This window comes from Gossypium arboreum, chromosome 12 (assembly GCF_025698485.1).
Source record: "Gossypium arboreum isolate Shixiya-1 chromosome 12, ASM2569848v2, whole genome shotgun sequence".
NCBI classification, from domain to species: domain Eukaryota; kingdom Viridiplantae; phylum Streptophyta; class Magnoliopsida; order Malvales; family Malvaceae; genus Gossypium; species Gossypium arboreum.
This window is the reverse complement of record NC_069081.1, coordinates 64,572,823-64,644,911: the sequence shown is the minus strand read 5'-3', so window position 1 is coordinate 64,644,911 and position 72,089 is coordinate 64,572,823.

Below are 72,089 nucleotides of genomic sequence, written 5' to 3'. Positions count from 1 at the left end.
TACGGGTAATGTGAGTGGCAGTAAGAGGGGAACAAAAGACACTAATGTTAGATCCGAGGCTCGTGCACCTGCCAAAGCCTATGCCATCTGAGCTGGTGAAGAAACTTCGTTTCCAAATGTTATAACTGGTACTTTCACACATTATGATACTTTTGTAATTGCTTTGATAGATCCAGGATCAATGTAACACCCCAAACCCGTGACCGTCACCGGATTTGACCACAAGGTGTTACCAGGCTTACTTCCCTTATTTCTCTCTTGGAAATAATTAATTTCTGTTCCAGGCAGGCTGGCTAACTGAGTCACTGTTACCTTAAAAAAATCATATCTCGAGTTCCAGAACTCAAAAATCAGTTCCGTAAATTTTCCCTGAAACTAGACTCATATATCCATCCATGGATTTATTTCTAGAATTTTTGGTTGGGCAAATTGGTACAGTTTATTAGTTAAAGTTACCCATGTTACAGGGGTCGACTACACTGACCTTTGCGCGTTACAACTTGAATATCTCTCTGTACAGGGCTTTAATACTGGTTCCGTTTATTTATAAAGAAACTAAACTCAAAATGGAATCTGCACATATAAGGCATGACTTCTAATTCTTTCTGGATAATTTATAGTAAATTTTCAAAGTCGCGACAGGGGACCCAGAAACCGTTCTGGCCCTGTCTCACGAGAACTCTAATATCTCTCAGTATACTGCTCATATGGTCGTTTCGTTTCATCCATATAAAAATAGATTCATCAAGGTTCAATTTCATAATTTATTCACTATTTAATTCTACTTCTACTATTTTTAGTGATTTTTCAATCTCATCTCACTGCTGCTGTCCGCAACAGTTACTGCAGAGACTATGCCAATTTCATGAATCTTTCCTTGGCCTTACTAATCATCCATCATACATGACACAATTTATGGCCACCTTATCAAAATTAAAGTTTCTAAGACTCGTGGCTATAGGTTCTAGCATCCCACTCGACGACCACATAGGCCATTTTCACATGGCTTAAAGTTTACAACCCACGATTCAACAAAACATAATAGCCTATACATGCCAATTGTTCTCCTAGTTCAACTACGAAGACAATACCAAAAGGTTTCCAGCCGGTGTGATGACTTCAACGATGGTTCCGAGCACGCAAACAATACGAGTCCAAGAGACCTAAAAGGGTGACAAGAAAACACCGAGTGAGTTTATAACTCGATGAAGTCATAAGCAATTTACAATTATCCATTAGCTAAATTCATCACAAAGTGAAACAATGAAACAAGGCTAATTGTTCCATCCATATCGAACTATACCATAGTTCCTTAGACCTTCGGTTCAATCTCGTACCAAGTCATACATTCACATTTCATATTCTATTCAATAAGATATTTGAGTCATTTTATACACCAACTCATTTTCACCACAATCATACAATTGTAATCATCACATAGATTTAAAGCTTACCAAGTTCAACCCCGAGTATGACCATAGTGCCTATTCGCCATGAGCTCAAGGTACTTACCCGATCCGCTGTCCGGGATTAACTCGATAATGTCGCACACTCGATGCCAATTGTAACGCAAGAGCATATAGTGAATCCGCACACTTAGTGCTATATATTTTCAGCTCGCACACTTAGTGCTATATAATTTTCAGCTCGCACACTTAGTGCTATATATTTTCAGCTCGCACACTTAGTGCTATATATTTTCAGTTCGCACACTTAGTGCTGTACAATTTTTAAACCCGCACACTTAGTGCCAATCTTGTCACCGTGTCCATTTATACCCGCACACTTAGTGCCGAGACCAATACCTTATGCATGTTGCTGCCTTTATACATTCAACAATGGCATCATTCCATACACATACATTTTCATTTACACATTAACTCATTTAAACACAATTGCGTATATATTATGGTCAATTTACATCAACACCAAATATATGCTTAATGACTTACCTAGTTTTGGGTAGAACGGTTCCAAATCGGCTACTCATTTGCTTTCTCCTTTCCTTTGTCCGATTTAGTTCCCCTTTGCTCTTGAGCTAAATCAAACAATTTACCTCTCCATCAAACACAAACATACGGCATTCATATACATCATTATGATTATTGCGAATACTTAACACAACTAAGCTGAAAATTTACTCAATCTCATCTTAATTTATTGCTACTTATTCATCCAAATTTCCAATACAAGGTATTTAACACCTATGCCCATTTATACCCCATATGGCCGAATGTTTCATTCATTTCCCAACCAGCCATTCAACAAATTTTCAACCTCATTACCACCCTTTTATGTCTAATTGTCTAAATGAGATCATCAACATGCCTAACTATAGCCGAATGTGCAACATTAATCTAGCATTCCCATTGCATTTAACACTTAACATTTACCACATCTAGGCCGACTTTGCTAGCACACAAGCCTTTGGCCGAATGTCCTTGACCTCTAGTCACCCAAAATTTCTTTGTTCTTTACAATTCATCCAAGACCACATTCGGCACCTCCAACTAATAATTTAGATGTTCTCAAGTTCATTCACAAGTAAAATTATACAACACCTTAAGCATTAAACATTTTTCAACATGAAACAATAACATGACCGAATACTCATGCACATACATTCATAAAGGGAGCTCAAATGACACCAAAAATCTCCTTTCCAAAGTGCATATATGCCCATACATACGGCAACTACCATTCTTGTCTCCCAACCATGAATCCATGAGTTTTGTTATGGGTTAGCTAGACTATACACTTATCAACTTAATCTCAATATCAATTAGTAAACAAAAATCACAATGCATACCTTTCCATTGAAATAGCTATGGCGAATGCCTTGGTTTCTTTTAAATCTTTCCTTTCTCAATTTCGGCAATGAAGAAGAAGAAAGATGAGCATTCCTTCCCTTTCTCTCCCTCACTCACGGCAATGGCAAGGTAAAAGGGTGAACAAAAACCTTTTTCTTCTTCTTTCTCTCTAGCTACGGCACAATGGGGGCATCCATGCTCATTTTTTTTTGTTCATTTCTTTAATGCTAGTTTTATTCTATTGTTTCCTACATACCCCACTAACATAACATGTTGGAAACATGTTTCCTTGCCCATAATTTTGTCATGGCGGCCACTATCCTTGTCAAATGGATTATTTGACATGCAACTCCATTTATTTTACTTCATTCCTTTATTAACCTCTTAAAATTAGCCACATATAATTGAATCCTTTCACATGAGCCCTTTTCTTTCAATTCACATTCAAATTAACTAAATCAAAGAATTAAAATTCACACATGCATTTTCACATATTTAGACAGTAACTATCATACTCAAATGATTTAGTGACTCGGTTTAGTGGTCCCGAAACCGCTTTCCGACTAGGGTCACTTTAGGGATGTCACAACTCTCTCCCACTTAAGAAATTTTCGTCCCCGAAAATCTTACCGGTAAATAGGTTTGGGTATCGCTCTTTCATAGAGTTCTTGGGTTCCCAAGTGGCTTCTTCAATTCCGTGTTTATGCCACAACACCTTCACTAATGGAATTTTCTTATTTCGCAACTCTTTTACTTCACGCATCAGAATGCGAACCGGCTCTTCTTCATAACTCAAATTAGGCTGAATCTCAATCTCAGATGGAGTGATTACGTGCGACGGGTCGGATCTATATCGTCGAAGCATCAAGACTTGGAAAACATTGTAAATCTTTTCGAGCTCAGGGGGTAAAATTAATCGGTACGCTACTGGCCCAACTTGTTCGGATACTTATTACGGACCGATGAATCTCGGACTCAATTTGCCCTTACGGCAAAATCTAAGCACCTTCTTCCAGGGTGAGACTTTGAGAAATACCTTGTCTCCAACCTGATATTCCATGTCTTTTCTTTTCAAATCCGCATCGACTTTTGGCGATCCGGCGACTTTCAAACCTTCACGAATTACTCGAACTTTACGCTCGGCATCCTTAATCAAATCAACCCCGAAGACTTTACTTTCACTAAGTTCAGTCCAGAATAATGGGGTACGGCATTTACGACCGTATAAAGCCTCGTAAGGCGCCATCTTAATACTTGATTGAAAACTATTATTGTAAGCGAATTCAATCAAAGGTAATTACCGTTCCCATGAACCACTAAACTCAAGGATGCAACATCTCAACATATCCTCAAGTATTTGAATTATCCGTTCGGATTGACCATCGGTTTGGGGATGAAAAGCGATTGCAAAAATACACTTGGTACCCAAAGCCTCTTGTAATTTCTTCCAAAACCGCGATGTAAATCTTGGGTCTCTATCCGACACGATAGAAATAGGTACCCCATGAAATCGAACAATTTGGGAGATGTATAATTCTGCCAATTTATCGAGCGAAAAATCCGGCGGACGAGGATAAAATGAGCGAGACTTGGTCAATTTATCAACAATGACCCAAACCGAGTCTTTCTTATTACGAGTCAATGGTAACCCAGACACAAAGTCCATTGTTACTCGATCCCATTTCCATTCGGGTATCATGATTGGCTGAAGTAATCCCGATGGCACTTGATGTTCCGCTTTCACTTGTTGACATATCAAACACTTTGAAACAAATTAAAATGTCCGTTTCATACCGGGCCACCAAAATTGACGTTTGGTCATTGTACATTTTAGTACTACCGGGTGGTGACATTCGACTCTTTGTGAGCATCGTTCAAAATCATCGAAACAAGTTCCGAATTCCTTGGAATACATAATCGACCCTTGAATGTCAAGCAATCATTGTCATCAATCTGAAATTCCGATTCCTCATTCGAAACACATTCGGCTCGCTTAGCGACCAATTCGGCGTCGACCTTCTGAGATTCGAGTACTTGATGAATCAATAACGGTTTGGTCTCTAATTCGACTACTAGCACCTCATCGGGTGAAACGGATAGATGAGCATCCATCGCTCTCAAAGCAAACAGTGCCTTGCGACTTAAGGCATCGGCCACCACGTTGGCCTTTCCCGGGTGATAATCAATGATGAGTTCATAGTCTTTCAACAACTCAAGCCAACGTCTTTGTCGCAGGTTTAAATCTCTCTGAGTCATCAAATATTTTAGACTCTTGTGGTCCGAATAAATGTGACACCTTTCCCCAAACAAGTAATGCCGCCATATCTTCAAGGCGAACACTATGGCTGCTAGTTCAAGGTCATGGGTCGAATAGTTTCTCTCATGCGGCTTTAGTTGTCTCGACGCGTAAGCCACAACTCCACCTTCTTGCATCAACACACAACCTAACCCAAGCAAGGATGCGTCATCAGATATGACAAACTCTTTCTGGGACTCACTGTACTAATACCGGGCCTCGGTTAAGCGGTCTTTAGTTGATCGAAACTTTCTTGACAGCGTTTCGACCACTCGAAGTTAACATCTTTTTGAAGTAGTTTTGTCATCGGTGTAGCTATCACCGAAAAACCTTTCACAAATCGTCGATAGTATCCGGCAAGCCCCAAAAAGCTCCTAACTTCGGTAACATTCCTTGGTGGTTTCCAATCGACTATGGCTGAAATTTTGTTCGGGTCCACCACGGCACCCGATCACGGACACCACGTGCCCCAAAAGCTAACCTCTTTCAACCAAAATTCACATTCTTGAACTTTGCGTATAATCGCTTATCTCGTAAAATTTGCAACACTAGCCTCGGTGTTCAGCATGTTCGATTTCATCTCTCGAATAGACCAAAATGTCATCGATAAATACAACTACGAACCGATCCAAGTATGGCCTGAAAATTCTATTCATTAAATCCATAAACACCGAGGGGCATTAGTGAGCCCAAACGGCATCACCAAGAATTCGTAGTGACCGTACCTCGTTCTAAAAGCGGTTTTGGTATGTCCAATTCTCGGACCCTCAACCGATAGTACCCGATATCAAATCTATCTTTGAAAACACCGAGGCTCCTTTAATTGATCAAACAAATCGTCAATTCGTGGCAGCGGATATTTATTCTTTATCGTCACTTTATTGAGTTGGCGATAGTGGATGCACAACCTCATGGTTCCGTCCTTCTTTTCACAAACAATCTTTGTGCGCCCATGGAGAAAAACTTCGGTCGGCGAAACCTCTATCCGTCAATTCTTGCAATTGAACCTTCAATTCCTTTAACTCTGTTAATGCCATATGATACGGGGCTATTGAGATCGGCGTCGTACCCGGTACAACTTTGATGCCGAATTCCACTTCTCGAACCGGTGACAATCCCGGTAACTCCTCAGGAAAAACATCTGAATACTCACAGACCACTGGTACCGATTCAAGTTTCCTTTCTGTCTCTTTGCTATCAAGCACATACGCAAGGTATGTTTCACACCCCTTTTTTTTCACATGTTTCCGAGCGGTCATTGAAGATATTATCGCGGCGCTCCCTTTAAATAGGTAGACTCAACTCGGACTATCTCATTATTTGCACTCCTCAAATCAATGGTTTTCTTTTGCGATTCACCATGCCTCATGTACTGTCAGCCAATCCATACCAAGAATAACATCGAATTCATCAAATGGTAGAAGCATCGGATCGGTAGGAAAACAAGATTCTCGAATTATTAGGGGCATCTCTTGCACACTTTATCAACAGTGCGTATTGACCCAAAGGGTTTGACACTCGAATTACGAACTCGATGAGACTCAACGGTAGAGTCTTCTTGGATGCTAAGGTTTCACATACATATGAATGAGTAGAGCGAGGTCAATCAATGCAATCACACTAGTATCAAAGAGAGTGAAAGTACCAGTGATAACGTCAGGGGAGGATGCCTCCTCTCGTGCGCGGATGGCATATGCTCTAGCAGGAGCACGGGTCTCGGATCGAACAGCCGTATCAGAGGCTCCTCTCTAATTACCACCCCTACCTCCAGAAATTCTCGGGGGCCTACCTCTAGCCGTCGTTCCACTAGGTCTTGCACCTTGCGTCTTATTCCTCTCATCTAGCTCCGTGCAATCTCTAATGAAGTGGCCCTTCGAACCGCATCCATAACAGGCCCTATTAACAGACTTACCCCAACATTCACCTAGGTGTCGTCTTCCACATTGGGGGCATTCAGGTCTCTCTTAACGATTATTGCCCACACTAGCTACCGAAGTAGCTCGGGAGTCCGTCAATGGTCGGGCTCTGATGGAAATTCCCGCAGTCGCCCTCGTCTTATTAGTGTTCTCCCTGAACTTCTTTACCACCGAGAACGGAGCTTTACTCGCCGATCTTTTACGATAATCTCTTGCTTCAAATTCAGCCTTCTTCTTTTCCTTTCCAAGTTCTTCCGCCTTGCAGGCTCGTTCGACTAGTGTTACGAACTCCTTTATCTCCAAAATACCCACTAGCAGCTGTAGCGACGTAAAAAAAAAATTATTTGTTTTGGGGTAGCTAATTGTGGCAATTTATTGAGAATTTTAAAACTGAAGTTTGATTTTTTTGAAACATAAACTGAAAAAAACAGAAATAAAGATGGGAGTCGCCACCGATCCTTTTTATAGGTATGATCGGACACCTAATAAATTTATTTTTTTTTTAAAAAAGAAGGCCGAGTTTAGTTCTACGTTAAAATCAGAGAAAAAAGTAGGGTTAAAGAGTCGATTCTGTGAGGAAGGTATGAGCACCCTCGTGGCGCCCAAAATTGGTATCTTTTAAACATGTGTTGTCTTAATTTTCAAAAATGCTAGTTCAATTTAAATTCCAATCGTGATCCAATTTAAAAGACGAGAACTTTCAATTTTGATTTTTGAGAAGGATATACCGTTTTAACACGAAATGACAAATTCCATCCAACATAGCGATGAAATTTATGACTTAACGTTAAATCGGTGTATTGCCTCGACTAATAATTAAAACATGAAAACTATTCATGAAATAAGAATTTGAAATAAATCAAATATGCAAACAATGACATTTTCAAATGAAAAATATTAACATAATACTAGAGCATTAGCAAAATAATATTTAAAAGAGAAATAAAACCAAACATAAACAAATATAAAGTACATTTAGTAATAATAATATAAGGTAATATATACATAAGATAATATGCAAAAATATAATATATGACATATATACATGATGTATGAAAATATAATGCCTAATAGACATATATATGCAATATTACTAAATATATAAATACTAGATACAAATACACATAGTATAATTCAACATATCCAATAATATTAGGAATACTATGGACAAGGAAAATACATTTATACTAATAATAGTAAAAGATATATATACACCAAATAATAATATAATAAGTAGCAATAGGAAAATAATAAATACAAAATCAATAATGCAACATACACAAATAATACAAATAAAAAAGGTATATACATACGGATTATAAAATAAATGTATTAAAATTAATAATAAATACAATATGGGTAAAAATAAATATATACATGATATATACATAATGTGGTACTAAGAAAAAAAAAATATATATATATATAAATAATAGTATTAGAAATCATATAGTATATATAATCGATAATATTAAAATTTATACATAATATTATATATGAATTATTCATATAATATATATTAAAAAATTGACTATTAATACGTACTAAAAATATATACGGGGTGGCGACATACACTAATAAATATAATAATAATAACCATGTAATACGATACCAAAAGGTAAATATAATAAAATGATATTAAAATAAAAGTATTAAAAACATTAATATACATATGTATACACCTAACAAGGATATATAATAATAATAATAATAATAATAATAATAATAATAATAATAATAATAATAATAATAATAATATTGAAACACAAAAGCCATTATAAAATATTAAAATAAAGTAATAGAAACATTACTACATATATATATATACATACATGAAGATATACACTAATGTATTTCAATAACAATAATAATAATAATAATAATAATAATAATAATAATAATAATAATAATAATAATAATATTGAAATGCAAAAATGTAATATTTAATAAAGAAACAAAATAAATAAAAAGGACTAAAATTGAACAAATAACAAAGTTCGGGGCAAATATGAAAAGAAATAAAGAAAAGGGCTTATTTGAGCGCACAAAACAAAGGGGACCAAAACAGCAATTATTCCTCCCATTAAAACGCAGCACATTAGCGGGGACTAAATCGAAAAGCGAAAAATTATGGGGCCAAATTGAAAATAGAAAAAATGACTTAATTGCAAAACCTTGAAAAAGCGGAAGGACATGCGCATAAATAACCCATTCAAACAAAACACGCGGATCCTCTGGCGGGTTGGTCGGATGGGTCGGGCATGGCCAAAACGACGTCGTTTTTGGGCTTAAGTGTAGCCCCAAAGCGACGTCGTTTTGGAGGGCTATATAAGGCCTAAAATAACCAAAAAAATCATTTGGGGAGAGGAAAGGAAAAAAAGAGAGAGAGGAAGAGAGGAGAGAGAAGGAGGGAATCGGCCAGGGGCCGATCACCGACGACCATCGGAGGCTTGCTTGAAGCATCGTAGCCAACCACACGCCGTGATGGTAGGAAAAATAATTTTTTTTTTGTATATTTTTTTGTATATTTTTTTTGTATATTTTTTTTTATGTTTTAATATATATAGGTTAAAAAAAAACTTAAAACCGAATTTAAAATAGAAAGAAAAAGAAATCACCTTAGGTTTTTTTTTTTTAAGCTTTCAATCCTTTGATCTTGGTATTTTTTATACTTGAATGCTATTTTTGTATTTAAACGCTGATTGAATCACTATATTGAATCTGAGATTGGATGTTTCACTTTCTTGTTTTTGTGCTCATTTCTCACTACAAAAAATGAAAGAGAAAAAAAAGAAGAAGAGTCCCCCCCTTACAATCTTTTTCATTTGGCTTTCATAGCCTTATTTACAAACTATTTTTTTTACTATTTCTACTATTGTTGCATGTTTGCTTCCTTCCTCTGTCTTTGCAGGTGCGGTGGGAGTGTGTGATGGTGTTGGTGGCAGACAGCATGGGAGAATGGGAGTGGTGCTGGTGGCAGACAGCATGGGAGAGTGGGAAGAGGCAAGTGGGAGTCTAGGGTTTTGGGATTGGGCTTGGATGCTGGGCTAGGTTAATTTTAGGTTTTGGGTTTGAGGATGGGTTAAATGGTTTAATGGGCCTGGGTATTTTGTAAACGGGCCAAAATTGGCCTACAACAGCAGCTTTAAGTCTTCATTCAATCCTTCTTCAAATCTTTTACACATAGCAACCTCATCAGCCACACACTCCCGAGCATACCGACTAAGTCTTACGAACTCATGTTCGTATTCAGATACGGTCATCCGGCCTTGCTTGAGTTCCAAGAACTCCTTACGCTTCTGATCGATGAACCGTTGACTAATGTATTTCTTTCGAAATTCAAATTGAAAGAAATCCCAAGTAACTCGTTCATTTGGGACTATGGAAATTAAAGTCCTCCACCAATAGTAAGCTGAGTCTCGCAACAAGGATATATCACACTTAAGACATTCATCGGGTGTGCATGACAGTTCATCTAACACTCGAATGGTGTTATCGAGCCAGAACATCATCAGTAACTATGGCCTTGAACTCTTATTTACGCTTCCTAATCAAGTCCACGGTGGTTTACTCGACCTCACAGGAGTAATGCTGGAGGCATTCGGGCTCTTGGGGTGGGGTATTTGAATTCGGAATGGTTGGACAGCCGGATTGGTTCGGGCATATTATGCGACCCACTCATCCATCATGGTGAAGAAGGCTTGTTTCGCCCTTCATTTTGATTATTCGCGGATGGTGAGGCTCAACAGTGGTGTCCCTTGCGCGGGAGTAGCCGCTACACTTTCAACGTCATCCGCCAAGGGTCTCTCTACCGGGTTCCATTTGCTACCCAAGACAAAAATTTCAACCGTCAAGTCATCACATTATTAAGCACTAACAATTTGGCATGTATAGCTAGACTCACACGCGCTATGGTAGTCCTAGAACCGACTAAACCATAGCTCCGATACCAATAAAATGTAACACCCCAAACCCGTGACCGTCACGGATTTGACCACAAGGTGTTACTGGGCTTACTTCCTTATTTCTCTCTTGAAATAATTAATTTACATTCGAGCGGTGGCTAAGCTGCGTCCTTGTTACCTTAAAAAATCATATCTCGAGTTCCGAACTCGAAAATCAGTTCCATAAATTTTCCTGAAACTAGACTCATATCCATCCTGGATTTATTCCTAGAATTTTGGTTGGGCAAATTGGTACAGTTTATTAGTTAAAGTTACCCATGTTACGAGGGTCGACTACACTGACCTTCGCGTTACAACTTGAATATCTCTCTCTGTACAGGGCTTTAATACTGGTTCCGGTTCTTTCTAAAGAAACTAGACTCAAAATGGAATCTGCACATATAAGGCATTACTTCTAATTATTTCTGGATAATTTATAGTAAATTTTCAAAGTCGCGACAGGGGACCCAGAAACCGTTCTGGCCTTGTCTCACGAGAACTCTAATATCTCTCAGTATACTACTCATATGGTCGTTTCGTTTCGTCCATATAAAATAGATTCATCAAGGTTCAATTTAATAATTTATTCACTATTTAATTCTACTTCTACTATTTTAGTGATTTTTCAATCTCATCTCACTTCTGTCTGTCATAGCGATTCTGCGATGAACTATGCCAATTTCATGAATCTTTCCTTGGCCTTACTAATCATCCATCATACATGACACAATTTATGGCCACCTTATCAAAATTAAAGTTTCTAAGACTCGTGGCTATAGGTTCTAGCTTCCCAATCGACGACCACATAGGCCATTTTCACATGGCTTAAAGTTTACAACCCACGATTCAACAAAACATAATAGCCTATACATGCCAATTGTTCTCCTAGTTCAACTACGAAGACAATACCAAAAGGTTTCCAGCCGGTGTGATGACTTCAATGACGGTTCCGAAACACGCAAAACAATACGAGTCCAAGAGACCTAAAAGGGTGACAAGAAAACACCGACGAGTTTATAACTCGATAAGTCATAAGCACTTTACAATTATCCATTAGCTAAATTCATCACAAAGTGAAACAATGAAACAAGGCTAATTGTTCCATCCATATCGAACTATACCATAGTTCCTTAGACCTTCGGTTCAATCTCGTACCAAGTCATACATTCACATTTCATATTCTATTCAATAAGATATTTGAGTCATTTTATACACCAACTCATTTTCACCACAATCATACAATTGTAATCATCACATAGATTTAAAGCTTACCAAGCTCAACCCGAGCATGACCATAGTGCCTATTCGCCATGAGCTCAAGGTACTTACCCGATCCACCGTCCGGGATTAACTCGATAATGTCGCACACTCAGTGCCAATTGTAACGCAAGAGCATATAGTGAATCCGCACACTTAGTGCTATATATTTTCAGCTCGCACACTTAGTGCTATATAATTTTCAGCTCGCACACTTAGTGCTATATATTTTCAGTTCGTACACTTAGTGCTGTACAAATTTTAAACCCGCACACTTAGTGCCAATCTTGTCACCGTGTCCATTTATACCCGCACACTTAGTGCCGAGACCAATACCTTATGCATGTTGCTGCCTTTATACATTCAACAATGGCATCATTCCATACACATACATTTTCATTTACACATCAACTCATTTAAACATAATTGCGTATATATTATGGTCAATTTACATCAACACCAAATATATGCTTAATGACTTACCTAGTTTTGGGTAGAACGTTTCCAAATCGGCTACTCGTTTGCTTTCTCCTTTCTTTTGTCCGATTTAGTTCCCCTTTGCTCTTGAGCTAAATCAAACAATTTACCTCTCCATCAAACACAAACATACAGCATTCATATACATCATTATGATTATTGCCGAATACTTAACACAACTAAGCTGAAAATTTACTCAATCTCATCTTAATTTATTGCTACTTATTCATCCAAATTTCCAATACAAGGTATTTAACACCTATGCCCATTTATACCCCATATGGCCGAATGTTTCATTCATTTCCCAACCAGCCATTCAAGAAATTTTCAACCTCATTACCACTCTTTTATGTCTAATTGTCTAAATGAGATCATCAACATGCCTAACTATAGCCGAATGTGCAACATTAATCTAGCATTCCATTGCATTTAACACTTAACATTTACCACATCTAGGCCGACTTTGCTAGCACACAAGCCTTTGGTAGAATGTCCTTGACCTCTAGTCACCCAAAATTTCTTTGTTCTTTAAAATTCATCCAAGACCACATTCGGCACCTCCAACTAATAATTTAGATGTTCTCAAGTTCATTCACAAGTAAAATTATACAACACCTTAAGCATTAAACATTTTCAACATGAAACAATAACATGACCGAATACTCATGCACATACATTCATAAAGGGAACTCAAATGACACCAAAATCTCCTTTCCAAAGTGCATATATGCCCATACATACAAGCAACTACCATTCTTGTCTCCCAACCATGAATCCATGAGTTTTGTTATGGGTTAGCTAGACTATACACTTATCAACTTAATCTCAATATCAATTAGTAAACAAAATTACAATGCATACCTTTCCATTGAAATAGCTATGGCGAATGCCTTGGTTTCTTTTAAATCTTTCCTTTCTCAATTTCGCAATGAAGAAGAAGAAAGATGAGCATTCCTTCCTTTCTCTCCCTCACTCACGGCAATGGCAAGGTAAAAGGGTGAACAAAACCTTTTCTTCTTCTTTCTCTCTAGCTACGGCACAATGGGGGGCATCCATGCTCATTTTTTTTTTGTTCATTTCTTTAATGCTAGTTTTTATTCTATTGTTTCCTACATACCCCACTAACATAACATGTTGGAAACATGTTTCCTTGCCCATAATTTTGTCATGGCCGGCCACTATCCTTGTCAAATGGATTATTTGACATGCAACTCCATTTATTTTACTTCATTCCTTTATTAACCTCTTAAAATTAGCCACATATAATTGAATCCTTTCACATGAGCCCTTTTTCTTTCAATTCACATTCAAATTAACTAAATCAAAGAATTAAAAATTCACACATGCATTTTCACATATTTAGACAGTAACTATCATACTCAAATGATTTAGTGACTCGGTTTAGCGGTCCCGAAACCGCTTTCCGACTAGGGTCACTTTAGGGATGTCACAATCAAAGCATTCTTATATATGCATGAATTTAGCAAATAGTAATACTTTGCCTGTAGAGTCTACTGAATTCGTAATTAAAGTATCCAACCCCCTAGGCAGATGTGTTTTGGTTGATAAAGTCTATAAGAAATGTCCGTTAATGTTTCGAGACATTTGTCTTCCGGCCGGTTTGATTTATTACCTTTTGAGGAGTTTGATATAATTCTGGGTATGGATTGGTTAACTTTTCATAATGATGTTGTGAATTGTAAATGGAAAACTATGGATTTGAGATGCAAGAATGATGAAATAGTTCGAATTGAATCCAGTGTTTTAAATGGGTTACCAGTTGTGATTTCGTCAACAAAAGCTCTGAGTATTGTGAGAAAAGGTTGTGAAGCTTACTTTCCCTATGTGATTGATTCGAAAGTGTCAGAAAAGAGAGTTGATTCAGTGCCTGTTGTAACGCCCCGATTTTTGGGCCTGGAAGAATTGGGCCTTGAGTCTGGGTTTGGGTGAAAAACGGCCCGAATAATTTGGATGTTATTATTATTATTTTGTATGTTTAGTTTAGTAATTAAATAAATTACGAAGGGTTTATGGTGTGAAAAAAAAAAGGCTGAAGAGTAAATTTAATTCGAGGCAATTCCTAAATTTTAATTTTGGGAGAGAGGGTTCTGGCGATATGGGCTTTTAAAGTTGAGGTGGTAAAATAGGACACAAATAAGGCCTTGCTAAAGTGGAAAGGTGGCACCACTAAGTTCCTAAAAAAATGGCGTCTGGGAAGGAATTAAAGGTCCAGGGTTCAAGTTACAAGGTAGGCATATTGTTATGTTTTTTAGGCATGTGTCGGGCATGTGATCACTTAAGTGAATTTCGGCAAGGGCCTTAGGGAGGTTGGGTGTAATAGCCTAAATTTTCAGTGGTGTCGGAACAGTGATTCAAGATCACTAAATCCGACAAATGAGTAGAAAATATTAATACTTTAGTGAATATAAGTTAAGTGTGAAGTTAGGAAAATTTTTGAAATAGCGAATAGTGTACTAGAAATAAAAATTTTAAAAATTAGAATCGGAAATGAGATATTGAGAGTTTGAAAATTTAAAATGAGCCATAAATATTTTTATAAATATTTATGGAGTGTTAATAAGTTAGTATTAAAGTTTAGTTAAGAAATTTTAAAGTTTCGATAGTTAATTGAATAAAAAGGATTAAATTGTAATAAATGTAAAATTATAGGAAATGATTAAATAACTTAAATGATAAAAGAAAGAGGGTTTAAAAGGAAAATAGACCCAAGGTCTATTTGGGCTGGATGGCAAGGTGCATGAAATCAGCAGGAAAATTGATGAATTAAGGGCAAAATTGGAATATTGCAAAAATTTACTTAATAAACTAGGACTAAAGTGGAATTATCTAGAGTTCTCATTATTTTTCTGCATTCTCATCAGAAAAAACACCATAAAAGGGTTTTCTTAAGCTGGTTTTTCATATTTTTACTGCAAGTAAGTTCAATTCTTGATTATTTCTTGAAATTTTTGAGTTTTTATGACTTTTACAACTAGGTCCACTTGTTGAATTCATTAGTTTTTGATTCTATGAAAGAAATTGGAAGTTGTTATGAATATGTGTTGGAATTATATGATGATTTAGCATGGAATTAGAGTTTTAAATTGTTTATATGCTGATTTTATTGAAAGAATTGAATAGAGAGTGAATGTTTGGGACCTAATGTTGAAAGAGTTTGAAGTTAGGGTTTTATGTGGAAATTATGAATTTAAATAATTGTGAAATAACTTATAATGTCTAGGTAAAGCATTAATTTGGAAAAATTAGCTTCATTTAGGGATTAATTGAGCATGGACTGAATTGTATGAACTGTGAAATTTGGGGAAAAAATCGAAATCAACATTTGCACTAAAATAGTTTTAGACAGCAGCAGTAGTCTAACTTTGAAAAATCACCATAAATTATATAAATTGAATTAGAAGATTAAAGACATATGAAATTAAATATTATTGAGTCTAGTTTCTCATAGAAGAAACGGTGTAAGCAACGGAATTGTAGATCATGAGATATAATAGATTTTGTGAGACAATGTCAGAATGATTTCGGGTTCCCCTGTTTTGACTTTGGAAAATCATAAAACATCGGAGAGAAATAATTAGGGGCTTAAATTTATATTTTTAAAATACTTAATGAGTATATTTTCAATAGAAACAAACATGGACATCATCCGAATTCTGTACGAAGAGATAATTATTTTTTAGTGAAGAAGGGTCAGAATTTTCAGACAGCAGAACAGGGGTGACTTTAAAGAATAAACTGTACTTATTGGCTAAACCAAAAATTCTAAAAGTTTTATGATAAGAAGATATATGAGTCTATTTTCAGGGAAAATTAGCGGATCCTAATTTGGAGTTCTGTAGCTAACGATAAAAATAATGTAGTGACTATGGCACTGATGGACAGCATTGGAATATACATAAGTAAATAATGAAATTATAGATAATATTACTTATAAGCGGGTTGAAGATGAAGTCAATACTGATAAGTGAATGATTTTACAATGATAGATTGAGAACCCGAAGCAAGTCGAGGAAAAGAAAAAGTAGCTGATTAGTCCTTGAACTTTCACAAATTCTGCAAATTGACCCAGGTAAGTTCATATGGTTGAAGTTTAATGATTATATGTTAATTTTATGAATTATATAATGTAATATGTATGATGAAATATATTTATTGATAAATAGAGGATAAAATAACAACACGAAAATCGAATAAATGATTAAATTGAGCGGAATGTCGGATATGAGTACTTCTGATCAGTGACAAGTGATAAGTGGTAGCCTCAGCTACACTTATCCGATCAGTGATAAGTGGTAGCTTTAGTTACACTTATCTTATCAGTGACAAGTGATAAGTGATAAGTGGTAGTTTTAGCTACACTTATCTAATCAGTGACAAGTGATAAATGTGATCAGTGTAAGACCGTGGCAGGACTATGACTTCAGAAGGTGATAAGTTATCATACGCAAGACCATAGTTATACTATGGCAAAGTGAAAGTGAAGTACTCAATTTTCTGTAACCATTCCCTAATTTGGTTAAAAAATGATATGTGACAAATGGGCCCAAAAGAATTAAAGGAAATGGATAAGTAGTAGTAAGTTTATACAAGGGAACTCATCAATGGCTGTGGTTGACAGGTGAGCTTAATAATTGTGTATATTGTATAAGTGTATAAATATTTGGTAAGATTTATGTTTTATGCCTATGAACTTACTAAGCTTCTATAAGCTTACATGAGTGTAATCAATGTTTCTTGTAATTGACATGGAAGTATACGGAGGATCGGATCAGCACATAGGATCGCACTATCCAGATTATCTTCGGTAGCTTTTGTAAATTTCTTTTTGATTTATATGACATGTATAAGGTTTGATGATTACATAAATACTAAGACTTGTTTAAGAAATATACATTAAAGTAAAGAATGATGAATATGTTAAATAGTATAATTAGAATAGTAGTATAATTTGGTATCAAATTGATTGAAATGAATAGGTTGTTGGATTGGTCTCGGTTTTAAAATTTGCAGGGAAGGTTAGATATTTATAAAGGGGTTATATTGAGCAAAAAAAAAAACTTTGGGATTTTGCGAAAAATTCCCTATGGTTTCCATTTATTTCTGGTTTGGTCTCGAAGTATGTTTTGGCCTTTGGAGGCCCATCTAAAGGACGCCATGACATGTTTTAGTAAATGAATAGTATTTAATTTGTATTAATGGAAAATTAATTCGGTAAACTCCGGTAATGCCTCCTACCCTATTCCGGCGACGAATACAGGTAAGGGGTGTTACATTTAGTGGTATCGATTATAAAGATGTCAGATAGACCTGAACGCACTGAACAGGAGGAAGTTAACAGTAGAGTGCAAACTTCTGAACAAGGAACAAGTAGTGATATTCCAATTTCTAAGATGTGAGAGCGAGAACTTAAAAATATGATTTATGGAGTTATGAATCAGTGGTATAAGAAAATGATACAAGAAAGAAGTCAGGCTCAACCACCTCCTCCCCCTACTGCACCACCTGTGGTACCTCCAGTTGCTCCTCTACCTCCTTCAATAATTGAAACTAGTAAACGTCCTCCGATTGAAAAGCTTAGGAAGTTTAGAGCTGAGGAATTTTGAGGGAGATCAGATGATGACCCTGTAAAAGTTGAGTATTGGCTACAAAGTTTGGTAAGAATTTTTAAACAGATGGCTTGTTCTCCGGAGGATTATCTACGATGTGCTATCTCATTGTTAAAAGAAGAAGCATATAACTGGTGGGAAACTGTAGAAGCTGTAGTACCTGCTGAGAAACTTACTTGGGAATTTTTCCAGAATGAGTTTAAAAAGAAATATGTGGGGAAAAGATATCTAGACAAGAAAAAGAGAGAATTTCTTGATCTACGGCAGGGAAATAAGTCAGTGGCTGAATACGAAAGAGAATTTGTCTACCTCAGCAAATATGCTTGAGACATTGTACCTACTGAAGAAGAAATGTGTATCAAAGTTGAAGAAGGGTTAAATGATGAGATTAGAATGATGATTGGGGGTAATGAAATACGGGAGTTCATTGTTCTGTCAGACCGCACTCAAAAGCTCGAAGAAGTATGTAACAGAAAAATGCAACGAGATCGAAAAAATAAAGAGTCATTTAAAAGAGGTGCTTCTAAGTCATTTTCAGATTTGCAAGTGAAGAAATCTAGAGAAGTAATTAGTCGAAATACATTCGTGCCGGGAAGATTGGGTAGAGGTAGATGAAGACAATCTGATTTCAGGGTGTTTGATAGACCTACAGCAAGTGTGAGCAGTGTTCAGAATACTCCCTGGCCTAAGTGTCAATATTGTGGAAGACATCATTTCGGTGAATGCAGGACCAAGATGGGGGCTTGTTATAAATGTGGGGCTACTGATCATCTTATTCGAGATTGTCCCCAGTTGCAAAAAGATGAAGTGGATAAGAAAAAGATACAGAGAACCACTCCCCAAATAAGTAGACGTTCGGGCCAGAGTAATGCTACAGGGGCTACCCATTCGGGTATGAGAGAACCAGTTAGCCAATCAGAGAATAAAGCACCAGCACGCACCTATGCCATTCGAGCAAGGGAAGAGGCTACGGCTCCTGATGTAATTGCTGGTATTTTCTATCTTTATGATGATACTATTTATGCATTAATAGACCCTGGGTCTACTCATTCATATATTAGCAATATGCTAGCATCTGAAAAGAAATTATCTGTTGAGTCCACTAATTATGATATACAAGTTACTAATCCATTAGGTTGAAGTGTGATGGTTAATTTAATATGTCGTAATTGTCCACTGAAAGTGAAAGGCTGTGAATTCCCTGCTGATTTGATGTTGTTACCCTTTCGGGAATTTGATATTATTCTGGGGATGGATTAGTTAACAAAACATGACGCTGTAGTGAACTGTCGAGAGAAACGGATTGATTTGAAAAATCAGACAGGAGAAACGATTTCGGCTGAGTTTGGAAATATGAAAGAAAATGTCCGAATTATTTCAGCCTTTTCAGCTCAAAAGCTAATACGGAAGGGTAATGAAGCATATTTATCTTATATTCTTGATACTCGGGATTCTGAATCAAAGTTGAAACAGTTGCCAGTTGTTAATGAATTTGCTGATGTGTTTCCTGAGGAATTGCCTTGTTTACCACCAGATCATGAAGTTAAGTTTGTGATTGATGTGATCCCGGGAACAACTCCAATATCCGTAACACCATATAGAATGGCACCTACTGAATTAAAAGAGTTAAAGACTCAGTTGCAAGAATTGTTAGATAAAGGGTTTATTAGACCGAGTACATCTCCTTGGGGTGCACCTGTTTTGTTTGTGAAAAAGAAAGATGGTTCGTTGAGATTGTGTATTGATTACAGACAATTAAATAAGGTTACAATCAAGAACAAATATCCTTTGCCCTGCAGTGATGATTTGTTCGATCAATTGAAAGGTGCTGCTGTGTTTTCAAAAATAGATCTTCGATCTGGGTGTTATCAGTTGAAAGTTAAAGAATGTGACGTGCCAAAAACTACCTTCAGAACTCTGTATGGTCATTATGAGTTTCTGATAAAGCCATTTGGTTTAACTAATGCCCCTGCTACATTTATGGACTTGATGAATCCGATTTTTCAACCTTATTTGGATAGATTCGTGGTTGTATTTATTGATGATATATTGATCTATTCGAAGACCGAGCTTGATCATGCACAACACTTGAGAAGTGTGTTACAGACTTTGAGAGAGAAGCAGTTGTATGCAAAGTTCAGCAAGTGTGAATTTTGGCTACATGAGGTTGGATTTCTAGTGTCATATTGTTTCAGCTGAAGGAATTCGAGTAGATCCAAGTAAAGTGTCAGCAGTGGTAAATTGGAAAACTCCAAAGAACGTAATAGAAGTGCGAAGTTTCCTGGGATTAGCGGGATACTACCGCCGATTTGTTAAAAATTTTTCAATGATTGCCTTGCCGATGACTCGACTACTTCAGAAGAATGTTGAATTTGTATGGTCTGAAGAGTGCCAACAAAGTTTTGACCAGTTGAAGAAGATGTTGATAGAAGCTCCAGTGTTAACTCAGCCAGAATCAGGTATACCATATGTTGTGTATAATGATGCATCTTTAAATGGTTTGGGTTGTGTTTTAATGCAATTAGGGAAAGTAGTGGCATATGCTTCTCGACAATTAAAACCGCACGAGAAAAATTACCCTACCCATGATTTGGAGTTTGCCGCAATTGTGTTTGCTTTAAAAATCTAGAGACATTATTTATATGGGGAAAAATGTTATGTGTATACTGATCACAAAAGTCTAAAATATTTGATGACACAGAAAGAGATGAACTTGAGACAGAGACGGTGGCTCAAACTATTGAAAGATTATGATCTTGTTATTGATTACCACCCGGGGAAAGCTAATGTAGTCGCTGATGCACTTAGTCGAAAATCATCATTGTTTGCACTTCGAGCAATGAATGTTCATTTGCCTGTTAATGAAGATGGCTCAGTATTAGTAGAATTGAAAGCAAAATCTATATTCCTTCAACAAATCCATAAATTACAGAGTGATGATCCGAAACTAGTGCTGAAACGACAAACGGTTCAGGATAATTTGAGTTCAGAATATAGCGTTGATGATGGTGGTATGTTACATCATCGTAATAGAATTTGTGTTCCGAATAACCCAGAATTGAAAAATGATATTCTTGCTGAAGCTCATAATAGTAAGTATTCTATTCATCTGGGTAGTACAAAAATGTATTGCGATTTAAAAAGAATGTACTGGTGGCCTGGTATGAAGCGAGAGATTTGTGAATTTGTTGCAGAATGTTTAATTTGTCAGCAGGTGAAAGCAGAGCATCAAGTACCAACGGGTTTATTACAACCTATTATAATTCCTGAATGGAAGTGGGAACACATTACGATGGATTTTGTATCAGGATTGCCTGTGACTCCGAAAAAGAAAGATTCAATCTGGGTTATCGTTGATAGATTTAAAAAGTCGGCACATTTTATTCCAGTCAGATCAAATTTTTCATTGGATAAGTTAGCGGAATTGTATATTTCTGAGATTGTGTGATTACATGGAGTTCGAATATCTATTATTTCGGATCGAGATCCGAGATTTACTTAGAGATTTTGGAGTAAATTACAGGAGGCTTTGGGAACTAAATTAAATTAAATCACAGCTTTTCATCCTCAGACAGACGGTAGTCAAAGCGAGTGATTTAGATTTTAGAAGATATGTTAAGGTGTTGTGTACTTGAGTTTGGCGGCAGCTGATAAAGGTATTTACCTTTAGTCGAATTTGCTTATAATAATAGTTATCAAACTAGTATTAAAATGGCACCATTTGAAGCTCTGTATGAAAGAAAGTGTAGAAATCCATTTTATTGGTCTGAAATAAGTGAACGAAAACTAATGGGAGTGGACTTGATTCGGGAAACCGAAGAAAAAGTTCGTATTATTTGAGATTGTTTAAAAGCTGCCTCCGATCGGCAAAAATCATATGCAAATTTAAAGAGAAGAGATATAGCATTTAATGTGGGTGATCATGTATTCTTGAAAGTGTCACCGTGGAAGAAATTTTTGCGGTTCGGTAGAAAGGGAAAACTCAGCCCACGATTTATCGGGCCATATAAATCATTGAAAGAATCGGTCCGGTAGCTTATAGATTGGCTTTGCCCCTGGAGCTTGAAAAGATTCATAACGTGTTTCATGTGTCTATGTTGAGCCGGTACAGATCAGATCCATCACATGTAATCCCTCATACAGAAATAGAGCTCCAACCCGATATGACTTATTCAGAAGAACCGGTGAAAATTCTAGCTTGGGAAATTAAAGAGTTAAGGAACAAACAGGTACCGTTAGTAAAAGTGTTGTGGCATCGACATGGTGTGGAGGAGGCAACCTGGGAAACAGAGGAATCAATGAGATCACAATATCCGAACCTATTTTCAGGTAACAAATTTCGAGGACAAAATTTCTTAAGAGGGGGAGAATTGTAATAGCCTAAATTTTTAGTGGTGTTGGAACGGTGATTTGAGATCACTAAATCTGACAAATGAGTAGAAAATATTAATAATTTAGTGAATATAAGTTAAGTGTGAAGTTAGGAAAATTTTTGAAACAGCGAATAGTGTACTAGAAATAAAAATTTTAAAAATTAGAATCAGAAATGAGATATCGAGAGTTTGAAAATTTAAAAACGAGCTATAAATATTTTTATAAATATTTATGGAGTGTTAATAAGTTAGTATTAAAGTTTCGTTGAGAAATTTTAAAGTTTCAATAGTTAATTGAATAAAAAGGACTAAATTGTAACAAATGTAAAATTATGCGAAATGATTAAATAGCTTAAATGATAAAAGAAAGAGGGTTTAAAAGGAAAATAGACCCAAGGTCTATTTGGGCTGGACGGCAAGGTGCATGAAATCAGCAGGAAAATTGATGAATTAAGAGCAAAATTAGAATATTGCAAAAATTTACTTAATAAACTAGGACTAAAGTGGAATTATGTAGAATTCTCATTATTTTTCTGCATTCTCATCAGAAAAAACACCATAGAAGGGTTTTCTTAAGCTGGTTGTTCATATTTTTACTGCAAGTAAGTTCAATTCTTGATTATTTCTTGAAATTTTTGTGTTTTTATGACTTTTACAACTAGGTCCACTTGTTGAATTCATTAGTTTTCGATTCTATGAAAGAAATTGGAAGTTGTTATGAATATGTGTTGGAAGTATATGATGATTTAGCATGGAATTAGAGTTTTAAATTGTTTATATGCTGATTTTATTGAAAGAATTGAATAGAAAGTGAATGTTTGCGACCTAATGTTGAAAGAGTTTAAAGTTAGGGTTTTATGTGGAAATTATGAATTTAAATAATTGTGAAATTACTGATAATGTCTAGGTAAAGCAAAATTGGGAAAATTTAGCTTCATTGAGGGATTAACTGAGCAAGGACTGAATTGTATGAACTGTGAAATTTGGCGCAAAAATCGAAATCAACATTTGCACTAAAACAGTTTTGGACAGCAGCAGTAGTCTAACTTTGGAAAATCACCATAAATTGTAGAAATCGAATTAGAAGATTAAAAATATTAAATTAAATCTTATTGAGTCTATTTTCTCATATAAGAAACGGTGTAAGTAACGGAATTTTAGATCATGAGATATAATAGATTTTGTGACACAATGTCAGAATAATTTTGGGTTCCCCTGTTCTGATTTTGGAAAATCATAAAAAATTGGAGAAAAATAATTAGGGGCTTAAATTTATATTTTTAAAATCCTTAATGAGTATATTTTCAATAGAAACAAACAAGGACATCATCTGAATTCTGTATGAAGAGATAATTAATTTTTAGTAAAGAAGGGTCGGAAATTTCAGACAGCATAATAAGGGTGACTTTAAATAATAAACTGTACTTATTGGATAAACCAAAAATTCTAAAAATTTTATGATAAGAAGATACATGAGTCTAGTTTCAAAGAAAATTAGCGGATTCTAATTTGGAGTTCTGTAGCTAAAGATAAAAATAATTTAGTTTCTATGGTACTGATGGACAGCATTGGAATATACATAAGTAAATAATGAAATTACAGATAATATTACTTATAAGCGGGTTGAAGATGAAGTCAATACTGATAAATGAATGATTTTACAATGATAGATCGAGAACCCGAAGCAAGTCGAGGAAAAGAAAAAGTAGCTGATTAGTCCCTGAACTTTCAAAAATTTTGCAAATCCACCCAGGTAAGTTCATATGGTTGAAGTTTAATGATTATATGTTAATTTTATGAATTATATAATGTAATATGTATGATGAAATATATTTATTGATAAATAGAGAATAAAATAACAACACGAAAATCGAATAAATGATTAAATTGAGCGGAATGTCGGATTTGAGTACTTCTGATCAATGACAAGTGATAAGTGGTAGCCTCAGCTACACTTATCTCATCAGTGATAAGTGACAAGTGACAAGCGACAAGTGATAAGTGACAAGCGACAAGCGACAAGTGATAAGTGGTAGCTTTAGTTACACTTATCTGATCAGTGACAAGTGATAAGTGATAAGTGGTAGTTTTAGCTACACTTATCTGATCAGTGACAAGTGATAAATGTGATCAGTGTAAGACCGTGGCCGGACTATGACTTCAAAAGGTGATAAGTGATCATACGCAAGACCATAGTTATACTATGGCAAAGAGAAAGTGAAGTACTCAATTTTCCGTAACCATTCCCTAATTTGGTTAAAGAATGATATGTGACAAATGGGCCCAAAATAATTAAAGGAAATGGATAAGTAGTAGTAAGTTTATACAAGGGAACTCACCAATGGCTGTGGTTGACAGGTGAACTTAATATTTGTGTATATTGTATAAGTGTATAAATATTTGGTAAGATTTATGTTTTATCCTATGAACTTACTAAGCTTCTATAAACTTACATGAGTGTAATTAATGTCTCTTGTAGATCGACGTGGAAGTATACGGAGGATCGGATCAACACAGAGGATCACACTATCTAGATTATCTCCGGTAGCTTTTATAAATTTCTTTTTGATTTATATGGCATGTGTAAGGTTTGATGATTATAAAAATACTAAGAAGGTTTGATGATTATATAAATACTAAGACTTGTTTAAGAAATATACATTAAAGTAAAGAATGATGAATATGTTAAATAGTATAATTAGAATAGTAGTTGGTATCAAATTGATTGAAATGAATTGGTTGGTTGGATTGGTCTAGGTTTTAAAATTTGCAGGGAAGGTTAGATATTTATAAAGGGGTTATATTGAGCAAAAAAAAAAAACTTTGGGATTTTGCAAAAAATTCCCTATGGTTTCGATTTAATTCTAGTTTGGTCTGGAAGTATGTTTTGGGCTTTGGAGGCCCATCTAAAAGACGCCATGACATGTTTTAGTAAATGAATAGTATTTAACTCGTATTAATGGAAAATGTAACACCCCTTACCCGTTACCGTCGCCGGAACAGGATACAAGGTATTACCAGAACATAATACCTACCATTAAACATAATCGAAATATAAATATGTCTTGAACAATATTAGCCAACTTTAATGGCTTGTACAAATTAGCTGGTCGAGTACTGTAACTAATATTTTAAACCTAGACAAATATGACACGTAACAAAATAATTAAGCCTACTATACATGCCATAATTCAAAACGTTTAGTTCAAATACCCTAAAGTAGGATAGTGCGGATAGATCTTCACGATCCTTAACTCTGAGCAAGCGGAGAACACTATAAGACAAAAGAGAGAAACAAAGTAAGCTTATAGCTTAGTAAGTAAGTATGTAAATGCTAATAAAAAAAAAAATCTAACATGTTTACACAACAATTCAAGTACATCTACTTTAACTTCACTATTCATTCCACTTTGATTAAGCTGTCTCTGCTGCATCATATTCACTAAATAAATCATAACTCGAGTTACCAAACTCGAAATTCAAATCCGTAAAATTTCCCTGAATCTAGACTCATAAAGCTTTTTGCTAATTTTTTTCTATAATTTTTGGTTCAGCCGATTATTACAGTTTATTAGTTAAAGTTTCCCCTGTTACACAGCTCGACTGATCTGACCTCTGTTCACTACAAATTGAATTTCTCTCAGTACACAATTCAAACAACCCTGAAGTCTGTTTCATTTAAAAATAGTCTCAATAAGGAATTTAGGCATGTAAACTATATTTCTTAATTTGCTTTGTACAATTTTAATGATTTTTCAAATTTGGAACAGGGGATCACGTATTCATCCTGAGCAAGTCACATACAATTGTAAATATCTCAAAATATAGAATTCCTTTGCTTGCTCTGTTTCTTTTATATGAAAGTAGACTCATTAAACTTTAATTTCACATCTCATTCAACCTCTAATTATATTCCTCCTATTTTTGGTGATTTTTCAAAATCACGTCACTGCTACCATCTAAAAACAGTTTTAATGCTAATTTCACTCTTTCACAAATTCTTTATGCTAACCTCATTTTATCTTATATTTGTATATACCACAAATCATTTTCACCATATTTCATTCACCATAAGTATAGGTCCAAACCACAATGTCACCACAAAACCATCCCGTTGAACAATTCGGATCAATCCTCGATATTTAATGGTTTCAAAGACACACCCCACCATCATACTTCGTTTAGTTCGGCTCTCTTGTACACATGGTGAACACTTAGTACCACTCATGCGACCTAGCCGATTTGTCTCGTAGCTCTCTTGTCTACATGGTGTCCGTCACTTGGAATCACGCATGCGACCCAGCTACATTTATCTTTCACGTAGCTCTCTTGTCTACATGGTGTCCTTCACTTGGAATGACGCATGCGACCTAGCTACATTTATCTTTCACGTAGCTCTCTTGTCTACATGGGATACATCTCGTATCACACATGTGACCTAGCTACTACAGGGTGTCTCGTAGCTTTCTTGTACACATGATGTGCACTTGGCATCATACATGTGACCTAGCTACGCTCCATCTATTTTATTCGATTTTTCCGAATGTTCAACCGGGATCTCTCTCTCTATTATTTATTTCCATTCTTCCAATAGTCGATTTATACTTCAACATCAGCTAGTATATACATATAATAGGCTGAAATATAAGAATGTACATGAAATTATTGTAATATTTACATACAAACTTACCTTGGTGCAAAATGTGAAAATTTTGCAATTTAATCAAAACTTTTTCCTTCCCAGTTCGAGATCAATTCGCGTCTTTCTTGATCTATAATAACACATTTAGCTCATTTAATACTCATACTATTTATTTCAATCCAAAATCACATCATGGAAAAATTACATTTTGCCCCTAACTTTACAAAATTACATTTTGCCCCTAGGCTCGGAATTAATTTCAGCCCTTATTCTTATGTTTTATGATATGCTGAACATTTTCTCTTCTACAACCACATCAAATTCTCACTCTATCATATAGTTATGAACAATAGGTATTTTCTGGATTATGTCGTTTTACTCGTTTTCACTTAAAACCGAGTAGCACAAGTTATTTAACATAATTTAAAACCTCATATTCTATCATAAAACATCAAAATACACAAATTTCACCTATGGGTATTTTTCCAAATATGAACCCTAGGTTAAATTATTACTAGCATAAGCTTAATCGAGCTTAAGGATTCCAAAAACGTAAAGAACATTAAAAACGGGGCTTGGAATCACTTACTATGGAGCTTGAAAATTGAAGAAACCCTAGCTATGGAGAGAGGGAGAATTCGGCAGCAACTAAGGAGGATGATGACCAATTTTGTGTTATTTTTCCCATTTTATTTCATTTAATATCCAAATGACCAAAATGCCCTCCTTACTAAACTTTCAAAATTCCTTCCATGTCCTAATTTTGTCCATGAACTTAAAATTGGTCAAATTGCTATTTAAGACCTCCTAATTAATATTCCAAAACAATTTCATACTAAAAACTTCTGGGATGCAAATTTTGCAACTTATTCGATTTAGTCCCTACTTTCAATTTAAGCACTTTAGGCATAGAATTTCATCACGAAATTTTCACACAATCATGCAATCATATCATAAACCCCAAAATAATTATAAAACAATTATTTCTATCTCGGATTTGTGGTCACGAAACCACTATTCCGATTAGGCCCTAATTCGGGTTGTCACAGAAAATTAATTCGGTAAACTCCGGTAATGCCTCCTACCCTATTCCGGCGATGAATACGGGTAAGGGGTGTTACATTTAGTGGTATCAGATCCCAAATTAGCCGGTTCTCAGAACATGAGTTACGTGTAAAGTGTTTAGAAATACATGCCATATAAATCTGTGATATTGTGATGTGTATGATCCGTTCTAATCTTTGTCATTTTTCTAGATATTCTTCGATTATAAAGATGTCAGATAGACCTGACCGCACTGAACAAGAGGAAGTTAACAGTAGAGTGCAGACTTCTAAACAAGGAACAAGTAGTGATATTCCAATTTCTATGATGCGGGAGCTAGAACTTAAAAATATGATTTATGGAGTTATGAATCAGTGGTATAAGAAGATGATACAAGAAATAAGTCAGGCTCTGTAACACCCCGAACCCGAGACCGTCGCCGGTGTCAGACACGAGGGGTTAACAAGCCAAAACCACTTATGGCACCGACCAATTTGACATTCCCAGGCAAGCTGGAAAACTGCATCGCTGTCGCCTTAAAAAGCATATCTCGAGTTTCACAACTCAGAAACTGATTCCGTAAATTTTCCCTGAATTTAGACTCATATATTCATCTATGGATTTATTTGTAGAATTTTTGGTTGGGGCAATTGGTACAGTTTATTAGTTAAAGTCACCCATGTTACAGGGGTTGACTACACTGACCTTTGCGCATTACAACTTGAATATCTCTCTGTACAGGGTTTCAATACTGATGCCGTTTATTTCTAATCAAACTAGACTCAAAAACGAATCTGCAAATATAAGGCATGACTTCTAATGCATTCTGGATAATTTATGGTAAATTTTCAAAGTCGCGATAGGAGACCCAGAAACCGTTCTGGCCCTGTCTCACGAGAACTTTAATATCTCTCGGTATACTATTCATATGATTGTTTCGTTACTTTCACATGAAAATAGGCTCGTCAAGGTTCGATCGAATAATTTATTCACTATTTAACACCATTCCTACAAATTTTGGTGATTTTTCACATCCACGTCACTGCAGCTGGCAGCCTCTGTTTTTAAGGTAGGCTTTACCTATATTGTAGTTCCCATGGACCAACTATAGTCTAGTCATACTTAGGTCCACATATGATCATATTTAGCCATTCCAATGGCTGATCATGTGACCAACTCTCTCATTCCAAACCATAATCACATCATGAAACCAAATATAATTACAAAGCACAAATGGTCAAATTCCATCCTCCACTTTTACGAACCATTTTCGCATGGCCGTACACATATACATCACAAAGAACTTAAAAACAATCGAGGGTAGTCCTATACATGCCATATCCAAAGTTTAACTAAAAGAGTACCAAAAAAAGGGGGTTTGATAGTGTGGATGACTTCACTTCAATGATCCCGAATCCGATCGCTAACGAGCAAAATCTATAAAACAGAGAGCCAAAGCAACGGGGTAAGCATTTTTATGCTTAGTAGGTCTCAAGCAATGAAATCGGCTTTAACTAAAGCATTACATTCACATAGCCAAATGAATCATTTCATTAATACACATTCACATAATCATACTTACTTCACACTTCATCATTATATCCATTCACAAGATATCAACCAACTCAAGAGCTGAAAATTCGTTAGTCGATTGAACGAATATTATTCAAACGTATTGACTTTTCCAATGCACATGTAAACATACCTTATCCTTTGGGCCTTTCGAGCGTACTAATTAAATTTATTACAGCAACCAACGCTCACCTTCAGCCCAAGCTTCTTCAGAATACAACCGGATATAACCACACGCACGAATGCCTTCGGGTCTTAGCCCGGATATAACGACTTGCACAAATGCCTTCGGGTATTAGCCCAGATATAACAACTTGCACGAATGCCTTCGGGTCTTAGCCCGGATGTAGTCACTAGCACAATTGCCTTGGTCTTAACCGGATATAATTACTAGAATAAATGTCTTCGGGACTTAGCCCGGGTATCATTCAATTGCTCATGCACACATACATCAATAATCATTACACATCCATGTTTCGTTTTCGTTACTAGGGCTCAAACACAAACATATCACTAGCATAATCGCCTTCGGGACTTAGCCCGGGTATAATTCAAATACTCATACACACATATATCAATAATCATTACACATCCATATTTCATTTCACATAATTCGAGTAGGGTCATTTCTTGAAGACTTACTTTGGATGTTGTCGAACGGCTTCAACGGCTATTCGATCACTTTTTCTTTCCCCTTATCCAATTGTGGCCCTCTAAGCTCTTGAGCTTTATGTTAACAAATAAATTGATTTAGTCGTTTGAATATCAAAGGGGAATCCAAGGTACTTAGCCCTTATAAGGCCGCACACACTTACATCTACATACTTAAGGTCAATAATTATAACATAGCATCAAGCACTCATATGGCCGATTATACTCAGTCATACTTGCACCAAATCAACAATAAATTTCAAGGTTTTTCACACCATATATGTACTAGGCCGAATGTACATGGAGATTTCACAAACATTCTTCAACAATTTCTTCTTTAAACAAACATATTTATCATTTATTTCATAACCAAATCATCATGTGCAAACATATATACACATATAGGTGCAAGGCAATTTCAAGGTGTTCATAACCATTCAAAACACAAATTTTAACTATCATGCAAGAAGCATAAACCATGCTCATGAGCATACCATGGCGAATACATCACACACCACACCCTTTCAATTTTTGGTCATGGTTAAACAAAGGACTCAATGCCCTACTCAAGAATACTAAAAAGAAATTTCAAGAGTAGTCAATCCATCATTACATGCATCATCAACAAGCTTCACTTTTAGCATGCAATGGCTTTAACACAATATCAACTTTGGCCAAATACCATTTCCATGGCATAACAAGGATTTGAACCATGGCTAACATGAACATCAAGTTAGCAACTAAAACATGCATGAATCTCATGACACAACCTCATACATACCTTAATCTTGATGCAAGTTTAGCCAAATCTCCTTCTAGATCTCTTCTAAACAAAGAAAATGAAGCAAAATCACTTCTTCCTCTTAGAAATTTCGGCCAAAGGAAGGAGGGAAAAGATGAACAAATTTTTTGTTTTCTTTCTTACCTACACGGCAATGGGGGAATGCTACACTCACACACATTTTTTTGTTTCTCTTCCCACATCTTAATTATTAATCATTTCTCTCATCATCCATTAACAAAACATGTTTCAACATGTTTTCTTTGCCCATAAACCATGTCATGGCGGCCACTAAGCTTCCTTTGGGGAAATTTGACATGCAAATCCTTTATTTTTGCATGCATGATCAACTAGTTATCACACATCTTCCCATCATACTTTCAAAGTTTACTACTAGGTCCTTTCTAGTGAAATTTACCTTTATAACTCTAAATCAAAACATCAAAAATGTCACACATGAATACACACATATTATAGGCATCAAAATAAATTTTAAATTATTTTTATGCCTCGGTTTTGTGGTCCCGAAACCACGTTCTGACTAGGGTCAATTTTGGGCTGTCACAGGCTCAACCACCTCCTCCCCCTACTGTACCACCTGTGGTACCTCCGGTTGCTCCTCCACCTCCTTCAATAATTGAAACTAGTAAACGTTCTCCGATTGAAAAGCTTAGGAAGTTTGGAGCTGAAGAATTTCGAGGCAGATCAGATGATGACCCTGTAAAAGCTGAGTATTGGCTACAGAGTTTGGTAAAAATTTTTAAATAGATGACTTGTTCTCCAGAGGATTATCTACGATGTGCTGTCTCATTTTTAAAAGAAGAAGCATATAACTAGTGGAAAACTGTGGAAGCTGTAGTACCTGCAGAGAAACTTACTTGGGAATTTTTCCAGAACGAGTTTAAAAAGAAATATGTAGGGAAAAGATATCTAGACAAAAAAAGAGAGAATTTCTTGATCTATGGCAAGGAAATAAGCCAGTGGCTGAATACGAAAGAAAATTTGTCTACCTCAGCAAATATGCTCGAGACATTGTACCTAAAGAAGAAGAAATGTGTATCAGATTTGAAGAAGGGTTAAATGATGAGATTAGAATGATGATTAGGGGTAATGAAATACGGGAGTTCATTGTTCTGTCAGACCATGCTCAAAAGCTTGAAGAACTATATAACAGAAAAATGAAACGAGATCGAAAAAATAAAGAGTCATTTAAAATAGGTGCTTCTAAGTCATTTTCAGATTTGCAAGTGAAGAAATCTAGAGAAAAAATTAGTTGAACTACATTCGTGCCGGGAAGATTGGGTAGAGGTAGATGAAGACAATCTTATTTCAGGGTATTTGATAGACCTGCAGCAAGTGTGAGCAGTGTTTAGAATACTCCCTGGCCTACGTATCAATATTGTGGAAGACATCATTTCGGTGAATGCAGGACTAAGATGGGGGCTTGTTATAAATGTGGGGCTACTGATCATCTTATTCGAGATTGTCCCCAGCTGCAAAAAGATGAAGTGGATCAGAAAAAGTTACAGAGAACCACTCCCCAAATAAGTAGACGTTCGGGCCAGAGCAGTGCTACAGGGGCTACCCATTCGGGTATGAGAGAACCAGTTAGCCAATCAGAGAATAGAGCACCAGCACGTACCTATGCCATTCGAGCAAGGGAAGAGGCTAGGTCTCCTAATGTAATTGCTGGTATTTTCTATCTTTATGATGTTACTGTTTATGCATTAATAGACCCTGGGTGTAACACCCCGAACCCGAGACCGTTGCCGGTGTCGGACACGAGGGGTTAACAAGCCAAAACCACTTATGGCACCGACCAATTTGACATTCCCAGGCAAGCTGGGAAACTGCGTCACTGTCGCCTTAAAAAGCATATCTCGAGTTTCACAACTCGGAAACTAATTCCGTAAATTTTCCATGAATTTAGACTCATATATCCATACACTAATATTTATTTCTAGAATTTTTGGTCGGGCCAATTGGTACAGTTTATTAGTTAAAGTCACCCATGTTACAGTGGTCGACTACACTGACCTTCGCGTGTTACAACTTGAATATCTCTCTGTACAGGGTTTCAATACTGATGCCGTTTGTTTCTAATGAAACTAGACTCAAAAAGGAATCTGAAAATATAAGGCATCACTTCTAATTCATTCTGGATAATTTATGGTAAATTTTCAAAATCTCGACAGGGGACCCAGAAACTGTTCTGGTCCTGTCTCACGAGAACTTTAATATCTCTCGGTATACTGTTCATATGATCGTTTCGTTACTTTCATATGAAAATAGACTCGTCAAGGTTCGATTGCATAATTTATTCACTATTTAACACCATTCCTACAAATTTTGGTGATTTTTGACATCCACGTCACTGCAGCTGGCAGCATCTGTTTTTAAGGTAGGCTTTACCAATATTGTAGTTCCCATGGACCAACTATAGTCTAGTCATACTTAGGTCCACATATGATCATATTTAGCCATTCCAATGGCTGATCATGTGACCAACTCTCTCATTCCAAACCATAATCACATCATGAAACCAAATATAATTACAAACCACATATGGTCAATTTCCATACTCCACTTTTACGAAACCATTTTCGCATGGCCGCACACATATACATCACAAAGTACTTAAAAACAACCGAGGGTAGTCCTATACATGCCATATCCAAAACTCAACTAAAGGAGTACCAAAAAGGGCTTTGATAGTGTGGTTGACTTCAACTTCTATGATCCCGAATCCGATCGCTAACGAGCAAAATCTATAAACAGAGAAACAAAGAAACGGAGTAAGCAATTTATGCTTAGTAAGTTTCGAGCCATAATATACACACAACCAAAGCATAGCATTCAAGTAGCTAAACAATAATTCATATGCACAATTTCTCAAAGACATGCTTACTTCACAATCCCAACTCTCATGTTCAAACACAAATAACGGCTTAGTTAATGTCGATAGCTCATTTATCATTGGAGCGAATATTCATACGCACTTACTCATAGTGTGCAAAGCACACACAAAACATACCTTGTTGTTGGGAACTTCACAAGTGCATTAACTGAAAATTTTACAGCAAGCTTATAATTTTCAAATCACATACCTTCGGATTTTAACCGGATATAGCTACTCGTTCAAACGCCTTCGGGACATAGCCCGATTATGGTAACCCGCACAAATGCCTTCGGGACTTAACCCGGATATCACAACTCGCACAATTGCCTTCGGGCTTAGCCCGATATCATAGCTCGCACAATTGCCTTGGGCTTAGCCCGGATATCACAACTAGCACAATTGCCTTGGGCTTAGCCCGATATCTGGTCGCACATTCATACACATCTTTGTTTCAATTTCATAACAAAACTTTTATGCACAATTCACTTAACAAAAATATCAATTTCGACTCAATGGCCACATACAAGGGCACAATTTCGATTGCTTATTACTTCATCCAATCGAATCAAAATCTAAGTTTCGATACTCGAAAACTTACCTCGGATGTTGTCGAATGATTCCGATGGCTATTCGACTACTTTTTCCTTCCCTTTATCAGATTTGGTCCCTCTTTGCTCTTGAGCTTAATTTAACAATTAAATTGATTCAATCATTTGAGTATCAAAAGAGGAACTCAAGGCACTTAGCCCACATATATTCACTAGACATTAAAGTCACATAAGTACGAATTCATGAATCGACTCAACACACAAAGCCTTCAACATGCTTACTCATGGCGAACAACACAACCTCTTAGGTACTCATTCATGGTCGATTATGCATGTTGATGTTGAGGCCAATTATGTGTTTAATACCACACATGAATGGCATACATTTTACTAGCTAATGCTTTACATATTGTAGCTCAATACATATCTATCATTTACTTCATAATCAAAACATAATCACATGAAAATACATACTTTGAGGTAGTATATATGTCATACCAATACATCATGTGCAAACATGTATACACATATAGGTGCAAGGTCGAATCTCAAGGGTTCATACCCATCCAAACACAAATTTTTACCAATCAAGTAACAAGCATAAATCATGCTCATGAATGCACCATGGCCGAATACATCACAACCATACCCCTTTCAACTTCGGTCATGGTTAAACAAAGAATTCAATGTCCTACTCAAGAATACTAAAAAGAAATTTCAAGAGTAGTCAATCCATCATTACATGCATCATCAACAAGCTTCACATTTAGCATGCAATGGCTTTAACACAATATCACCCTTGACCAAATACCATTTTCATGGCATAACAAGGATTTGAACCATGGCTAACATGCACATCAAGTTAGCAACCAAAACAAGCATGAATCTCATGACACAACCTCAAACATACTTACCTTAATCTTGGTACAAGTATGGCCAAATCTCCTTCTAGTTCTCTTCTAAACCAAAAATGGAGCAAAAATCCTCCCTTTTTCCTTAGTATTTTCGGCCAAAGAAGTGAAAAATGGATGAACAAATTTTTTTTCTTTTTTTCTCTACAACTCACGGCAAGGTGAGGGGATACCACACTCACACACATTTCTTTTCATTCTTTTATCACCCATACACCTTTGTTTATTATTTCACCCTAATGCACCAACAAAACATGTTTCATGACATGTTTAGACCATACTCTCTTGTCATGGCCGGCCACTTCATGTTAGGGGGGAATTTGACATGCAAATCCCTTATTTTTGCATGCATTATCAACTAGTCATCACACATTTCCCCATCATACTTTCAAACTTTACTACTAGGTCCTTTCTAGTCAAATTCACATTTATAACTCTAAATCGAAACATCAAAAATGTCACACATGAATTAACACATATTATAGGCATCAAAATAAATTATAAATTATTTTTATGCCTCGGTTTTGTGGTCCCGAAACCACATCCCGACTAGTGTCGAAATTGGAGTGGTACCAGGTACCAATTTGATGCCAAACTCTATTTCCCGAACATGTGGTAAACCCGGCAATTCTTCAGGGAAAACATCCGGGTATTCACAAACCACGGGCACAGATTCGGGTTTCTTTTCTGACTCCTTTTCATCGAGCACATACGCAAGGTATGCTTCACACCCCTTTCTTACGTATTTCTGAGCCAACATTGCTGATATTACAGCTGGCAATCCCTTTAAGTCCGTAGACTCAACCCGAATTATCTCGTTATTCATGCACCTCAGATCGATAGTCTTGCTTTTGCAATTTACAACCGCATCGTGCATGGTCAACCAATCCAAACCAAGAATAACGTCGAATTCGTCGAACAGCAAAAGCATCAAGTCCGCCAGAAAACAAGAACCTCGGAATACTAGGGGACTTTTCTTACACACTTTGTTGACAAGCATGTAATGACCCAAGGGGTTTGACACCCGAATTACAAACTCAGTAGACTCAATAGGCAAAGTCTTACAGGACGCTAAGGTTTCACATATATAAGAATGAGTAGAACCAGGGTCAATCAAAGCAATCACATTAGTATCGAAAAGAGTGAAAGTACCGGTAATGACATCGGTGAGGCAGCATCCTCGGCGTCTTGGCGTATGGCATAAGTCCTAGCAGAGCACGAGCCTCGGGTCTTGTTGTAGCATCTCTCGACCCTCTCTGACTGCCACTAGCATTGCCCACATTTCTGGATGGCCTACCTCGTGCAGTGGTAGCACCCGGGTTTCCACTTTGACTTACATTTTGTTCAAGCAACCTCGGGCAATCCTTGATAAAGTGGTCGGTGATCCGCACTTGTGACAGGGCGATCCACAGAATCTACAACTTCGAATGCCATTTGCATAATATCGGCACTCCGTTCTCTCTCGACGTTCATTTCCACCTCTAGCGATCGAAGTGACTCGCGTGCCCATAGGGGGTCGATCGCGGTCTTGTCTAGAAAAGCCCGAAATGTCTCTAGACCGGCCTAAGCCATCTCTAAATTTCTTTGATGACTGTGGGAAGGGCTTCCCCGAAGACCTCTTACGAAACTACCTTGCTCCCACTTCAGCTTTTCTTTTCTCCATACTGAGCTCCTCGGCTTTGCACGCTCGCTCGACAAGAGCCATAAACTCTCGGATTTCCAAAATGCCAACATACAACTTTATATTATCGTTCAGTCCATCTTCGAAGCATTTACACATCACAGCTTCTGAAGAAATGCATTCGCGCGCGTACCGGCTAAGCCTTACAAATTTTCGTTCGTAGTCGGTAACCGACATGGAACCTTGTTTAAGTTTAAGAAATTCCTTCCGTTTTTGATCCATAAATCTCTGACTGATATACTTCTTTCGGAACTCGGTTAGAAAGAACTCCCAAGTTACTTGCTCTCTAGGCACAACAAAAGTCAGAGTACTCCACCAATAGTAGGCGGAATCGCGTAGCAAGGAGATAGTACACTTTAAGCATTCATCGGGTGTGCAAGATAGCTCATCTAGCACCCGGATAGTGTTGTCCATCCAAAATTCAGCTTGCTCGGCATCGTCATCATCCGTAGCTTTAAATTAAGTGGCCCCATGTTTTCGAATCCTGTCGACTGGGGGCTTACTTGACCTTATTTGGTCAGTTACCGGAGGTATTGTAGGTGCGGGGGTTGCATTTGTCGGGAATGGAGGTTGTGGAACAGCCGTGTTTGTTCGAATGTATTGGTTAAACCAATCATTCATCACACTACAAAAGGCTTGCCTAGCCTCATCATTCGGATTGCTGGCAATAGGTTGAGAGTCCGCCGGTGCTGTCCCTTGCGCGGGAGCAGGCGCCACACTCTCCTCATCATCAGCTATTGCTCGGTTGGGATCGGGATCCATTGCTATAAACAAACACAAACTCAAATTGTCAGAAATCACCACACTATCAGTTTATCACTTAGTGGCATGTATAGCTAGACCCCAAACATATCACGGTAGTCCTAGGATCGACTAAACCGTAGCTTTGATACCAATAAAATTGTAACACCCGAACCCGAGACCGTTGCGGTGTAGGGACACGAGGGTTAACAAGCAAAACCACTTATGGCACCAACCAATTTGACATTCCAGTGCAAGCTAGAAAACTGCGTCATTGTCGCCTTAAAAAGCATATCTCGAGTTTCACAACTCAGAAATTGATTCCGTAAATTTTCCATGAATTTAGACTCATATATCCATACACTAATATTTATTTCTAGAATTTTTGCTCGGGCCAATTGGTACAGTTTATTAGTTAAAGTCACCCATGTTACAGTGGTCGACTACATTGATCTTCGTGCGTTACAACTTGAATATCTCTCTGTACAGGGTTTCAATACTGATTCCGTTTGTTTCTAATGAAACTAGACTCAAAAAGGAATCTGCACATATAAGGAATGACTTCTAATTCATTCTGGATAATTTATGGTAAATTTTCAAAGTCTCGGCAGGGGACCCAGAAACTGTTCTGGTCCTGTCTCACGAGAACTTTAATATCTCTCGGTATACTGTTCATATGATCGTTTCGTTACTTTCATATGAAAATAGACTCGTCAAGGTTCGATTGCATAATTTATTCACTATTTAACACCATTCCTAAAAATTTTGGTGATTTTTCACATCCACGTCACTGCAGCTGGCAGCATCTGTTTTTAAGGTAGGCTTTACCTATATTGTAGTTCCCATGGACCAACTATAGTCTAGTCATACTTAGGTCCACATATGATCATATTTAGCCATTCCAATGGCTGATCATGTGACCAACTCTCTCATTCCAAACCATAATCACATCATGAAACCAAATATAATTACAAACCACATATGGTCAATTTCCATACTCCACTTTTACGAACCATTTTCGCATGGCCGCACACATATACATCACAAAGTACTTAAAACAACCGAGGGTAGTCCTATACATGCCATATCCAAAACTCAACTAAAGGAGTACCAAAAGGGCTTTGATAGTGTGGTTGACTTCAACTTCTATGATCCCGAATCCGATCGCTAACGAGCAAAATCTATAAACAGAGAAACAAAGAAACGGAGTAAGCAATTTATGCTTAGTAAGTTTTGAGCCATAATATACACACAACCAAAGCATAGCATTCAAGTAGCTAAACAATAATTCATATGCACAATTTCTCAAAGACATGCTTACTTCACAATCCCAACTCTCATGTTCATACACAAATAACGGCTTAGTTAATGCCGATAGCTCATTTATCATTGGGCGAATATTCATACGCACTTACTCATAGTGTGCAAAGCACACACAAAACATACCTTGTTGTTGGGAACTTCACAAGTGCATTAACTGAAAATTTTACAGCAAGCTTATAATTTTCAAATCACATACCTTCGAGTTTAACCGGATATAGCTACTGTTCAAACGCCTTGGGACATAGCCCGTTATGGTAACCCGCACAAATGCCTTCGGACTTAACCGGATATCACAACTCGCACAATGGCCTTCGGCTTAGCCCGATATCATAGCTCGCACAATTGCCTTCGGGCTTAGCTCGGATATCACAACTCGCACAATTGCCTTCGGGCTTAGCCCGGATATCACAATTCGCACATTCATACACATCTTTGTTTCAATTTCATAACAAAACTTTTATGCACAATTCACTTAACAAAAATATCAATTTCGGCTCAATGGCCACATACAAGGGCACAATTTCGATTGCTTATTACTTCATCCAATCGAATCAAAATCTAAGTTTCGATACTCGAAAACTTACCTCGGATGTTGTCGAATGATTCCGATGGCTATTCGACTACTTTTTCCTTCCCTTTATCGGATTTGGTCCCTCTTTGCTCTTGAGCTTAATTTAACAATTAAATTGATTCAATCATTTGAGTATCAAAAAGAGGAACTCAAGGCACTTAGCCCACATATATTCACTAGACATTAAAGTCACATAAGTACGGAATTCATGAATCGACTCAACACACAAAGCCTTCAACATGCTTACTCATGGCCGAACAACACAACCTCTTAGGTACTCATTCATGGTCGATTATGCATGTTGATGTTGAGGCCAATTATGTGTTTAATACCACACATGAATGGCATACATTTTACTAGCTAATGCTTTACATATTGTAGCTCAATACATATCTATCATTTACTTCATAATCAAAACATAATCACATGAAAATACATACTTTGAGGTAGTATATATGTCATACCAATACATCATGTGCAAACATGTATACACATATAGGTGCAAGGCCGAATCTCAAGGGGTTCATACCCATCCAAACACAAATTTTTACCAATCAAGTAACAAGCATAAATCATGCTCATGAATGCACCATGGCCGAATACATCACAACCATACCCTTTCAACTTCGGTCATGGTTAAACAAAGAATTCAATGTCCTACTCAAGAATACTAAAAAGAAATTTCAAGAGTAGTCAATCCATCATTACATGCATCATCAACAAGCTTCACATTTAGCATGCAATGGCTTTAACACAATATCACCCTTGGCCAAATACCATTTTCATGGCATAACAAGGATTTGAACCATGGCTAACATGCACATCAAGTTAGCAACCAAAACAAGCATGAATCTCATGACACAACCTCAAACATACTTACCTTAATCTTGGTACAAGTATGGCCAAATCTCCTTCTAGTTCTCTTCTAAACCAAAATGGAGCAAAAATCCTCCTTTTTCCTTAGTATTTTCGGCCAAAGAAGTGAAAAATGGATGAACAAATTTTTTTCCTTTTTTTCTCTACAACTCACGGCAAGGTGAGGGGATACCACACTCACACACATTTCTTTTCATTCTTTTATCACCCATACACCTTTGTTTATTATTTCACCCTAATGCACCAACAAAACATGTTTCATGACATGTTTAGACCATACTCTCTTGTCATGGCCGGCCACTTCATGTTAGGGGGGAATTTGACATGCAAATCCCTTATTTTTGCATGCATTATCAACTAGTCATCACACATTTCCCCATCATACTTTCAAACTTTACTACTAGGTCCTTTCTAGTCAAATTCACATTTATAACTCTAAATCGAAACATCAAAAATGTCACACATGAATTAACACATATTATAGGCATCAAAATAAATTATAAATTATTTTTATGCCTCGGTTTTGTGGTCCCGAAACCACATCCCGACTAGGGTCAATTTTGGGTTGTCACACTGGATCTACTCATTCATATATTTACAATATGCTAGCATCTGAAAAGAAATTATCTGTTGAGTCCACTAATTATGATATACAAGTTACTAATCCATTAGGTCGAAGTGTGATGGTTAATTTAATATGTCGTAATTGTCCACTGAAAGTGAAAGGCTGTGAATTCCCTGCTGATTTGATGTTGTTACCCTTTCGAGAATTTGATATTATTCTGAGGATGGATTGGTTAACAATACATGACGCTGTAGTGAACTGTCGAGAGAAAAGGATTGATTTGAAAAATTAGACAGGAGAAATGATTTCGGCTGAGTTTGGAAATATGAAAGAAAATGTCCGAATTATTTCAGCCTTTTCAGCTCAAAAGCTAATACGGAAGGGTAATGAAGCATATTTAGCTTATATTCTTGATACTCGGGATTCTGAATCAAAGTTGAAACAATTGCCAGTTGTTAATGAATTTGCTGATGTGTTTCCTGAGGATTTGCCGGGTTTACCACCAGATCGCGAAGTTAAGTTTGTGATTGATGTGATCCCGGGAACATCTCCAATATCCGTAACACCATATAGAATGGCACTGACTAAATTAAAAGAGTTAAAGACTCAGTTACAAGAATTGCTAGATAAGGGGTTTATTAGACCGAGTACATCTCCTTGAGGTGCACCTGTTTTGTTTGTGAAAAAGAAAGATGGTTCGTTGAGATTATGTATTGATTACAGACAATTAAATAAGGTTACAATCAAGAACAAATATCCATTGCCCCGCAGTGATGATTTGTTCGATCAATTGAAAGGTGCTGCTGTGTTTTCAAAAATAGATCTTCGATCTGGGTATTATCAGTTGAAAGTTAAAGAATGTGACGTGCCAAAAACTACCTTCAGAACTCGGTATGGTCATTATGAGTTTCTGATAAAGCCATTTGGTTTAACTAATGCCCCTGCTACATTTATGGACTTGATGAATCGGATTTTTCAACCTTATTTGGATAGATTCGTGGTTGTATTTATTGATGATATACTGATCTATTCGAAGACCGAGCTTGATCATGCACAACACTTGAGAAATGTGTTACATACTTTGAGAGAGAAGAAGTTGTATGCAAAGTTCAGCAAGTGTGAATTTTGGCTACATGAGGTTGGATTTCTAGGTCATATTGTTTCAGCTGAAGGAATTAGAGTAGATCCAAGTAAAGTGTCAGCAGTGGTAAATTGGAAAACTCCAAAGAACGTAACAGAAGTGCGATGTTTCCTGGGATTAGCGGGATACTACTGCCGATTTGTTAAGAATTTTTCAATGATTGTCTTGCCGATGACTCGACTACTTCAGAAGAATGTTGAATTTGTATGGTCTGAAGAGTGCCAACAAAGTTTTGACCAGTTGAAGAAGATGTTGACAGAAGCTCTAGTGTTAACTCAGCCAGAATCAGGTATACCATATGTTGTGTATAGTGATGCATCTTTAAATGGTTTGGGTTGTGTTTTAATGCAATCAGGGAAAGTAGTGGCATATGCTTCTCGACAATTAAAACTGCACGAGAAAAATTACCCTACCCATGATTTGGAGTTGGCCGCAATTGTGTTTGCTTTAAAAATCTAGAGACATTATTTATATGGGGAAAAATGTTATGTGTATACCTATCACAAAAGTCTGAAATATTTGATGACACAGAAAGAGCTGAACTTGAGACAGAGATGGTGGCTCGAACTATTGAAAGATTATGATCTTGTTATTGATTATCACCTGGGGAAAGCTAATGTAGTCACTGATGCACTTAGTCGAAAATCATCATTGTTTGCATTTCGAGCAATGAATGCTCATTTGTCTGTTAATGAAGATGGCTCAGTATTAGCAGAATTGAAAGCAAAATCTATATTCCTTCAACGGATCTGTGAATTACAGAGTGATGATCCGAAACTAGTGCTGAAACGACAAATGGTTCAGGATAATATGAGTTCAGAATATAGCGTTGATGATGGTGGTATGTTGCGTTATCGTAACAGAATTTGTGTTCGAATAATCCGAATTGAAAAATGATATTCTTCTTTGAAGCTCATAATAGTAAGTATTCTATTCATCCGGTAGTACAAAAATGTATTGCGATTTAAAAAGAATGTACTGGTGGCCTGGAATGAAGCGAGAGATTTGTGAATTTGTTCCAAAATGTTTAATCTGTCAGTAGGTGAAAAAGAGCATCAAGTACCAACGGGTTTATTACAACCTATTATGATTCCTGAATGGAAGTGGGAACACATTACGATGGATTTTGTATCAGGATTGCCTATGACTCCGAAAAAGAAAGATTCAATCTGGGTTATCATTGATAGATTGACAAAGTCGGCACATTTTATTCCAGTCAGATCAAATTTTTCATTGGAGAAGTTAGCGGAATTGTATATTTCTTATATTTTGTGATTACATGGAGTTCCAATATCTATTATTTCGGATCGAGATCCGAGATTTACTTCAAGATTTTGGAGTAAATTACAGGAGGCTTTGGGCACTAAATTAAATTTCAGCACAGCTTTTCATCCTCAGACAGACGGGAAGTCAGAGCGAGTGATTCAGATTTTAGAAGATATGTTAAGGTGTTGTGTACTTGAGTTTGGCGGCAGCTGGGAAAGGTATTTACCTTTAGTCGAATTTGCTTATAATAATAGTTATCAAACTAGTATTAAAATGGCACCATTTGAAGCTCTGTATGGAAGAAAGTGTAGAACTCCATTATATTGGTCTGAATTAAGTGAACGGAAACAAATGGGAGTGGACTTGATTCGGGAAACCAAAGAAAAAGTTCGTATTATTCTAGATTGTTTAAAAGCTGCCTCCGGTCGGCAAAAATCATATGCAAATTTAAAGAGAAGATATATAGAGTTTAATGTGGGTGATCGTGTATTCTTGAAAGTGTCACCGTGGAAGAAAGTTTTATGGTTCAAGAGAAAGGAAAACTCATTACGATTTATCGGGCCGTATGAAATCATTGAAAGAAACGGTCCGGTAGCTTATAGATTGGCTTTGCCCCCGGAGCTTGAAAAGATTCATAACGTGTTTCATGTGTCTATGTTGAGACGGTACAGATCAGACCCATCACATGTAATCTCTCATACAGAAATAGAGCTCCAACCCGATATGACTTATTCAGAAGAACCGATGAAAATTCTAGCTTGGGAAATTAAAGAGTTAAGGAACAAACGGGTACCGTTAGGAAAAGTGTTGTGGCATCGACATGGTGTGGAGGAGGCAACCTGGGAAACAGAGGAATCAATGAGATCACAATATCTGAACCTATTTTCAGGTAACAAATTTCGAGGACGAAATTTCTTAAGAGGGGGAGAATTGTAATAGCCTAAATTTTCAGTGGTGACGGAACAGTGATTCGAGATCACTAAATCCTACAAATGAGTAGAAACTATTAATAATTTAGTGAATATAAGTTAAGTGTGAAGTTAGGAAAATTTTTGAAATAGCGAATAGTGTACTAGAAATAAAAATTTTAAAAATTAGAATCGGAAATGAGATATCAAGAGTTTGAAAATTTAAAAATGAGCCATAAATATTTTTATAAATATTTATGGAGTGTTAATAAGTTAGTATTAAAGTTTCGTTAAGAAATTTTAATGTTTCGATAGTTAATTGAATAAAAAGGATTAAATTGTAACAAATGTAAAATTATGGGAAATGATTAAATAGCTTAAATGATAAAAGAAAGAGGGTTTAAAAGGCAAGTAGACCCAAGGTATATTTGGGCTGGACGGCAAGGTGCATGAAATCAGCAGGAAAATTGATGAATTATGGGCAAAATTGGAATATTGCAAAAATTTACTTAATAAACTAGGACTAAAGTGGAATTATCTAGAATTCTCATTATTTTTCTAAATTCTCATCAGAAAAAACACCATAGAAGGGTTTTCTTAAGCTGGTTTTTCATATTTTTACTGCAAGTAAGTTCAATTCTTGATTATTTCTTGAAATTTTTGTGTTTTTATGACTTTTACAACTAGGTCCACTTGTTGAATTCATTAGTTTTTGATTCTAGGAAAGAAATTGGAAGTTGTTATGAGTATTTGTTGGAAGTATATGATGATTTAGCATGGAATTAGAGTTTTAATTTGTTTATATGCTGATTTTATTGAAAGAATTGAATAGAAAGTGAATGTTTGGGACCTAATGTTGAAAGAGTTTGAAGTTAGGGTTTTATGTGGAAATTATAAATTTAAATAATTGTGAAATAACTGATAATGTCTAGGTAAAGCATTAATTGGGAAAAATTAGCTTCATTGAGGGATTAATTGAGCAAGGACTGAATTGTATGAACTGTGAAATTTGGGGCAAAAATCGAAATCTACATTTGCACTAAAATAGTTTTGGACAGCAGCAGTAGTCTAAATTTGAAAAATCACCATAAATTATATAAATCGAATTAGAAGATGAACAAAATATTAAATTAAATCTTATTGAGTCTAGTTTCTCATAGAAGAAACAGTGTAAGCAACGGAATTGTAGATCATGAGATATAATAGATTTTGTGAGACAATGTCAGAATGATTTCGGGTTCCCCTATTCTGACTTTGGAAAATAATAAAAATTGGATAAAAATAATTATGGGCTTAAATTTATATTTTTAAAATCCTTAATGAGTCTATTTTTAATAGAAAGAAACATGGACATCATCCGAATTCTGTACGAAGAGATAATTAATTTTTAGTGAAGAAGGGTCGAAATTTTCAGACAGCAGAACAGGGGTGACTTTAAAGAATAAACTGTACTTATTGACTAAACCAAAAATTATAAAAATTTTATGATAAGAAGATATATGAGCCTAGTTTCAGGGAAAATTAGCGGATCCTAATTTTGAGTTTTGTAGCTAAAGATAAAAATAATTTAATGACTATGGCACTAATGGACAGCATTGGAATGTACATAAGTAAATAATGAAATTATAGATAATATTACTTATAAGCGGGTTGAAGATGAAGTCAATACTGATAAGTGAATGATTTTACAATGATAGATCGAGAACCCGAAGCAAGTCGAGGAAAAGAAAAAGTAGCTGATTAGTCCCTGAACATTCTCAAATTTTGCAAATTGACCCAGGTAAGTTCATATGGTTGAAGTTTAATGATTATATGTTAATTTTATGAATTATATAATGTATTATGTATGATGAAATATATTTATTGATAAATAGAGAATAAAAAAACAACACGAAAATCGAATAAATGATTAAATTGAGCGGAATGTCAGATTTGAGTACTTCTGATCAGTAACAAGTGATAAGTGGTAGCCTCGGCTACACTTATCTGATCAGTGATAAGTGACAATCGACAAGCGACAAGTGATAAGTGGTAGTTTTAGCTACACTTTTCTAATTAGGAAATGTGATTAGTGTAAGACCGTGGCAGGACTATGACTTCACAAGGTGATAAGTGATCATAGCCAAGACCATAGTTATACTATGGCAAAGTGAAAGTGAAGTACTCAATTTTCCGTAACCATTTCCTAATTTGGTTAAAGAATGATATGTGACAAATGGGCCCAAAAGAATTAAAGGAAATGGATAAGTAGTAGTAAGTTTATACAAGGGAACTCACAAATGGCTGTGGTTGACAGGTGAACTTAATAATTATGTATATTGTATAAGTGTAGAAATATTTGGTAAGATTTATGTTTTATGCCTATGAACTTACTAAGCTTCTATAAGCTTACATGAGTGTAATCAATGTCTCTTGTAATTGACGTGGAAGTATACGGAGGATCGGATCAACACATAGGATCATACTATCCAGATTATCTCCGGTAGCTTTTGTAAATTTCTTTTTGATTTATATGACATGTATAAGGTTTGATGATTATATAAATACTAAGACTTGTTTAAGAAATATACATTAAAGTAAAGAATGATGAATATGTTAAATAGTATAATTATAATAGTAGTATAATTTGGTTTCAAATTTATTGAAATGAATTGGTTGGTTGGATTGGTCTCGGTTTTAAAATTTGCAGGGAAGGTTAGATATTTATAAAGGGGTTATATTGAGCAAAAAAAAAAAACTTTGGGATTTAGCGAAAAATTCCCTATGGTTTTGATTTAATTCTGGTTTGGTCTCGAAGTATGTTTTGGGCTTTGGAGGCCAATCTAAAGGACGCCATGACATGTTTTAGTAAATGAATAGTATTTAACTCGTATTAATGGAAAATTAATTCAGTAAACTCCAGTAATGCCTCCTACCCTATTCCGACGAAGAATACGAGTAAGGGGTGTTACATTGGGCCGATTGTTTTAGTTGATATTAGGGTTAGGTTCTTTTCTTTTTCTATCTTGGAGAATTAGGGTTAGCCACCTGAAAGCTTTCACTGACATTCATCCTTTCTGAGTTCTCACAAAAGTCGAAAACGCAAATACCTTCTCCTTGGTGGCGATTTCTTCTTCCTCTCTTTTTCCTCCATTTTCTTTCTTCTTTTTTTCTTTTTCTTCTAGTCGAAACCTTCTGATCACCTTACTCACCTCCTCTTTCGATCCCATCCTCCACAAAACCTCCATAGCCGATTACCACAAAAGCCAAAATCCCGAAAACTCACTTCTTGTGCTGATTTCTCCAAGCCAAAATCCTTCAGTTATTTTTGTTCTTTTTGATCAACTTTCATCTTCTCTAAACCCTTAGTATCTTTCGGCAACATTACTTTAAAGTTATAGCCCTAAATCGTCATCTTCTTCGTCACTTAAAAAGCCGAAATACCATAGATTTAGGGACTTATAGCCGAAACTTCAGGTCTCCTGGATTCGAGTTCTACTATCATTTAAAGGATAGATCTAATTATATCTGTGTAGAAATCAAAGAGGAATAAGTGGTAAGTGCTCATCACCTCAGATCTAGTCTTATTTACAATTTAGAAAAGCCGAAGTCCCTAAAATCTAGGGAGGCTATCGATTTGGGCATAGGGCTTTAAGGGTCTTTAACTGACGATTTCTTTTGGTGATTAGTGTCTTCTAGAGGTTTGATTGAAGGCTTGGATCTTTGGAGCAACTAGACTTGGACCTAATTATCGGTTTTCGGCAAAAAGGTAAGATTCTAAAGGCCTTAGGGGCATGGTTTGAATATAGGTAGGTGAATATTGGGATTGGTTGTTGCGGGTTGCAAACTAAGAATTGTGGTAATCAATTGTAGGACATCGTAAGGGATCTCAGTAGCAGTCGTCGTGAAACAGGTGTGAATCAAACACCCTCTCATAGTTCAATTCGGCAAAAGCCGAAATGCTGAAATTTTGGCATTTCGTGGGCTTGTGAGTGTGCGAGTGTTCACATGACGTTTAGAAATCATTAGATCTAAAATCGCAAAGTGGTAAGTTAGTTGTGTGTGAAATTCCGTGCACTTCGGTAATTGGGCCTCGATAGGCTAAAATTGAGCCCAATGGGCTTACGGGCCCATACGGGTAAAATAATAAAAAATAGGCAATAAGTTTGTTCTGTTAGACTGTGGAATCGAACTGCTTAAACCGGTAAACTGATCATAAAACTTGAATTAAATAGGCTTAAATTGTTAGTGGACACTGTACGGCCCATTAAGGGTTTTAGGGCCCAATGGCTAAAATTGTGAAATTGAGACAAATAAATTTTTGCGATGACAAATTGGCTAGTAAGGATAGTAACATTCGTGAGAAACCTTAAAACTGATAAAATTACTGAAGTACGTTTATAGGTGGAAAATTTACAGATTTACCCCTAGGAGCAAAATTACTGATATACCCCTTGGGTTAAGGTTGACCTGAATGCATGTTTGACTGTTACTATTTACTGCATGCCATGTTATTATTATCTGATGCATGGGACTGGGTTATTGATAGAGGAAGTACTGAAAGTGGCTTGTCCACGTACTGGAGGCTTAGCCTCAACTTACTGATATCTGAGCAGCAATTCTGCAACTATAGAGTGTAGGGCTGGGTGGGTTGAGCTATTCCCCACATGGAGTGTAGGGCTGGTACGGGTGGAGTGTAGCGGTTGGTTATTGGCTGGGTTGGGCTTGCATACACGAATATGTCTGTTCTGTTCTGGAATAGGCCTATGGGCCATACTGTTATCTGAAAAGGGGCTAAGGCCCAGTTTGTCATATTTTGAAAAGGGCTTCGGCCCAGTACCCACTGTTATCTGAATAGGGCTTAGGCCCAATGGGCTTGAGCTGAGTTGGGCTTTGGATGGGTTTTCCATACACACTGAGTTTTCCAAACTCACCCCCTTTCTCTTCCATCCTTGCAGGTGAGCCCTAGTTGGTGGACTTGGAGCTGGGCGGGATTCAGAGTGGCCACGAAGATTAAATTTTTGGTTTTTTTTAAATAAGTTTCAATTAGCTTCCTTTTAAATTTTGCATTTATTTTTGATTATTTCTATTTTGGTTAAAGTTGTAATAAGGCCGCTCTAAAATTTTATTTTAGGTTTTTAAATTGGTTAGCTCTAGGGCACGTTTTATAAAAGTTACTTATTTTCAAAATATCACGATAACCGAGCAAAGCTTCCGCAACGTAAATGTTTTCAAAGGAAATAAATATTGTAAATAGACTTAAAACTTAATTTGTTGTTCATGGACAAGGAATAAGTTTAAAGTGTGGCAATGGATGTGTGCATGTCTAGGATTGGATCATGGAAGAGCTAGGTACTTAAGCAGTCTAACTGACTTACCTCCTATTTTTTTGAATCCTACCTGGTGCGCAGCTTCCATTCACTTTAATTTAAAATGAAAATGTTCTTTAAACACTAAGAAAGATTTTAGATAAAACATGACTTCTCTAATAACGCTTCAATGTGACATGCCAGATTCAGTCGTAACGTCTAAGCCGGGTTTGGGGTGTTACATTTAGTGGTATCAGAGCCCGATTACAATAACTCGGCTGTGGATCAGGGTCCGAAAATTTTTACGAAAAACTTTGCTAAACTTAGGCCCAAGAAAGGTATTTTGGAAATGGTTTTGGAAAATTCTTTTCAAAGATATTTTACAAGGTATACATGTTTTAAGGTTCAATCTTAAAATGGTTTAAGTTTTTCTGGGTTTCAAATTTGATAACCAAGAAGTGGCACATCAATCCGGCACCAAGTCTGTAAGTATTTTTATTCATCTCAGATTGAAATATTGTTATACTACTATAGATAGTACTGAGACCCTACTATGATTCTGTAGTTAGGGTAATACTGAAACTGTAGAAACTGAGACAGTAGGGAAAACTGAAAACTTTAGAAGACTGAGACTGTAGATAGGATACGATACTGCGGAAACAAGAACTTTGAAATACTCTTTATGCATAAGACATCTGTGTACATATTGAAATTTTTGAATCGAGATCTTAGTAGTTATTGTTATGCATGCTGATAATGGAGAGTGTTGATATGGATTGTGAGGGTAAGTGAAGTCTGCCAACTTCGGGTAGCGGTAACTCGGAGCTTGGTACTGAGGCACTGGCCGAGTTAGTAAGGAAAGTGGTAGAGGAAGTATTGAATACCAAATCTAAGGAAATTAGGGAAACGCTTCAAGTAGGGTACTTGGAGTGTAAGAAAAGGAAGGATCCTAGTTCTCTGAGAACAGAGCCTCGTTCTGTGAAACATGTTAAGACACGACCAAACTTTCCAACCTGCAAGAACTGCAATAGGCTTCATCCGGGTTAGTGTCATAGAAAGACAGGAGCATGCTTTAGATGCAGGTCACGGGAACATCGAGCTCAAGATTGCCAAGCTTATGCTAGTTAGGAGTGCGTGATGTTTGGGTACGAATATACGTGTGCGATAAGGTGATTATTTCTTTTGGTAATTAGATGTTCTGGGTCGTATTAAAATTATTTAGATCTGAGTGCACAGCGGTAGTGTAGTAGCATAGTGTTACACGATTATTTTAGTTTTGGAAATTTCGAGGACGAAATTTCTTTAAGGAGGGTAAAGTTGTAACACCCTGAATTTGAGGCCTAGAAGAGTTGGGCTTTGAGTCTGGGATTCGAATAGAGGAAAACCTGAATAATTAAGAAGTTTTAAATATTATCGATTAAGAAAAAAATTGAATTAAATTACTACTAGAAAATTTTACTGTATTTATTATTACGGATATTTTAAATTTTTATGAAATTTTAATTAGTATTATGAGATAAAATTATTATTAGAAAAATATTATTGTATGTATGTTTGAAAAATTTTATGAAAATTATTATTATTACCTATTGTATTATTGATATTTGAAATTTTTTATTAGATATATTTATAAAAATATTGTTGCTTGGTGTTTAAACTCTAGGAAAAAAATTGTTTTAATTTTTGCCTCATAGAGGGAATCTGGGCATAAGGCTTATAAAATAAATTGGGCAAGACTGGGCATGAAGAAGCATACTTGGCCCAGTGTTTAGCATGTTAGGTAGTGGGAAGGAGAGTTGGGGTTCGACTCCCAGCATGTGCAAAAGTGTTTTATTTTTCTTTATATCAGGGAACGACGCAGGGAAGCCTTATATATAGTTGGGGTTAAAAGGTAGCACAAAGGGAAGTTCGGTCCAGTGGCAGAGGCGCTGGGAGTGTGGTATAGTGCCTAGGTTCGAGGGTTGGCGCACGCAAAGGCTTGTTTTTATTTTAAAAGCCAGGTCGCACTAAAGTAAGGTTTAAGAATAGTTGCGACCAAGTTATGCTACAAGGACGCTTGTGTAGGGTGCTAAGAGTTCCACAAGGGCACGAGTTCAAGTCTAGGCGCAGGTATGTTTTAATTTTATATTTTTAAAATGAACGGGACATCAGCAGGTAACCTTTAAGATAAAATATGATGATATATTGTTGAAAGCGAACACGTGTTCCAGTGGCCAGCAGCGTACTGGGCAACCTAGAGGTCCCAGGTTCGAGCAGCGTTACGAGCAAGAGAGTGCTTCTTTTTGCTGTACGAGCATGGGAAGGGTTGTACGGGATTGAAACTCTACCAGCAATAGGAGGAGTCGGCTGAGCAGTGGACTGCTGCTAAGCAGTGGAGAGTTTGAATTAAATTCAAACTTTGAATTTGGCCATGAATTAAGGAGCTAAGGAAGGAATTAAAATTGGAAAAGGACTTTTGTGCCTATTTAAGCACCCATTTGGGCATAAGCATGAGGTGCCGATTGCTTTTAATTTGGGGGGCCTTCATGAGTTATATCCTTCTTGGAGGTGTGGGATATTTTTTTTAGTGTGGTAGCCAATTTTAATTTTATTTTCCTTTCAATCGGATTTTTTTTCTTTGTTTCTATTTTATTCTAATTTTATCTTATTTCTTTTGCTCATATTCTTTTCTATTTTTCCCAAAAGATGAATAATTCTCTCCTTTTCTATTTTCTTTCCTCAAAGCCAAATTATATTTAAAATAACTTTTTCTTCTCAAATATTAGTTGCCGATTACTCCTTTGGTTGAAACCATATCTCCTTTCCTTTTAATCTTTCAAAAGACCGAACCTCTAATCTTACATCTCTTCCTCTACTGATTGCCTCTTCGATGGTGAACTTATTGTAACACCCCGAACCCGAGCCCGTTGCCGGTGTCAGACACGAGGGGTTAACAAGCCAAACCCACTTATAGCACCGACCAATTTGACATTTCCACGCAAGCTGGAAAACTGCGTCACTGTTGCCTTAAAAGGAATATCTCGAGTTACAAAACTCGGAAACTAATTCCGTAAATTTTCCCTGAATTTAGACTCATATATACATCCCTGGATTTATTTCTAGAATTTTTGGTCAGGACAGTTTATTAGTTAAAGTCACCCATGTTACAGGGGTCGACTACACTGACCTTTGCGCATTACAACTGGAATATCTCCCTGTACAAGGCTTCAATTCTGATGCAGTTTGTTTCTAATGAAACTAGACGCGAAAAGGAATCTGTACATATAAGGCATGACTTCTAATTCCTTCTGGATAATTTGTGGTAAATTTTCAAAGTCAAGACAGGAGATCCAGAAACTGTTCTGGCCCTGTCTCACGAGAACTTTAATATCTCTTAGTAAACTGATCATATGATCGTTTCGTTACTTTCATATGAAAATAGATCCATCAAGGTTCGTTTACATAATTTATTCACTATTTAATACCATTCCTACTATTTTTAGTGATTTTTCACATTCACGTCACTGCAGCTGGCAGCATCTGTTTTAAGGTAGGCCTTACCTAAATTGTAGTCTCTATGGACCAACTATAGTCTTGTCATACATAGGTCCACTTATGATCATATTTAGCCATTCCAATGGCTGATCATGTGACTAACACCCCATTCCAATCCATAATCACATCATGAAACCATATATAATTACAAACCACAAATTCGAATGGTCTAATGCCATACTCCACCTTCTACGAGCCATTTTCGCATGGCCGTACATATACATCACAAAGATACTTGAAAACAACCAAGGGTAGTCCTATACATGCCATATCCAAAATTCAACTAAAGGAGTACCAAAAGGGCTTTGATAGTGTGGTTGACTTCAACTTCGATGATCCCGAATCCGATCGGTAACTAGCAAAATCTATAAAACAGAGAGCCAAAGCAACGGGTAAGCATTTTTATGCTTAGTAAGTCTCAAGTAATGAAATCGGCTTTGACTAAAGCATTACATTCACATAGCCAAATGAATCACTTTATGAATACACATTCACATAATCGTACCTACTTCACACTTCATCAATATATACATTCACAAGATGCAAACCCATTTCAAGAGCTGAAAATTCGTTAGTCGATTGAACGAATATTATTTCAAACGTATCGACTTTTCCATTGCACATGTAAACATACCTTATCCTTTGGGCTTTTCGAGCGTACTAATTGGATTTATTACAGCAACCAACGCTCACCTTCAACCCAAGCTTCTTCGGAATACAACCAGATATAACCACACGTCACGAATGCCCTCGGTCTTAGCCCGGATATAACGACTTGCACAAATGCCTTCGGTATTAGCCCGATATAACAACTTGCACAAATGCCTTCGGTATTAGCCCGGATATAACAACTTGCACAAATGCCTTCGGTATTAGCCCGGATATAGTCACTAGCACAATTGCCTTGGTCTTAACCGGATATAATTACTAGCATAAATGTCTTGGGACTTAGCCCGGTATCATTCAATTGCTCATGCACACATAAATCAATAATCATTACACATCCATATTTCATTTTCGTTACTAAGGCTCGAACACAAACATATCACTAGCATAATTGCCTTGGGACTTAGCCCGGCACCATTCAAATACTCATACACACATATATCAATAATCATTACACATCCATATTTCATTTTCAGTTACTAAGGCTCAAACACAAACATATCACTAGCATAATTGCCTTCGGGACTTAGCCCGGTACCATTCAAATACTCATACACACATATGTCAATAATCATTACACATCCATATTTCATTTCACATAATTCAAGTAGGGTCATTACTCGAAGACTTACCTCGGATGTTGTCGAACGGCTTCAACGGCTATTCGATCACTTTTTCCTTTCCTTTATCCAATTGTGGCCCTCTAAGCTCTTGAGCTAATTCAAACAATTTCAAATTATTAAAGTCTCACTTGTTAGCCTTGGCCGAATACACATATCATTGACCCAACATCACATAACTAAGCACTTTAGTCAATTTTCTTTAATTTCGCACACATTCGGCCTTAGCTCACATCAAGGTAGCCGATTACCTAATTGAAGAATAGGCATCATTATGCTTGCCTCTAACCGAATGCATGCACAACAATTCCCCTATTGTGGCGAATATGCATGTCCATGTTAGCCAATTTTATACTTCAAAACCAAACATCATCACATATAAACATATATCAAAACACAAATTTTACCTATCATGCAACAAGCAAAAATCGCACTTATGAGCATACCATGGCCGAATACATCACACACCATCCCCTTTCAATTTTCGGTCATGGTTAAACATAGAACTCCATGTCTTACTCAAGAATGCTAAGAGAAAATTCAAGAGTAGTCAATCCATCATTACATGCATCATCAACAAGCTTCATATTTAGCATGCAATGGCTTTAACATAATATCAGCCTTGGCCAAATACCATTTCCATGGCATAACAAGGATTTGAACCATGGCTAACATGAACATCAAGTTAGCAACTAAAACATGCATGAATCTCATGACACAACCTCATACATACCTTAATCTTGATGCAAGTATAGCCAAATCTCCTTCTAGATCTCTTCTAAACCAAAAATGGAGCAAAAATCCTCCCTTTTTCCCTTAGTATTTTCAGCCAAAGAATTGAGAATGGATGAACAAATTTTTCTCCTTTCTTTTTCCTCTACTCACGGCAACAAGGGGGCATCCATCCATTTTTTTTTGTCAACCTTTTCTTTAATGCTAACACATTATTTAATTGCTCCCAACATGCCTCACTAACCCAACATGTTGGAAACATGTTTTCCTTTGCCCATCACATCCATCTTGGCCGGCCACTATAGAATAATTTGGGAAATTTTGACATGCAAGTCCACCTTTGTGTCAACATGCACAAATAAGCCATTACAAATTAGCCTATCATTTTTTTACCATGTTTCACCTTGATCCCTATTTAATAATTTCTCATACCTTTGGTAAAATTAGAGAATGAAACTTCCACATATTCATGCACACACATAGTAAGCATAAAATATAACAGTTAATTATTTTTATGCCTCGGTTTTGTGGTCCCGAAACCACATTCCGACTAGGGTCGTTTTAGGGCTGTCACAACTCTCCCCCACTTAAGAAATTTTCGTCCCCGAAAATCTTACCGGTAAATAGGGTTGGTGTAACACCCCAAACCCGTGACCGTCACCGGATTTGACCACGTGGTGTTACCGGGCTTACTTCCCTTATTTCTCTCTTTGAAATAATTGATTTCTGTTCCAGGCAGGCTAGCTAACTGCGTCACTGTCACCTTAGAAATCATATCTCGAGTTCCAGAACTCGAAAATCAGTTCCGTAAATTTTCCCTGAAACTAGACTCATATATCCATCCCTGGATTTATTTCTAGAATTTTTGGTTAGGCCAATTGGTACAGTTTATTAGTTAAAGTCTCCCATGTTACAGGGGTCGACTACACTGACCTTCGCGCATTACGACCTGGATATATTCTCGTACAGGGCTTCAATGCTCATGTAGTTTGTTTCTAATGAAACTAGACTCAAAGGGGAATCTGCACATATAAGGTACAACTTCTAATTACTTCTGGATAATTTATGGTAAATTTTCAAAGTCGAGACAGGGGATCCAGAAACTGTTCTGGCCCTATTTCACGAGAACTTTAATATCTCTCAGTATACTGCTCATATGGTCGTTTCGTTTCGTCCATATGAAAATAGATTCATCAAGGTTCAATTTCATAATTTATTCACTATTTAATTCTACTTCTACTATTTTTAGTGATTTTTCAATCTCATATCACTGCTGCTGTCCGCAACAGTTACTGCAGTAGACTATGCCAATTTCATGAATCTTTCCTTGGCCTTACTAATCATCCATCATACATGACACAAATTATGGCCACCTTATCAAAATTAAAGTTTCTAAGACTCGTGGCTATAGGTTCTAGCATCCCACTCAACGACCACATAGGCCATTTTCACATGGCTTAAAGTTTACAACCCACAATTCAACAAAACATAATAGCCTATACATGCCAAATGTTCTCCTAGTTCAACTACGAAGACAATACCAAAAGATTTTCAGCGGTGTGATGACTTCAACGACGGTTCCGAGCACGCAACAATACGAGTCCAAGAGACCTAAAATGGGTGACAAGAAAACACCGAGTGAGTTTATAACTCAGAAGTCATAAGCATTCATCAACCATCCATTAATAAAATTTTCACAACATCAAACAATAAACGAGGCTAGGTACTTCATCCATATCGAAAGTATACCATAATTCCTCGGACCTTTCGGTTCAATCTCATACCAAGTCATACATCCACATTTCATATTCTATACAATAAGATATTTGAGGCATTTTACACACCAACTCATTCACACCACAATCATACAATTGCAATCATCACATAGATTTAAAGCTTACCAAGCTCAACCCCGAGCATGAACGTATTGCCTATTCGTCATGAGCTCAAGGTACTTACCCGATCCGCTGTCCGGGATTAACTCGATAATGTCGCACACTCAGTGCCAATTGTAATGCAAGAGCATATAGTGAATCCGCACACTTAGTGCTATATATTTTCAGCTCGCACACTTAGTGCTATATAATTTTCAGCTCGCACACTTAGTGCTATATAATCAAACTCGCACACTTAGTGCTGTACAATTTTAAACCCGCACACTTAGTGCCAATCTTGTCACCGTGTCCATTTATACCCGCACACTTAGTGCCGAGACCAATACCTTATGCATTTTTCTGCCTTTATACATTCAACAATGGCATCATTCCATACACATACATTTTCATTTACACATCAACTCATTTAAACACAATTGCGTATATATTATGGTCATTTACATCAACACCAAATATATGCTTAATGACTTACATTATGTAGGGTAGAACGGTTCCAATTCGCTACTCGCTTGCTTTCTCCTTTCCTTTGTCCGATTTAGTCCCCTTTGCTCGGAGCTAAATCAAACAATTCACCTCTCCATCAAACACAAACATACGGCATTCATATACATTATTATGATTATTGCGAATACTTAACACAACTAAGCTAAAATTTACTCAATCTCATCTTAATTTATTGCTACTTATTCATCAAATTCCCAATACAGGTATTTAACACCTATGCAACAAAACCGGATTAGCAAACACCCATAGCCCATGGCCGATTACAACTTAAACACAAGTCAACAAGATCTCATGATTTCAAATCAAACTCTTCTCAAGAATGCACCATGTCGAACCCTTAGATGATTAAACATCTAATTTAGACAATCTTAGAACATCTAAACGACACTTGTTCAAGGCATTAAACCACTACATGTTCGGCTATTACCTTAGGTGCATTAGAAATTTATACTATCAATAAGCTCAACTTCTTGCAACAACAATTTCTTCCTCAAGGTTTAAAGGCTAAAATCAAATTATTCTCCCATTAACCATAAACGAATGTACCATACCTCCATCAAGATTTCAAGATTCTTTTGGCTTGGGTTAAGTAAGAAGCAAGATGATTAACCTAAAACAAGCTTGAATTTCAAAACAAATCTAACACTTTTACTAACCTTTCTTCTCCTTCCATGACCGAAAGTCTTTCTCCCTCTTCCTCTTTACATTCGGCCAAGAAGAGCTTAAGTTCCAAGCTTTGTTTTCATGACCCTCTTGCTAGCTAAAGAAGAATGCCGATTTGCTTTAGGAGATTTCCCTATTCCTTCATCTTTTCAAGTCATGGCAATTGTAACAAAAATGAGGAAGGATGAACAACCAATTTTCTTCCCTTTTTTTTTCTTTGTTTTGTCACGGCACAAGAGTATCCATACACACATTTTTCTTCATCATTTTCCTTCTTTTTTTCATTTCTTTATTTCCTTCCATAATGCACTAGGCCAACATGTCTAGGACATGTTTTCTTTGCCCATCATCATGTCATGGCCGGCCACTAACCTTAAGAAATGGGTTATTTGACATGCAACTCCACCTTTGTGTTAACATGCACTAATAAGCCATTTAAAATTAGCCTATCATATTTCACCATGTTTCACATTGATCCCTATTTAATAATTTCTCACAAAATTGGTAAAATTAGAGAATGAAACTTCCACATATGCATGCACACATATAGTAAGCATAGAATATAACAATTAATTATTTTATGACTCGATTTAGTGGTCCCAAACCACTTTCCGACTAGGGTCAATTTAGGGTCATCACAACTCTCCCCACTTAAGAAATTTTCGTCCCAAAATCTTACCGTAAATAGGCTCGGTATCGCTCTTTCTTAGAGTCCTCAAGTTCCCAAGTGGCTCCTTCAATTCCGTGTTTATGCCACAACACCTTCACTAATGGGATTTTCTTATTACGCAACTCTTTACTTCGCACATCGAATGCGAACCGGCTCTTCTTCATAACTCAAATTAGGTGAACCTCGACCTCGGATGGAGTAATTACGTGTGTCGGGTCGAGACCTATATCGTCAAGCATCAAGACATGGAAAACGTTGTGGATCCTTTCGAGCTCGGGGTAAAATTAATCGATGCGCCATCGCCCAACTCGTTCGAGATATTTCATACGGACCGATGAACCTCGGACTCAATTTGCCCTTACGGCCAAATCTAAGCACCTTCTTCCAGGGTGAGACTTTGAGAAATACCTTGTATCCAACCTGATATTCAATGTCTTTTCTTTTCAAATCCGCATACGACTTTTGGCGATCCGGCGCCTTTCAAACTTTCACGAATTACTCGAACTTTTGCTCGGCATCCTTAACCAAATCAACCTCAAGATTTTTCCTTCACTAAGTTCACCCGAAATAATGGGATACGACATTTACGATCATATAAAGCCTCGTAAGGCGCCATCTTAATACTTGATTGAAAGCTATTGTTGTAAGAGAATTCAACCAAAGGTAAATACCGTTCCCATGAACCACTAAACTCAAGGATGCAACATCTCAACATATCCTCGAGTATTTGAATTACCCATTCGGATTGACCATCGGTTTGGGGGTGAAAAGCAGTGCTAAAATGCAGCTTGGTACCCAAAGCCTCTTGCTATTTCTTCCAAAATCGCGATGTAAATCTTGGGTCTCTATCCTACACGATAGAAATAGGTACCCCGTGCAATCGAACAATTTGGGAGACGATAATTACGCCAATTTATCAGCGAAAAATCCGTGCGGACAGAATAAAATGAGCAGACTTGGTCAGTCTATCAACAATGACCCAGACCGACTCTTTCTTATTCTGAGTCAATGGTAACCCAGACACAAAGTCCATTGTTACTCGATCCCATTTCCATTTGGGTATCGTGATCGGCTGAAGTAATCCTGAAGGCACTTGATGCTCCGCTTTCACTTGTTGACATATTAAACATCTTGAAACAAAGTCAGAGATGTCTCGTTTCATACCATGCCACCAAAACCGACGTTTCAAATCATTGTACATCTTCGTACTCCCCGGGTGGATTGCCATTTGGCTACAATGGGCTTTGTTCGAATTATCGAAATAAGTTCAATTCTTTGGAACACAGACGACTTTTGAACTTCAAACAATCGTCATCATCGATTTGAAATTCGAGTCCTTGTTCGTAACACACTCAGCCCGCTTTTGCAACCAACTCATCGTCGACTTTCTCGAGCTTCACGAATTTGACGTATCAATAATGGTTTGGCTTTCAATTTCGCTACTAACACATTGTCGGGTAGAATGCATAAGTGTACATTCATCGCTTGCAAAGCAAATAGTGATTTACGACTTAAGGCGTCCAAACCACATTAGCCTTTCCGGTGATAGTCAATGACCAGCTCATAATCCTTTAACATTTCGAGCCAACGTCTTTGTCGCAGATTTAAGTCTCTTTGGGTCATCAAATATTTTAGACTTTTGTGATCCGAATACATATGGCACTTCTCACCAAATAAGTAATGTCGCCATATCTTTAAAGTGGTACGATGGCGACCAATTCGAGATCATGGGTCGATAATTTTTCTCATGTGGCTTTAATTGTCTCGACGCATAGGTCACAACTCGCCCTTCTTGCATCAATACGCAACCCAACCCAAGTAGGGATGCGTCACTATAAATGACAAACTCTTTGCCCGATTTGGGTTGCACTAGAATTGGGGCTTCACCAAATAAGTTTTAGTTGATTGAAACTTTTCGACATTTCTCCGTCCATTCGAACTTAACATCTTTTTGGAGTAGTTTCGTCATCGGTGCACTATCATCGAAAAACCTTTTACAAATCGTCGGTAATAATCGGCAAGCCCCAAAAGCTCCTAACTTCGTAACATTCCGTTAAAGGTTTCCAATCGACTATGGTCGAAATTTTGTTCGGGTCCACCTCGACACCGATCACGGACACCACGTGCCCCAAAAAGCTAACCTCTTTCAACCAAAATTCACATTTATGAACTTTGCGATAATCGCTTATCTCGTAAAATTTGCAACACTAGCCTCGGTGCTCAAAGATGTTCGGTTTCATCTCTCGAATAGACCAAAATGTCATCGATAAATACAACTACGAACCGATCCAAGTATGGCCTGAAAATTCTATTCATTAAATCCATAAATACCGTAGGGCATTAGTAAGCCCAAACGGCATCACCAAGAATTCGTAGTGACCGTACCTCGTTCTAAAAGCGGTTTTGGGTGTGTCCGATTCTCGGACCCTCAACCGATAGTACCCGACCCCAAATATATCTTTGAAAACACCGAGGCTCCTTTAATTGATCAAACAAATCGTCAATTCGTGGCAATGGATATTTATTCTTTATCATCACTTTATTGAGTTGACGATAGTCGATGCACAACCTCATGGTTCCGTCCTTCTTTTCACAAACAATACAAAAGCGCCCATGGAGAAAAACTCGGTCGAGCGAAACCTCTACCCGTCAATTCTTGCAATTGAACCTTCAATTCCTTTAATTCCGTTAATGCCATACGATACGGGGCTATTGAGACCGGCGTAGTACCGGTACAACCGATGCGAAATCCACTTCTCGAACCGGTGGCAATCCCAGAACTCCTCGGAAAAACATCCGAATACTCACAAACCACGGTACCGATTCGAGTTTCCTTTCCGTCTCTTTACTTTCAAACACATACGCAAGGTATGTTTCACACCCTTTTCACATATCTCCAAGCGGTCATAGAAGATATTATCGCTGCACTCCTTTTAAATCAAGAGACTCGACTCGGACTACCTCATTATTTGCACTCCTCCAATCAATGGTTTTCCTTTTGCGTCCACCAACGCATCATGTACGGTCACCAATTCATACCAAGAATAACATCGAATTCATCAAATGGTAGAAGCATCGGATCGGCCGGAAAACAGATTCTCGAATTATTAGGGGCATCTCTTGCACACTTTATCAACGAGTGCGTATTGACCCAAAGGGTTTGACACCGAATTACGAACTCGAGAGACTCAACAGTGTAGTCTTCTTGGATGCTAAGGTTTCACATACATATGAATGAGTAGAGCCGGGTCAATCAATGCAATCACACTAGTATCAAAGAGAGTAAAAGTACCAAAGTGATAACGTCAGGAGGATGCCACCTCTCGTCTGCGGATGGCATATGCTCTAGTAGAGCACGGGTCTCGGATCGAACAGTGAGTGACGAGGCTCCTCTCGATTACCACCCTTACCTCCGAAATTCTCGGGGCCTACCTCTAGCCGTCGTTTCACTAGGTCTTGCACCTTGCATCTTATTCTTCTCATCTAGCTCCGTGCAATCTCTAATGAAGTGGTCCTTGAACCGCATCCATAACAGCCCTATTAATGACTTACCCCAACATTCACCTAGGTGTCGCCTTCCACATTGGGGGCATTCAGGTTTCTCTTGACGATTATTGCCCACACTAGCTACCAAGTACCTCGAGTCCGTCAATGGTCGGCTCGATGGAAATTCCCGCATCGCCTCGACTTATTAGTGTCCTCCCGAACCTCTTTACGTAGAGAATGGAGCTTTGCCCGTCGATCTTTTACGAAAATCTCTAGCTTCAAATTCAGCCTTCTTCTAATCTCTTGCACATAGCAACCTCATCAGCCACACACTCCGAGCATATCGACTAAGTCTTACGAACTCATGTTCAGATTTAGATCTGATCATCCGCCTTGCTTAAGTTCCAAGAATTCCTTACGCTTCGATCGACGAACCGTTGACTAATGTATTTCTTTCAAATTCAGATTGAAAGAAATCCTAAGTAACTCATTCATTTGGGACTATGGATATTAAAGTCCTCCACCAATAGTAAGTGAGTCTCAAACAAGGATATAGCACACTTAAGACATTCATCGGTGTGCATGACAGTTCATCTAACACTCTAATGGTGTTATCGAGCCAAAACTCGGCCTTTTCGGCATCATCAAGAACTATGGCCTTGAACTCCTCATTGCCACGCTTCCTAATCAAGTCCACGGTGGTTTACTCAGCCTCACGGGATCGATGAATCGGAGGCATTACGGGCTCTTGGGTGGAGTATTTAAATTCGTGAATGGTTGGACACCGGATTGGTTCGGGCATATTGCGCGACCCACTCATTCATCATGGTGAAGAAGGCTTGTTTCGCCCTTCAGCTTGATTATTCATGGATGATCGAGGCTCAACAGCGGTGTCCCTTGCGCAGAACAGCCGCTACACTTTCAACGTCATCCGCCAAGGGTCTCTACCCGGGTTCCATTTGCAAATCAAAACAAAAACTTCAACCGTCGAAGTCATAACATTTCTAAGCACTAACATTTTGGGCATGTATAGCTAGACTCACACGCTTATGGTAGTCCTAGAACCGACTAAACCTGGCTCGATACCAATAAATGTAACACCCCAAACCCGTGACCGTCACCGGATTTGACCACGTGGTGTTACCGAGCTTACTTCCTTATTTCTCTCTTTGAAATAATTGATTTACATTCCAGGCAGGCTAGCTAACTGCGTCACTGTCACCTTAGAAATCATATCTCGAGTTCCAGAACTCGAAAATCAGTTCCGTAAATTTTCCCTGAAACTAGACTCATATATCCATCCCTGGATTTATTTCTAGAATTTTTGGTCAGGCCAATTGGTACAGTTTATTAGTTAAAGTCGCCCATGTTACAGGGGTCGACTACACTGACCTTCGCGCATTACGACCTGGATATATTCTCGTACAGGGCTTCAATGCTCATGTAGTTTGTTTCTAATGAAACTAGACTCAAAGGGGAATCTGCACATATAAGGCACAACTTCTAATTCCTTCTGGATAATTTATGGTAAATTTTCAAAGTCGAGACAGGGGATCCAGAAACTGTTCTGGCCCTATTTCACGAGAACTTTAATATCACTCAGTATACTGCTCATATGGTCGTTTCGTTTCGTCCATATGAAAATAGATTCATCAAGGTTCAATTTCATAATTTATTCACTATTTAATTCTACTTCTACTATTTTTAGTGATTTTTCAATCTCATATCACTGCTGCTGCCCGCAACAGTTACTGCAGTAGACTATGCCAATTTCATGAATCTTTCCTTGGCCTTACTAATCATCCATCATACATGACACAAATTATGGCCACCTTATCAAAATTAAAGTTTCTAAGACTCGTGGCTATAGGTTCTAGCATCCCACTCAATCGACCACATAGGCCATTTTCACATGGCTTAAAGTTTACAACCCACAATTCAACAAAACATAATAGCCTATACATGCCAAATGTTCTCCTAGTTCAACTACGAAGACAATACCAAAAGATTTTCAGCCGGTGTGATGACTTCAACGACGGTTCCGAGCACGCAACAATACGAGTCCAAGAGACCTAAAATGGGTGACAAGAAAACACCGAGTGAGTTTATAACTCAGTAAGTCATAAGCATTCATCAACCATCCATTAATAAAATTTTCACAACATCAAACAATAAACGAGGCTAGGTACTTCATCCATATCGAAAGTATACCATAATTCCTCGGACCTTTCGGTTCAATCTCATACCAAGTCATACATCCACATTTCATATTCTATACAATAAGATATTTGAGGCATTTTACACACCAACTCATTCACACCACAATCATACAATTGCAATCATCACATAGATTTAAAGCTTACTAAGCTCAACCCCGAGCATGAACGTATTGCCTATTCGTCATGAGCTCAAGGTACTTACCCGATCCGCTGTCCGGGATTAACTCGATAATGTCGCACACTCAGTGCCAATTGTAATGCAAGAGCATATAGTGAATCCGCACACTTAGTGCTATATATTTTCAGCTCGCACACTTAGTGCTATATAATTTTCAGCTCGCACACTTAGTGCTATATAATCAAACTCGCACACTTAGTGCTGTACAATTTAAACCCGCACACTTAGTGCCAATCTTGTCACCGTGTCCATTTATACCCGCACACTTAGTGCCGAGACCAATACCTTATGCATTTTTCTGCCTTTATACATTCAACAATGGCATCATTCCATACACATACATTTTCATTTACACATCAACTCATTTAAACACAATTGCGTATATATTATGGTCATTTACATCAACACCAAATATATGCTTAATGACTTACATTATGTAGGGTAGAACGGTTCCAATTCGCTACTCGCTTGCTTTCTCCTTTCCTTTGTCCGATTTAGTCCCCTTTGCTCGGAGCTAAATCAAACAATTCACCTCTCCATCAAACACAAACATACGGCATTCATATACATTATTATGATTATTGCGAATACTTAACACAACTAAGCTAAAATTTACTCAATCTCATCTTAATTTATTGCTACTTATTCATCAAATTCCCAATACAGGTATTTAACACCTATGCAACAAAACCGGATTAGCAAACACCCATAGCCCATGGCCGATTACAACTTAAACACAAGTCAACAAGATCTCATGATTTCAAATCAAACTCTTCTCAAGAATGCACCATGCCGAACCCTTAGATGATTAAACATCTAATTTAGACAATCTTAGAACATCTAAACGACACTTGTTCAAGGCATTAAACCACTACATGTTCGGCTATTACCTTAGGTGCATTAGAAATTTATACTATCAATAAGCTCAACTTCTTGCAACAACAATTTCTTCCTCAAGGTTTAAAGGCTAAAATCAAATTATTCTCCCATTAACCATAAACGAATGTACCATACCTCCATCAAGATTTCAAGATTCTTTTGGCTTGGGTTAAGTAAGAAGCAAGATGATTAACCTAAAACAAGCTTGAATTTCAAAACAAATCTAACACTTTTACTAACCTTTCTTCTCCTTCCATGACCGAAAGTCTTTCTCCCTCTTCCTCTTTACATTCGCCAAGAAGAGCTTAAGTTCCAAGCTTTGTTTTCATGACCCTCTTGCTAGCTAAAGAAGAATGCCGATTTGCTTTAGGAGATTTCCCTATTCCTTCATCTTTTCAAGTCATGGCAATTGTAACAAAAATGAGGAAGGATGAACAACCAATTTTCTTCCCTTTTTTTTTCTTTGTTTTGTCACGCACAAGAGTATCCATACACACATTTTTCTTCATCATTTTCCTTCTTTTTTTCATTTCTTTATTTCCTTCCATAATGCACTAGGCCAACATGTCTAGGACATGTTTTCTTTGCCCATCATCATGTCATGGCCGGCCACTAACCTTAAGAAATGGGTTATTTGACATGCAACTCCACCTTTGTGTTAACATGCACTAATAAGCCATTTAAAATTAGCCTATCATATTTCACCATGTTTCACATTGATCCCTATTTAATAATTTCTCACAAAATTGGTAAAATTAGAGAATGAAACTTCCACATATGCATGCACACATATAGTAAGCATAGAATATAACAATTAATTATTTTATGACTCGATTTAGTGGTCCCGAAACCACTTTCCGACTAGGGTCAATTTAGGGTCACAACTCTCCCCACTTAAGAAATTTTCGTCCGAAAATCTTACCTAAATAGGCTCGGGTATCGCTCTTTCTTAGAGTCCTCAAGTTCCCAAGTGGCTCCTTCAATTCCGTGTTTATGCCACAACACCTTCACTAATGGGATTTTCTTATTATGCAACTCTTTTACTTCGCACATCGTAATGCGAACCGGCTCTTCTTCATAACTCAAATTAGGTGAACCTCGACCTCGGATGGAGTAATTACGTGTGTCGGTCGACCTATATCGTCAAGCATCAAGACATGGAAAACGCTGTGGATCCTTTCGAGCTCGGGGTAAAATTAATCGGACGCTCATCGCCCAACTCGTTCGAGATATTTCATACGGACCGATGAACCTCGGACTCAATTTGCCCTTACGGCCAAATCTAAGCACCTTCTTCCGTGGTGAGACTTTGAGAAATACCTTGTATCCAACCCGATATTCAATGTCTTTTCTTTTCAAATCCGCATACGACTTTTGGCGATCCGGCGACTTTCAAACTTTCACGAATTACTCGAACTTTTGCTCGGCATCCTTAACCAAATCAACCTCAAGATTTTTCCTTCACTAAGTTCACCCGAATAATGGGATACGACATTTACGATCATATAAAGCCTCGTAAGGCGCCATCTTAATACTTGATTGAAAGCTATTGTTGTGCGAATTCAACCAAAGGTAAATACCGCTCCCATGAACCACTAAACTCAAGGATGCAACATCTCAACATATCCTCGAGTATTTGAATTACCCATTCGGATTGACCATCGGTTTGGGGGTGAAAAGTGCTAAAATGCAGCTTGGTACCCAAAGCCTCTTGCTATTTCTTCCAAAATCGCGATGTAAATCTTGGGTCTCTATCCTACACGATAGAAATAGGTACCCGTGCAATCGAACAATTTGGGAGACGATAATTCGCCAATTTATCAGCGAAAAATCCGTGCGGACAGAATAAAATGAGCAGACTTGGTCATCTATCAACAATGACCTGCATCGACTCTTTCTTATTCTCGAGTCAATGGTAACCCGCACACAAAGTCCATTGTTACTCGATCCCATTTCCATTTGGGTATCGTGATCGGTCAAGTAATCCTCAAGGCACTTGATGCTCGCTTTCACTTGTTGACATATTAAACATCTTGAAACAAAGTCGAGATGTCTCGTTTCATACCATGCCACCAAAACCGACGCTTTCAAATCATTGTACATCTTCGTACTCCCCGGGTGGATTGCCATTTGGCTACAATGGGCTTTGTTCAGAATTATCGAAATAAGTTCCGAATTCTTTGGAACACACAGACGACTTTTGAACTTCAAACAATCGTCATCATCGATTTGAAATTCGAGTCCTTGTTCGTAACACACTCAAATTTGCTTTGCAACCAACTCATCGTCGACTTTCTGAGCTTCACGAATTTGACGTATCAATAATGGTTTGGCTTTCAATTTCGCTACTAACACATTGTCGGGTAGAACAGACAAGTGTACATTCATCGCTTGCAAAGCAAATAGTGATTTACGACTTAAGGCGTCCGCAACCACATTAGCCTTTCCCGGTGATAGTCAATGACCAGCTCATAATCCTTTAACAGCTCGAGCCAACGTCTTTGTCGCAGATTTAAGTCTCTTTGGGTCATCAAATATTTTAGACTTTTGTGATCCGAATACATATGGCACTTCTCACCAAATAAGTAATGTCGCCATATCTTTAAAGGTACGATGGCGACCAATTCGAGATCATGGGTCGATAATTTTTCTCATGTGGCTTTAATTGTCTCGACGATAGGTCACAACTCGCCCTTCTTGCATCAATACGCAACCCAACCCAAGTAGGGATGCGTCACTATAAATGACAAACTCTTTGCCCGATTTGGGTTGCACTAGAATTGGGGCTTCACCAAATAAGTTTTAGTTGATTGAAACTTTTCGACATTTCTCCGTCCATTCAACTTAACATCTTTTGGAGTAGTTTCAATCATCGGTGCAAATATCATCGAAAAACCTTTTACAAATCGTCGGTAATAATCGGCAAGCCCCAAAAAGCTCCTAACTTCGGTAACATTCCGTTAAAGGTTTCCAATCGACTATGGCGAAATTTTGTTCGGTCCACCGACACCGATGCGGACACCACGTGCCCCAAAAGCTAACCTCTTTCAACCAAAATTCACATTTATCGAACTTTGCGATAATCGCTTATCTCGTAAAATTTGCAACACTAGCCTCGGTGCTCAAAGATGTTCGGTTTCATCTCTCGAATAGACCAAAATGTCATCGATAAATACAACTACGAACCGATCCAAGTATGGCCTGAAAATTCTATTCATTAAATCCATAAATACCGCAGGGGCATTAGTAAGCCCAAACGGCATCACCAACAATTAATTATTTTTATGACTCGGTTTAGTGGTCCCGAAACCACTTTCCGACTAGGGTCAATTTAGGGCTGTCACAGTTGGGTATCGCTCTTTCATAGAGTTCTCGATTTCCCAAGTAGCTTCTTCTATCCCGTGTTTGAGCCATAACACTTTCACTAGCGGAACCCGCTTGTTTCGCAACTCTTTCACTTCATGTGCTAGGATACGATTCGGTTCTTCCTCATAACTCATATTGTCTTGAATTTCAACCTCTGATGGACTAATCACGTGTAAAGGATCAGATCTATATCGTCGAAGCATCGAAACATGAAAGACGTCGTGAATCTTTTCGAGTTCAGGGGGCAAAATCAATCGATACGCAACTGGGCCAACTCGTTCGGAGATTTCGTACTGCCCAATGAACCTCGGACTCAATTTGCCTTTACGGCCAAATCTGAGTATCTTTTTCCAAGGCGAAACCTTAAGAAACACTTTATCTCCCACCTGATACTCGATGTCTTTTCGTTTCAGATCCGCGTACGACTTTTGACGATCGGAGGCTATCTTCAGACTTTCACTTTCTCGCTCAAATCTTTAATCAAATCCACCCAAAAATTTTGCTTTCACCGAGCTCGGTCCAAAACAATGGTGTACGGCATTTACGCCTCGCACAAGGCCTCGTAAGGTGCCATCTTAATACTTGATTGAAAACTATTGCTGTAAGCGAATTCAATCAAAGGCAAATACCGTTCCCATGAACCACTGAACTCGAGGATGTAACATCTCAACATATCCTCAAGTATTTTGAATTATCCGCTCGGATTGACCATCGGTTTGGGGGTGAAAGGCGGTGCTGAAATGCAACTTGGTACCCAAAGCTTCTTGCAACTTCTTTCAAAATCGCGAGGTAAATCTCGGATCTCTATCCGACACGATGGAAATAGGTACCCCGTGTAATCTCACAATCTGAGAAACGTACAATTCGGCTTGTTTGTCCATTGAAAAATCCGTACGTACGGGGACAAAGTGAGCCGACTTAGTCAATCTATCTACCACGACCCAAATCGTATCCTTCTTACTCACGACAACGGCGGTCCGGATACAAAGTCCATTGTGACTCGATCCCATTTCCACTCGGGTATCGTGCTCACCAAGTAATCTCAAGGCACTTGATGTTCCGCTTTCACTTGTTGACATATTAAACATCTCAAACAAAGTCGGAGATGTCTCGCTTCATACCATGCCACCAAAACCGACGCTTCAAGTCGTTGTACATCTTCGTACTCCCGGTGGATTGCCATTCGGCTACAATGGGATTCGCTCAGAATTATCGAAATAAGTTCAATTCTTTGGAACACACAGAAGACTTCTGAACCTCAAACAATCGTCATCATCGATTTGGAACTCCGATTCCTTGTTCGGAACACACTCAGCCAACGCCTTTGTCGCAGATTTAAGTCTCTTTGAGTCATCAAATATTTGAGACTTTTGTGATCCGAATACACATGGCACTTCTCACCAAATAAGTAATGTCGCCATATCTTTAAGGCGAATACGATGGCAGCCAATTCGAGATCATGGGTCGGATAATTTTTCTCATGTGGCTTTAATTGTCTCGACGCATAAGCCACAACTCGCCCCTCTTACATCAATACGCAACCCAACCCAAGTAGGGATGCGTCACTATAAATGACAAACTCTTTGCCTGATTCGTGTTGCACTAGAATTGGAGCTTCAGTCAAATAAGTTTTCAGTTGATCGAAGCTTTTCTGACATTTCTCCGTCCATTCGAACTTAACATCCTTTTGGAGTAGCTTCGTCATTGGTGTGGCTATCGTCGAGAAACCTTTTACATATCGTCGGTAATAACCGGCAAGTCCCAAAAAGCCCCGAACCTCAGTAATATTTCTCGGAGGCTTCCTTCAGTTGATCGAACAATTCATCGATACGCGGTAACGGATATTTGTTCTTTATTGTCACTTTATTAAACTGACGATAGTCGATGCACAGCCTCATGGTTCCGTCCTTCTTTTTCACAAACAACACTGACGCACCCCAAGGTGAAAAACTCGGACGAGCAAAACCTCTATCCACCAATTCTTGCAACTGAGCTTTCAACTCCTTTAATTACATTGGTGCCATACGATGCGGAGCTATCGGTTGGAGTGGTACCGGTACCAATTCGATGCCAACTCTATTTCCGTCACAGTGGTAAACCCAAAATTCTTCAGGAAAACATCCGGTATTTACAAACCAGCGCACAGATTCGGGTTTCTTTTCGACTCCTTGTCATCGAGCACATACGCAAGGTATGCTTCGCACCCTTTCTTACATATTTCGGGCCAACATTGCGATATTACATTGGCAACCCTTTAAGTCCGTAGACTCAACCCGAATTATCTCGTTATTCGCGCACCTCAGATCAATAGTCTTGCTTTTTGCAATTTACAACCGCATCGTGCATGGTCAACCAATCCAAACCAAGAATAACGTCGAATTCGTCGAACGGCAAAAGCATCAAGTCCGCCGGAAAACAAGAACCTCGGAATACTAGGGGACTTTTCTTACACACTTTGTTGACAAGCACGTAATGACCCAAGGGGTTTGACACCCGAATTACGAACTCAGTAGACTCAATAGGCAAAGTCTTACTGGATGTTAAGGTTTCGCATATATAAGAGTGAGTA